We start from the raw sequence: 72,089 nt of genomic DNA on the forward strand, positions 1-72,089 counted from the left end.
TGTAAACGAACGTTATGTTCTTCGAATGTGCTCCCCAAACTGACAACGTCATCCAGGTAGCACAAACAGATCTCCCATTTCAGTCCGTGAAGAATCGAGTCCATAAATCTTTCCAAAGTGCCAGGGGCATTGCATAGCCCAATTGGCATCACCTTGAACTGTACAGTCCATCGGGTGTTACAAATGCCATTTTCTGCTTGTCAGCAGGGTGCATGGGGATCTGCCAATATCCTGATCGTAGATCGAAGAAAGAAAAGTATGAAGCAGGATTTATACAGTCAATTACGTCGTCGATTCAAGGCAGCGGATATAGATAATTTTCAGTCAAGACATTCAATCGTCTATAATCAACGCAAAACCTCCAGGAACCGTCTTTACTGCGAACCAAAATCACAGGTGCTGCCCATGGGCTGCACGACTTTTCAATAACACCCTCCTGCAACATGTCCTGAACTTGTTCGGCTATAACTTTCCGCTCGGATGACGACACCCTATAAGGTTTTTGCTGAACCGGATGGGCAAAGCCTGTGTCAATGGTATGCTGCACTCGAGAGCATGGAAAAGATAGTCGCTTACCCTTTTCGCCGAAGTCAAACAGTGACACATGTCGTTGTAATAGTTGGACCAATTCTTGTTGTTCATGTGACCGTAGCTTCTTGCTAACCATGCTGAAAATGTGAAACCCATGTAATGCACTCCGTTTAGAGGTGCCCACGCGTTTCTCACTTTCCTTGTCATTAATGGCAACAATAGAATTTTCCGTGACACCATGGAACAGTGTGAGCTTCATTCTTCTAGGAAGGATAATCGGTGCAGACGAAGAATTAGGTTCCCATAACAACGCACAGCCATTAGTAATTGAGATCATCGAATGAGGCACTATTACTTCTTTCTTTGCCCACTGAACCATGAGAGGTTGAACGACGGCATCAAAGAATGGTACTGCAGCTAACAGAGTAGATACGGCTACAGAACTCATATAGACCATGGTGGTAATGTCAGCTCTTTGGAAACAATCAGTAAGTCTTCTGGAGGCAGCGGCTGCTCAACTAGGGCGGGAAGGGCATCGCCACCGCTAACAGAAACTTCACCCTTACTACAGTCGACGAAAGCGCCACACTCTTGAAGGGAGTCAATGCCGAGAATAACATCATGTGTACACCATTTCCGAATCAGGAACTCAGTTGGGAATACCTTTCCCGCCAACAACACGTTGACGGCACATACTCCTTCGGGTCGAAGTATGTCCCCGCCCACGCCATGAAATCTACCAGAATCCTGATAAGAAAACATAACTTTGCAGCGTAAGCTATCTTTAAACGAACTGCTCATAACAGAAACTGTGGCACCAGTACTCACTAAAGCCGTTGCACACATTCCGTCTATTGACACACATATCCGGTTTTTGTCAATCGTAACTGGCGGAGGTATTTGAGGTGAATCCTGTTGAGCGACCTCACCTCCATCGCCTGCGCCGGCCACTTTCCCGGTAGTGGTGGTGGCGACTGCCGCCGTCGTAGTGAAGGAGAGCAACACGTTCAGCTAGGCGGAGGTGTCAAGCTACGGTCAGAAGCGGGGGAGATTCCACATCGGCTCTCTTGTCGTATATGTGCTATTGGGATACGTGGACCACCAAGGATCGTCATAACTGTGGCCACCGCGAGGAAGTCTTGACGATGGTTCGTATCTTGATGTCATATCTCTCTGCCGACGGCAGAATCGAGTAATTCGTCCTGGAGCACCACAGCTGTAGCACACAGGAGGTTGACGACATGCATCTTAGAAAGCATCGCTAGGGCGTGGTGACACAGGTGCATATTTGTTCGGGCTGTGATACCCAGACAACGCTCCGACAACCTGAGGTTGTCCTGAGGATGACCTACACCGTACGAAAGTATGACCTGAGGAAGCCCTCAAATGAACCTCAAGTGGTCCTAAACCAGTCCGTTTGTCCGGCCTCAGATCGTCCTCAGGGCATCCAGAAAAGAGCACATTATGATGAGTCTAGTACTTTTTGAGGACGAAGCATACAAGACCTAGGCACTCATCAGACCTTACGAAAAGTTGCTCTAATTCTTCTTTTGGAGCGCTGAAATGACAACTGATCAATCAAAAGTGCCTGAACATGCACACTCTTTAAAGCACTGCCTGTGAGGTTTCAGTAACAATTTCTTCAAGTATAGCAATAAAAACAGCAATGCACAGAAAACATGTTTATTTTCAGGAATGAAACTTGGCAGTTTTCACTAGATGAGACTTCTTGCCCTGTGCCTTCAGAGGTCTTCATCCGATGGGCTTGACAACGCGACACTTTGAAGACATTCTGTAGTAATAGAAAGCAGCATATCTTGAAGCACAAGTGAATTTAGAGTATCAATAAGAATATTAAGACAATAACAGCATGCCAGATTTGAAAGCATAAAATGAAAATTATATTACCATAATGTGCAGGTACGAACTAGCCATTATATAATGGTGAAAATGATTTATATAGTTCATGCTTGCATACACATCAAAATTCGAGTAAGGCAAGAAAATTATTTAAACTATAACAGCAAAAGTATCATATGTTATGATAGCTTCAACAGCACAGATAATAAAACTCACCCTCATGGTGAGTGCGAGAAGTTCTTAAGCGCTGCTTCTGGAGCTTTTCCCCAGCATGCCGAAGCCACACTTTAATCACACACTCGATGTCATTTTTTTTTGTTTCCGGAAAATTTCGCCTCACGGCCTCTGAAAAAGTACAAAGTTCATAAAACAGGAATTACACAAACATAATACATTAATATAATGCTACATAGGTTGTTTGAAGAAGTACCTCTAGTCAGCATGATCGACATTTTGATAGGTGGGCACATCATCATTAAAGGTCCTTGCCATCCTTCCCCATGTTAATTTCAAGAGTACTGACATTGACACTATGTGTTGCATTACAAGAAGAACACCACGAAGAAGACATCATTGTAACTTTTTTGAAACCTAGCATGCAAAGAATGATGAGGCGCCTTTGACGAAAATACGTCCATGTATGAAAATGTTGACCAGCTTGTCTTAGGTACTTATTCCTGTTTAGAGATCCTCAGTGATCACTATGAGCTTCCATCTGTTAGTTTTCATCTGTACATAAGATTTCCACTACAGTTAAGAATGCCTAGTAGTGCTACCTGATAATAACTTCTGCAAGTAGTGAATGCTTGCGTATGTGTGCCATGCAAGTATACTAGTGTGCTTGAAGAAGCTGCAGGGTTTCTTACTGACAACAGATATTTCATGCTAAAAATTTTCCACGTTTAAGCACATAATTTTAATTAGCAAGCATCCTAAAAAATTTAATGCTTTCATGAAAAGATTGTTCTTTTGCTATTGACTTCAAATGAAAGATAATGTGGATAACAGACTTAGAAATGTCTGTACTCAAACACGGCTCTTGCAGCACATGGTGTTGTGAAACAAATTACTCACTGCAAATGACATCTGTGACACCTAGATCCACAAACTTCCTTTTGCCTTTTTGGCCTGCCCAGCTGAACTGCACAGCAACCTCAAGGCTTAGCAGAAGCTCCAGCATCCTCCTGGCTGCTGCCCCAAAAGTTGAGCCACCAAGGCCAGCAAGCTGCTGTATCTGTACAGTTTTGAGGTCATTATTTTTTTTAGAAGAGTAGCTTAATGCAGTGACTAGAAAAAAAAATTATAGAAAAATATAATGAATGACGTACAAGCTTTAGCTTAATGTTGCCATCAGCAGCAAGTCTCCCCTCAAGACTTAGAAATTGGTCAATATCCTTGACCGGTGTCAAAACCACATCATCATTTGTCTCATCTTGAAGCCTCACTGTTGTGTTGAAAAGGTGCTGCTGCATGGCATCAACCTGTCGTCCCAGCTGCTCTAGCCTCATCAGGATAGTTTGCGAAATTCGCATGAGTTGACGCACGTATTCTGTAAAGACGTGTTCATGAAGTAATAGCGCTGAATTGCAACATATAAAATGGCAAAAGCTGAGATAACATTGAAAATGAGAAGTGCTACTAAACACAGCAAAACAAGCACACAGTTGTTTATGGCTTCTCTGCACATTATTGTCGGTTTTAGAAATTTGTGCCTACATGGCTTCAGTTATTTTGTTAGCATGCTCAGTGATGCCTTTTTAGGACCTGAATACGCATGCAGAGTTGACACTGAGATGAAGCACCTTCATTGCGTGCTGTGATTCAGTGTACCCATATATTTACAACCTAGTTTTCAACAAAAACTTGGAATAAGTTCAGAAAAATTGTTGAAAGTTAGGTTATTAAGTGAATTTGTGAAAAATAGAATAAGCAGAAACAGATACTTTAATGTTTTAAGCACTGAAACAATGTGTGACCAGACCATACATATAACAGTTGCCATAGTTTTTGCAGCAAAGTGATGCCACTATCACTTTCCCAACGAAAGCAAAAAAAAAATGTTTAAAATATAACTCTTCATTTATGGGGTAAAAGCGTGCTCATCGCCATCAAAGTGACACACAGTCCTCATTTCCACTGTGATCAAGAGGCATGTTCTCTACACTAAATAGGCGACAACAGTTGTTTATGAATTAAAAGTATTAATTGTGGCACCTTCGCTTCAATTTTTCTGAGACATCAGGTATTTACACTTGATAAAGCAACTACAGTTAGTACATTGTTCCGAAATTGCAAATAAGCAATTATGCTGCTTACGACTGGCACAGCTATAAGACAAAACGTTTTGCTTAGCACTTGCAAAGATTTTAATCTAAAGAGAAAAAAAACTGTATTCCCTAGACAATAAATACAAAGATTGTCTTCACCTCTGAAGTGGCACCCGGGTAAGAAAGCTTTAATGTTACTTACCAGGAGGTGAGCTTCTATTGCTAGAGGGGAAGCCTAATGAAGACCCATGGGTATTATTGTGTGCAGTCCCTACAGAAGCATAGATGAAGGTTTTAAGATGCACTTCTAAAAACTAGCTCTGAACATTTCATCGAAAGTATTCTTACATGAAGGGCCTTGCTGACTACTGTTATGTTGCTGCAACACTTGCCTTTCAAGGTTGTCTGCATGCTCTGTAAGTGACAGTTCCTACAAGTGACAGTTGCCATTGTTTTTGCTACAAAGTGATGCCACTGTCATTTCTGTCTACTGAAAAAAAAATATTTTTTTTTTGATTATGGGGTAAAAGCGTGCTCATTGCCATCGAAGTGACACGCAGTTTTCTCATTTCCACTGCGATCAAGAGGCATGTTCTGTACACCAAAAAGGTGATAACAGTTGTTTATGTATTAAAGCTTTAATTACTGGCACCTTAGCTTCAATTTTTCTGAGACAACAGGCATTTACACTTGATAAAGCAACTACATTTGGTACATTGTTCCGAAATTGCAAATAAGCACCCTATGTTGTTTACCACTGGTGCAGCTATCAGACGAAACGTGTTGCTTAGCACTTGCAAACCTTTATAACGTACAGGCAAAAACACTTTGTATTCCCCAAACAATGAATATAAAGGTAGTCTGCATCACAATAGGTGCCGATCTAAGGAAGCTCTAATGTTACTTACCAAAAGGTATGCTTCTAGTGCTAGGGGAATTGGAAGGTGTGTGTCTACTGGTAGGAGAATTCCTGATGACATTTTGCCCCTCATTATATCCTGCTCTCTGAGCAGGCATAGATGATGTTGAGGGAAAGCCTAAGCCAGGCTCGTGGCAATTATTGGGTGCAGTCCCTGCAGAAGCATAGATGAGCCTTTTAAGCTGCACAATTCTAAAAACAGCCCCTGAGCATTTTATCAAAAATACCGTCTTACATGAAGCCCCTTGCTGACTGCTGTAATGCTGCTGAAATGGTGGCCCTTCAAGATTGTCTGCATAAAAAAGAAAAGGGACAAGAATCAGAGTGATGGGACAGTTATTTTGGCCAGTTACGCGAAGCTCCCACCATCTTTCCATCAACACTTGCTGCAAAGCTTTAGTTGCAAAGTGATGCAAAGCTTTAGTTGTTCCAGAGTTTAGAAGGCTGGAACTACATTTACACTTGACACACCAACTACAGTTAGTAAGTTGCTCCAAAACTGAAAAGAAGCATCCATGCCATTTAGCTCTACCATAGCTTTAGACTAAACATATTGCTTAGCATATGGAAAACTTGGTGCCTAAAGTAAAATAACAACTTGCATACATAACACACAATAAATATGAAGGTAGACTTCACACGTAAAGTGACACCCATGGAAGGCAGCTTTTGTATCACTTACCCAGAGGTCTGCAGTTGTTGCTGTATGAACCTCTGTAAACATTTTGACCCTCAGGTGATGCCATTCTCGGTGAAGGGGCTCTTTGTGATGGCCTAATGCCTGCTGGTGAACTGGAGTCGAACGCAGGCACTTCACTGATATTGGATCTAGTCACTGCAGAAACATAAGTGAAGCTTTGAAATGTAATTCTACACATGCACTTTGAGCTGTTCATCAAACATAGTCTTACATAAAGCCCCTTCCTGGCCTGTGGTGCGATGCTGCTGCAGTGGTTGCCGCCCTGCCTTGTCTGCATACCCTGTTAGAAAACAGAGGCAAGAAAAAATCAGCGGGTAATGGGACAGTAGAATAGTCATGTGAAGATTAGACAAATTTTCCATTGTTTCTTCATGGCTCCTGAAAACCTGCAAACCTTGCATGAAATCAGCTCCGTCTACAACATAATCAAAGTTACAAATCTGTGCAGTGAGAATGATATAAAAAATGAATTTCAAGCGCTAGCATCACTCTGTCGTGGAATACTCAACACCAAGCAAAGGGCAAGTGTCCAAATTCGATACGACCCTGGGTATTTCTCTTCTCAGTTTTAATTTTTTGTGTCTATCAGTTACTTTTTCATGTCCATCAGGCCACTGATGGCCATGGCGACCCCACTCAATGCAAGAACGGGTGTTCAAGAGCTGCTCTAAAACTGATGTGCATGGTTTACGTACAATATCCCCTTTGGCAAAAACTCTTGGTTGGAAGCGAGTACTTAAATGCGTGCTGACATTCTCAGTTATCGCAGGTCAGAAGCATGTCATATGCTATTTGACATGACATTTTGGAAAGGAAAATGAAAAGTAAATAGAGGTTAACATGGAGTTATTAACCAGTTTGCCACCCTGCATAGGGGTGTAGAAAAAGGGGTTGTAAAGAGGAGAGATAAATAAAATAGCAAGAAAAAAAAACAGGATTTTATCCCAGAAGCATATCACCTTCATGTTCCAATGACCGTGGCTGGGTGGGCAGTGGCCGATTCTCTAAATTTCTTGGTCGCTTGTGTTTTCTCCCTAAGAAAGCAAGCCAGAATCAGCATTTCACAGCCCTAAAGCCAGATAACCCAGTGTTACTTTTGGCGGTAGATAACAGAAAACAGTGTGAGCAATTCCGTGGGGCTATCATTGTAAAATAGGCATTGCAGGATGTAAAAAGATTCAATACTATTAAAAAACATAAGTACAAGCAGTTCACTTTACGTAAAGTTCAAAAATGGTGTTATACGTCTTATCATTGAAGCTGGAGGTGATGGTGCCCCTTCATCATCTTCAGACTCATAGGATCTCTTATTTTTTTTTCTTCTGCCTTTCCCAAGTTCTGCCTCGCCGTCCAAGTTGGATCCATTTTCTACCCTTGGCAGATTTGCCCGTGCTTCGGCATATGTATCTGCAGAAAGAAGGGCAACAACTACTAATTAAATGATAAGCATGATCATTTCTCAGATCTGTCACACATAACAAGTAGAACTCCAATTCCTTTGCATAAGTCATTACCAAGCAGGTACTAAGAGTCACCCATGATATTAAAATGGATCATTTAAATTTTGCTGCAATGACAGCTGACATGCAAGTATTCACAAAATATGAGATACTTGATTTCGCATAATTGTTCTTTTTTTCCTGATATTCTCGAAGCTATCTTCTGATATTCTTCGAAGCCATCTTCTGATATCTTTTCCTGATATTCTCGAACCCATCTAAACTTTTAAGAAGTTACTTTGATCTAAAGTGGCAATTAGAGTTACAATGCTGAAATTGCAGTTTATTACATACCTTTTACTTCATTGCTGACCAAATCGCTGAAAAACGTGCAGTAAAACAGCATAAATAAGGAATAATTTACCAAATTCTCGGACAACAGTGCAAGGCACTTCTATCCAGTCAGCCCCTGGAGTCGCTTTCGCCTTCAACAAACTATGTACATATTTAGTTTGTCGAGGCCACAGGCAGCCGTCGCCTTTCAGCCAACTTTTGAGGATGATCCCAGATGTATCATCCTCTTCTGGGAAGAGAACGACAACGTATTGACCTTGCAAAAGAAAGAGAAGCCAAATTCAAATTCTGTATACATTCTGACACAGTTGTGAAAGTTTATTACATGTGCACTGTAGCATGCAAAAGAGGGAAAACAATGCTTTTCCTTTTCAAATACACTTTCAGGCATTTCTGTGAGATGTTCTTCAGAGGCCAATACCGCAGACTAGAAGGCTGAGACACTGAGTAAATTCCCAGTATGGAGGAAGGGCATGGCAGAGAATAAAAATCTTCACACTTGAGGAACTTCCTTCCAATTATGCATGGCTCACCGCACGGGAGATGAGCAAAATTGTCAATAACGACGATTGACCCATCACTTAGCCTACAGCACCCATTTCTCTTTTCAGCTCTAAGAATGACATTGCCAGGCAATGTTACTTTTTTAAACTCGGGGCCTCGGCATGGAGCAACAAGTGGCCCGTCAGCATGCTCTGCAGCAAATACGACATGGCTTTCAGTTTTCTTATGCCTCAGAGGACGGTGTGCCTGCTCAGCAAGCCTGTTGCAAAGTTGCTCCAAGGGAAGGTCTGGCTTTCTCAGCATTCTCTTTAACGAGGACATATGGTTTTCAAATGGGAAGGCACTCCATGAGTCCAAGGGGCCAAGGTGTGTAACATCATCTGCCAAATGACACAGGCCATGCACATTGTGTGAAACATGCTCTTTGCCATAAATGCTTATGAATGTCCGGATAAAAAACTTGAGCATGTTTCCGGCATACTCTATCTCACTTGCAGGTGCAGCTGGTGTGGAAAGAACAGAGATCCCCACATGTAAAGCTAAGAAGTTCTTGTACATGTGTGCAGGAATCAGTGATGACAAAACAACGGGTCCTCCATATAAAAGAAAAAAGCGAAACTCAGTCGCTTTCCACCGATCAAGTTCAGCAATGCTCCTCGGCTTTCGGCTAAAATCACATGGAACACACCGTGCAATTTGAGAATTTTTTTCCGACATCTCAAGACGCACTTTGCTTCCAAGTCTGGTCACTTTTGGGCCACGTACCCACAGTGTCAAGAGCTTGTTCATGACACCCAAGCACACAAGGTGCATGTAATCTAATGGTATATCTTTCACTAGGTCAAAAGGAAGTTCCTCAAGAATACTTTCGCCTGTGTGATGCTCCTCCTGGACTTTTAAGCGAAAGCTGTCATCTGTTCGCTTGCGAGCATTGACGTTTGGGAAGCACACCCTGCCCTCACAGTAGACACCTTTTACGTCACATTTGGTGCAGCTGTAATAGCCTGTGTGGCTTCTGACATATAATACAAATGCCTTTGCTGGTGCATCACATATGAGGGCATACAAGCTAACAGGAATTGCAGTTTCTCCAATGGTAATCCCTGTTGTGATAGCAGCATTTATGTCACAAACAAATGGTCGCAAAAAATCATTCGCGTTGTTGGGCTTGCTGCTTCCGAAAAAAACACCCACTATAAATGGTGCTTTGTCCTCCAAATTACTTATGCGTCCCAGTATGCACCAAAATTGGCCCCGTGAACTTTTTGAAACCGGCAGACCGTCAATGTTGAAGCTAAGCTTCAAAATTCTTGGTAGTTCTGCACAATCTTGCAGCACTCGCTGTAGGCCTGCACTGAGGCCGAAATGATGGTATTTCCCGCCGGCCAGCTGCAACACTTCCAGGCACTTCTTGGGCGTCTGTAACAATGCCCTTGCAGTTGAAGGGAGCGCGCTGAAGCATTCGTGGGACTGTAGTACTCTCAAGAGCGATGTAACTGAAGTGTGCGATGCGCGAGATTGTAAGGCCCACGCTTGCAGTCTCTCACGAAAGGCCAGCAAGCTGTCCACACTGCCGCGTTCACAAACTTGCTCTTCGTTACTCCCAGTCGGTGCCAATTCGAAAGAATCCCTCTGCCTCACCTGCGAGGTCGCCGAAGTCGAAGCCGCAGCGCTGCTGTCATGGAAGGCACGCCGTTCGAAGTCTGTGTGATCGTGAGGCACAGAAACACTGCAGCCGCTGGGGTAGCACGCGTCGCCAGAAATCAAAACGTGTCCTTGGGGCACATCCGTTTCTGGAACGATCGAGGAGTGTGCCGAAGGCCGTTCTCTGTCATGAACACAAAGGCGACGATGGCCGTCTTCGAGGTCGACCGCACAAGCCTCGGAGGGCAAGTCGCTCTCTCTTTCGGCGTTGCGGGAATCTCGGTCAACGTACCGCGTGTCATTTATGACATCGGCCTCACTGTCAATAAGCTGAAAACTAGCATTGACGCGCCGATTAATTTCACGCCGAAATTTGCGATCCGCGCTCTCAGCCATCTTGAACAGCACAGAGCACAGTAGAATGGTGGCTAGACCAAAGAACACCCACCACCAGAACACGTTGTTAGGCTAGTCAGTTGGTTTGTACATACATACATGAATAAGCAGTAAAGATATACAGCGCGAGGCTGAAAATCAACTGTCCTCTCTTTTTTTATTTATTTACCTTTGCGGCTTACAACTTCAATATGAAAATTTAACAGAAGACACTCACCTGGCATGCTTACGATTCTTTGAGGGCTTCTGCGAGAAGCTTCCTCTATGGCGAGAAGTGTTGTATTGGAATGTTGACTCGACCAATGACTCGACTTGACTTACTGCAGGCCCATAATGATGATGATGATAGTTGCGTCACTTTAAAATGGGTAAACAGTGTCGTAGACATCCAGATTTAAAAGCACCTTGACTGCGCATGGTGACCGCATTAAGGTACTGCTTTTTTTTTGTTAGCACCACCACAACTTCAGTCGCCCATTCGTTTTCCCACAGCGTTCTAGTTCCAATGCTGCTCTATTCACGATAACCTAGGCCAGCCCAGTCGTCAGCATGGTCAGTTGTCGTCTGCTCGATGGGACCGTGCGGCATTGCAACACTGGACACTCGAGAATAACGTGCTCGCTATTCACAGTTTTCACGCCTGCATTCATTTTGGAGCCGACACCGTTTATACTCGCACCAAACTTGGTCTGCCGCACGTGCGTTCATTGGGGAAACGGGTCAGACCACAGTCAGTGCGATATAATTCCGTATGCACGTCGGCGGTAGATCACGACCAACGAAAACGTGCAGGCAGAAAGTTTGGCCTACGATCACTTACAAAGTAAATAAATAAATAATAAATAAAAGAACACGTCTTTCTCGTGTTGGCTTGAAGTGCTTCCTCGTGTAACTATCTCATTTTAATGATCGAGAAGTACTTTACTATTATGACTCGAAAGTAGGCATACGAAATCCCGTGGACTTATTCGTTAACAGCCAGAAAATTAACCAAACACGAATTGCGAAAGCTGCATGCACCTACGAAACATGCATATCCTCAAAACGTCCTCGAGCAGACGATATCAGGACAATTCTTCGTCCTTAAAAAGGTCTCAAAGGGGCATTTTGGGGATAATCCTGCAAGTGTCGACTAGAGGACCAAATGAGGACGTCCTGAAACTGCCGAGGACGTTTGTACCATATGAGGACGACCTCAGGTCGTCGAGTGTTGTCTGGGTAGGTGGCGGCCAGCTGTCGAGAGTAACTGAAGCGACACTGGTGCCTGGTGTCTTGGTACGATGTGGCCTCGGTGGTGTGTCGTAAACGTAGTCATACTCGTCGATGCCTGCTGCAGCCATGGAAACAAGATGCTGATGCTGGTCGGGAACTGGCAAGGGTGTAGGTTCACAAGGCGTTGTGCGAGTGTGTCGACTGAGTTCTTCACGCACGATCTCACGTATTCTAGACGCGTGTAGTTGTCTACATTCACTACCCTGATGATATTAGGTATACGACCAAATTTAGGAGCAATACGCCTGATATTCAGCGTCTCAAAAGTGAAACAGTGCCGTATGACATCGGCTACTGTACCAATGCTGTCTTCAATTGCCCACAAGAAAGTGATAAACGTCCTCTGCGATGCCCTTTAACCGGTGGCCGGCTTTGTTCTCCTCGGACATGAAATAGTTAACGGTCTTGCATAGTTTCTAAATCGCCTCAATATACATCGTGTTCATTTCGCCAGGAACCTGGGCTCTTTGCAGGAGCGTTTGTTTGGCTTTCTTTCTCTTTGTCACAGTGTCCCCGAAACACTCCATGATTTCGGACACGAAACGTTCCCACGTTGTGAGAGCGTCCTCATGGTTCTCATACCATGCCAGCACCATGTCCCTCAAGAAGAACACTACGTTAGTCAATTGAGCTGCTGCGTCCCAAGAGTAGTAGTTGCTCACCCACTTGTAATGTTTGAGCCTCTCGTACATGTCGTTGCCAGATTGGCCACCGAAAGTATGGGGCTCTGTCAGATGCTGACACTGCCAAAGACCAGCCGCGGTGTAGGTTGGTAGTAAAGGTGTCGCTGTAACTGGTGGTGCAGTGCCGTCAGCTGCGGGGTTCAGGGTTCCGTCTTCACCGTGAAACATCTCGACCGCAAGTGGTAACGGGGGTAACCCAGCAATGCGGCTGCTTCGGCGTAGCTGAGGTTGTTGCACAACCATGTTGCTTGGTTAGGTACGCAGCACTTCCACCATAAAACTTTTACGGTTAGATTGAGTTTACCTGTTTCTTTACAGGTGAGATCAGGCGATGATCGGCAATGATGGCGAACATAGGCCGAACCAACTAACTTCCTCTTCCTCTGCATTTGTCCCAAACTATGACCTGGCTCATGCCATATCAATATTTTTTTTCCGCCAGGAGTGTTTTCTCCTCACAGAGAGGGCGCTACGCTCCATGATAAGCTGATCGGCCGCCATTTTTTGAACGTATGGACTTATATGGCACCTTCATTATTAGTCTTGCAGTCTTCTCTATCAGTCTATATACCGTGAAGAGAGTCTTGTACCCACAAACCACACCGAGTCAAAAGGCGAGACAATAGTTTCCTTCTCGCGTTCGCCATACTCGTCCTGCAATCACTATCCTGCTCACCACCAAGACCTTCCAAAAAAGTGCAGCGTAAGCGCCTAAAGTTGAGCCAGGAAAGATTTAGCACTTTGCCAAAACGCACGGCTATGTTCCATTGCGCAGTCGCAAAAAAAGTTCTGTAGCCGTGCGGGATGAGACAGACTGGACATGCGACTGCACGACAAAGCAGGGTAGGTAACAAGCTAAAACAGATATCTTTCGCACATCAATCAATGAGACCTCATCTCACCCTGACGCCACGTGAGCAAACTGTTGACGTGACAAATTCTGCCATAAAGACGAGAAAAGCTGAGAGAGAACGCGTATATATCTTTCATTTATCTAAAATTTACATCGGTACGGAACTGCTGTTCGTAAAACAAAACACGATACGTAAAAGGAGGCGCCCAAGTGGAGCAATTGCTGGCACATGTTTCAAGGTTGCACCCGCCTGCTACCAACAATAACATGCTCCTCTTCCTTCGAATTGTACATCACTTCGTTTCAGTTTACTTCTCGATTACTTCTAGCATCGTGCACCATCGTATTGCGAATACAGCGCATGCGTATTCTAGCAGTTGAAACATAATAGGGCGTTGCTTATTTTGTATGGGTTTATTACAACACGCATCAATAAGGAGGAAACAAGAGCATGCTTTTTTAGTTATGTATTTTTAAGGAGAAACAATGCCCCACCGAAGTGGTCTAGTGTCTAAGGTACTCGGCTGCTGACCCGCAGGTCACGATAGAATCCCGGCTGTGGCGGCTGCGTTTTCGATGGCGGCGAAAATGCTGTAAGCACGTCTGCTCACAAGTGGGTGCACGTTAAAGAACCCCAGGTAGCTGAAACTTTTGGAGCTTTTCACTATTGCGTTTCTCATAATTATATGGTGGTTTTGGGACGTTAAACCTTACGTATAAAGGAAAAACATTCATTCTGTAGTGTTGCATTTAAGCTTGCATAGTGGAGTGCCCTCTCCTTTCCGCCATCGTCAAACCGGAATTCATTTCTGCGTGTGAGAGAATCATAACGCTACTCAAACGTCCTTGTGTGTTTTATAAAGACAAAGAGCTCATCTGCGAACGCACGCATGTGTGCGTACGTGTGCGTATGTGTGCGTGTGTGTGCGTGTGTGGGTGGTGTGTGCGGCGTGCGTGCGTGTGCGCTTGCACTCACATAAAGTAGAGAAATATCTCAATCGTCCCTACTCATGATAAATATACATGCACTACGTTGGGGGCGTGTAATTTTCTCAGGATATGAGTTACGAGAAACCAAATGGTACAAATCATATCTGTGAATAATAAGCACCGAAAATTTTATTACGAGTGCATGTCCACCACCATAACATTAATTTCGCTAGCTCAGCCAATCAATTCTATCGACTGCGTCGATATCAGAGATACCATTGTCTGAGGTTTCTTGAACCTCAGAGGAGAGTCTTCTCAGACAAGTCTTAGTGGCCCAGAAGGCGAGAATGTATTTCTCTTTCATGAGCTGACAAATTTAATTTCCCTACAGGCGTCTGTTTTCCATGCAATGCGATTAGCGACGTCCTCTGAGAGTGTCTCACTTGTCATTCACAATTAATGGGATTCGTTCAACCTTGTTGTGGACGAGACAGTGACAGCGTCCAAAGAAAGTGTGATTTCACAAGAACCACCCGCTCGTCCGGTGGCCATTTAGCTGGCTTGGAGAATCCGCATGCGCACGAAATGGCCCTGCCATCTTTCCCGGGCCATGTATCGATTTGACGGACTAAACTAACGGATCTATAGGAGAGAGGAACAGGAAAGAAGGCGTTGTGCGTGGCAACCGCATTCTTCATCAAGCCGGCTCCAACCAGTGCGGCTGTCACTATCGAACATTATTGAACCTTTCTCCTAATGCGCTAAGTAGCGGCGACACTTGCTTTCCAGTTAATGCAACTAGGATGCTCTCATTCAATTAGCCATCGGTGCTGCTCCCGAACAAATACTAGATATTCACAGTTGCCTGCAGCTTTCTTTATCTCTTCTTTCCGCCTTTGAGGTAACGGCTATGTTGGCTATTTGTTCATTGCCTATTCCTAAGTGGTCTTGTCACGGCAACGAACTAATTTCCAGCCACCTGACACAGTGGTGACGAACAAACATCTACAGCTCACAAGTTGATATACGAAAGGAACGTGTCTTCCTTCGTTTCAGACATACCAGTGTTTTTGTTGTCGTTTCTTTATTACACATTAGTGGTACAACTGAAACAGAAACAGTTGTTCTGTCAAAAACAGCACTTTATGGACAGTAACCTTAGCCCCGAAGGGATGTGTACGCTCCAACTATTTTATCTTGGAATTGTTTCGGTAGCATCGCACTCCACAAAAACGAAAACACCAATAATCAGAAAAAACAAGCTCTATTTTCAAAACACCCGGTACGTGAACAGCTATTCTTTGCTAACTCGCCCTCTGCTAGTGAAACCAAAGAGAACAAAGAAGCGAACGGCGTTTTGCAGCTGCTATTTCCTCTTATTATCTTTCTCTCTGATGTAGTAAGCACTCGAAGAATGTAGAGTGCTTTAGGCAATCAGAATAAAGCATGCTTGCTTCACTATAACTCTGCCCTTCTTATTTCTTGTAAAGTGGTGTTTTTTTTCTGTCTCATCCTGTCGTTGTGCTAGCGTCCTGCGAAACCTAAGTTTTTTTTGTTGTTTTTTTCATGTGCCTATTTTCTTTCGACATGGTTGTCTAAGCCACTTGGTGCCCCGAGAATTTCATTTTTGCAACAACTCTACGGTTCCCTCTTCAGTTCCACTAATAGCAGGGGAAGAAAAGGGTGACACCTTCCTTCTTTACAGCGATTTCCAGGAACAGGCGCCGACGTGCCAGCGCCTTGTTCGCTGACACTCGAAGAAAAGTTCTTTCGTGGTCATGACTGTTTGGTTGTAGCGAAAAGTTTGCAGAGACATGCGATCTTTGGATCCATGTACTTCAATTTGACATGTATAACGCGGTCCTATACCTGTTTCAATTTTTCTGCCTTATATATATTTTTTATCAGGAGCCATTCTACTTTAACAAAACAGATAATGCTATAGAACATCACGAAAGGGTTTTTAAGAATATAGATATATATGGGTTTATTTTAACCATTTAGCCATGGTAGCGAAGAGACCATTGCGACTATATATTGTGATACTATACAATATTTGATTTGGTTACAATCACAGAGAGATTCGCAGTTAACCATTTCAGCCCGAAAATTTTTATTTTCGTTACATACATTTCAGTACGTATTTCACTGATAGTTAAAACCTCAGAAGATCACACACAAAAAGTTTGTGGTTGCTGCAAATGTTTAAGGATTTATCGACATGACATCAAATTGCGTCATCACGGCCCTGTGTCATCAAATAAAACAAAAAAATTATTCATGTTATGCCCTCAAGTCTAAACTTCAACCAACTTATTAATTAATAGTGTAGAAGCTCTTAAAAAAACTTGAGGACTGCATCCCGAAAACGCCGTCTTCCCGCCTCTCCTTGCCCGCCTCGCTGTCAACGATGACTTTGGTCAAGAGTATTTTTTTTACGGCTTCAAGGTCCACAAAAATTAAACAAACTACAGTGCTGTCGATCACAGTGTGGATAGTTCAAGAAATGCTTTTGAAAGAATGAGCAGGTTTCGTTTTGTTTTCGGGGTTATAGGAGAAGTTTGTGTTTTGACTTCAGTTGACGGCACCAGGGCCAAAATTGAGGGTAAATAAATGCACTACCGTTATTGAGTAGCCGAGCGACTTTAATTCGTACGGCACAATGTACCACAGTCTTCTAGCTCTAAATGAGTGAATGGTTTCTTGTCTGTTTTAAAATCAGCACATATAAGGCTCCAGAAATGATCATTTTGGTCGTATTTTCAAACATAAACAGGATCATTTGAAGCCATTTTGGGCCCTCTTGCGGTGGTTGGCCTAGGTGGTCGAGTCTTTCAATGGATTTCGAGTTACCTGGCTGCAAGGTCATTTACACAGAAGATGGCCCAATTACGCGACGCTATACTTCCAGGGGTGTTCCTCAAGGCGGAGTTCTTACCAATACTTGCCAAGTACCATTAAGATTTCAATATACGCAGACGACATCTGTGTTTGGACTTCGGTAGTCACGCGTCCTCAGATACGTTCCCGGATTCAAAGAGCAGCAACTATGAGTGTCCCCTACTTGTTAAAACAAGGTTTCAGCATATTACCAGAAAAATGCGCGCTGGTGGTCTTGTTTCGCAAAGCAATGACCCCTTATGGCATCTCAATCTGCGGGTGACCCATTTCTTACGCCAGGACCCACCGGTTTCTGGGCATCATTATTAATAGGGATCTCTGTTGGAGTCCACATGTGGCCTATATGAAAAAGCGCCTGACCGCTATTTCCGAATTGTTAAAGTTGCTGGCAGGAAAGACATGGGGGATGTCAGTTGACGCAGTGATGGAACTTGACAGAGCCCTGTCTCTCGGTTTCCTTAGATATAGCTTGCCCGTGCTGAGCAATACCTGCAAGACCAATGTTCATGTTCTACAGGCAGTACAAGCCCAAGCACTGAGAGTGTGCCTTGGTCTGCCCAGATGTACGTCAACAGAGGCAACAATTGCAATTGCTGGTGACTATCCGATACAAACTCACATTGCTGTAGAAGTCCTGAGAACGCACATCAGACACTTTGCACAAGCTGCCTGTCATCACCTCGCACTGTTGCCTTCAGAGAGGCGCCAAGCATCGTTCGCTATTATGATTGTGAAGTACAACGAGAAACTTCCCTCGGGCTTCACTCTTGCATCTGAACCATCAATACCTTCTTGGCGTCTTATTCGACCCACAGTGCATCTTAGTGTACCAGCGATCCGGAGGAAATCTTAGCTTTCATCGCCCGTGCTGAAACGACTGTGTCTTCTTTTTTTGCACGAGAAATATTCAGACAGTGTACATATATATACCGATGGCCCCACGAACCGCTAGTGTTCGTCAGGCGCAGTAGTTGTACCAGCAAGAGGTGTTACCATCAGCTTTAGGACTGACCACTCCACGGCATCTACAGCAGCGGAACCAGCTGCTTTGAGCGCTGCACTTTGTGTGGTCAATCGGGAACCCCCGCTACAGTGGTAGATTTTCAGCGACTCAAGGGCTACCCTACAATCTGTGCTCTCAGCACTGCGTCGCGGGCCATACGAACAGCTTGTTTTCGAAATTCAATGTCTTCTCCACACTTCACACGAGAAAGGGCATCATGTGACGTTTCATTGGCTGCCAAGTCACTGCGGCGTCATAGGAAACAAACAGGCCAATACTGCCGCGTGGGCACCTCTTGAAGGAACACCAGAAGAAGCCATACCACTTCCGCGGACCGATGCTGCCAGTAATCTTCGTCGACTTGAGCGTGAAATCACGTTTTTACTATGGTGCCCACCAAGCAACGCGACGAATTTTCAACACCACCTATCCTCTTTGATGGCTCTCCGCATACCCACTGGGCTCGACCGAAGAGAAGCCATCCTCCTTCATCGCTTATAGGTAAGAGTGGCTTTTACAAAATATTATTCATTTGTCATAGGAATGGCCGACAACGCTTTCTGCGATACCTTTTGTTGCGAAGAGACGCTACATTACATTCTGTGCGACTGTCCGTTGTATGCCATTCAGAAACAATCACTGGCGTCAGTTCTTGCGCGCATCGACAACAGCCAAATGTCTGTGGATACTATTCTGTCAAGTGCCCGAGAGAAGACATTGCAACAGAAGGCGACGAAAGCTCTGTTGAAATTCTTACGCGACACCTACTTGAACAAGCGACTGTAACAGTAATGTCACACACCGCGAAAGACAAGACTGCACTATGACTGAGTGTTCACGCGTGCGCGGCCGAATGTGCTGTATATATCTCTCTTCCCTCTCTCCTCTATCTTTCATTTCTCCCATCCCCCTCTCATGCGCAGCGTAGCAAACCAGCTGCCTATAGGCTGATTAACCTCCCTGCCATTCTTTTTCTTCTATTTTCCTTCCTTATACAGGATTATTATTATTATTATATTATTATTAATATTATTATTATTATTATTATTATTATTATTATTATTATTATTATTATTATTATTATTATTATTATTATTATTATTATTATTATTATTATTATTATTATTATTATTATTATTATTATTATTATTATTATTATTATTATTATTATTATTATTATTATTATTATTATTATTATTATTATAGACAATTGATGATGGGTTGTTTCTGTTTACCGCCAAGCATTCTTCTGCCCTGTTTCATGATGTCGGTCTTCCACTGAAATTGTGGTTTGATCTCATAGTGCGCACAGTATTATTTTTCTTAGCGACTTCAACGTGCCTGAAATCGACCGGAGTACGCTTACCTTTCTGATGAGTACTGCTAGGTGCAGGTTCGGTAGTTCATTTATGGTCAGGGTGTCTTGTAGAGAACCTTGTCGATTTTTTGCGACGGATGAAGGGGCTGGCAGGTCTTCATCCTGTCGACTCGTGTGACGCTATGATGAATGGGAAATGTGGCCTGGCTACTACCCCAGATTTATTCCATTCTGCACTTTTTCCTTCTCGGCCTCTACCAACCATCGCATCATACGTCACACACACACACACACACACAGATATATATATATATATATATATATATATATATATATATATATATATATATATATATATATATATATATATATATATATATATATATATATATATATATATATATATATATATATATATAAGAAGAAAGAAAAGTGGGTGACAAAACAACCAGCCATGAGCAGGACTTGAGCCTACGACCTTCGAATAACGCGTTCGATTCTCGAGAGCATCGAACGCGTTCGAGAGCGAATTTATATGCGAATTTAAACATAGGAGTGTCAGTCAGCACCACCGGTTGCCATAGCAGCGAGTGTAGCACACTCTTTATTAGCCACACTCTTTATTACCTATCAGATGACCAATAAATAAATAAAAATAAATAAATAGTCCCTCGTAAACAACCTAAAGGCACCAAGTCTGCCATCTGCCTGTACGATAGCCTCGTTAATTGAATTAGGGAAAGAAGTCTATACTTAAGGGCTCGTTTTTGCATGTTTTCTCACTATACTAATGAAATGTAACAGCCGACAATGCCAAGTATATATATATATATATATATATATATATATATATATATATATATATATATATATATATATATATATATATATATATATATAGGATATGGCACAACGGGAGCGTTGTCAACAAGGATAAATATATTTATTTCCCAACAGTTTCGGGAGGGGACCTCCCTTCATCAGGGGATCAGGGGATCAGGGGATCAGGGTATAGGATATTTTCGTTTTTTTGCTGATATAAATATGTTAGTGTCTTCTGCGTAAAGGATACAATTTTCCGATGTTACGGATGGCAGATCATTATTATAAGCTAAGAACGAGAATGGCCCTCGAATTGAACCTTGCGGAACATCTCTATAAGTTATGCATTGACATGACGACACACCGTTCACATACACATATTGCTCTCTGTTATTCATATAGCTCGAAACAACCGTTACCACTGTCCCGCGTATTCTGTAGTGATCAAGTTTGGTTAGTAATACGTCATGATCAAGCATGTCAAACGCTTTCGTGAGGTCAACGAACAGTTTATTTTCGATGTTTGCTTTTGTTTTTTCAACAATCTTTAGTAGTGCATGTTCTGTCGATTTTCCCTTCCTGAAGTCGTATTGCTCAGGCGCGTATAGATTGTGTTTTTAAAAAAAAATTGTTCAGCCTAATATATATTGTCCTTTCAACAACTTTGGCCAATGCTGGCAATATGGCGATCGGACGATAATTTGCTACTTTCATCTCTCCGCCTTTCTTAAACACGGGTATTATTTTGGCGACTCTTAAGTTCGAAGGAAACCAACCAGTTTCAAAAATTTCATTGATGACATATGTTAATGGCTCAGCTAGAAGTGTAGATAAGTGTTTTATAAGTTGAAGTGATACGCCATCGTCACCTATTGGCATGGTGTTTTTTAGTGCAAAAAATATTTTTTTATTTCATCGTTGGTTGCTGGATAAAAGAAAATATATTTCACGTTTTTCCCGCCAGGAAGGCTAAAACAAGTGTTGTGGCATGAAATTGTGTTACTGATAGTGCCTACATTTGCAAAGTAATCATTAAAAGCATTTATAACAGCGGTATTATTAACCATGTTTTCATTACCATCAATAATTACTGTAACATTGCTATCCATCTTTCTTTTATTGAGGGCTTCATCAACAACTTTCCACGTCGCCTTACTGTCATTATAAGCTTGTGCTATTTTTGAACTGAAGTAGCCATGCTTCGAAATTTCCAATAGTTCCTAAGGTGGTTGTTGTATCGCTTTTACCTAGCGTCGAGGTTGACGTTATGCGGTTGCCATTTTAACTTTTTGTACATGTTGTTTTTGTGGTTTATGGAGCGCAAAAGGCCAGCCGTTATCCATGGTTTGCGTTTAAAATTAGTTCTTGTAACAGTGATAGTGGTCTCACCAACCGTCACATGTCTCTTTAAGATGTTGATAAAAGCACTATATTTTTCCTCAGTTGAACTTGCAGAATACATATCTTGCAGTTTTCTTTTTGCCGAGAAAAGTTGAAAATCTGCTTCTTGTCATAAATTGCGCGCGTGACTATATTTTTTGTTGTTTGGTTAGCCGGATTAGATATCGCAAACAATGGCAGATGATCAGTGTCACATGGAATGGTGCCCGTTACAAAGATTGGTGATGAATGGCTTGTTATAATGTGGTCAATTATACTTTGCCGCGAGCTTGTTATACAAGTGGCAGATGTTATTAATTGCAGCGGACCTTCGCGAGCGAGCAGGTCAGCATAAGAATAATTAGTAGAGTTCTTTTGAGCAATGTCGATATTGATATCTCCAAGTGAAATGACATGAATGTTGGGTTCAATATAGGTGTCGAGTAATTTTCCAAGTTCTTGTAACAAATTTTTGACTTTGTTCAGCGGTAACCTGTATGAAGGGTTTTTTTTAGTCCTGTGTGGCAGTAAGCCTTTTGTGGTACGATCAGGTTGAACTTCAATGAACAAACTTTCAGATATATCTGACGTAATCACAAAGTCGCGCCTGACAAAATAAAATACTGATGCGTTAATATAAAGTACCCCCCCCCCCTTGCGACGATGCAGTGCGCAGCTGGTCTGACAATAAATTTTATCTGTTAGCTATTTCGAGTTGATAGCCTGGTAATGGATAAGGAGCATCAGCGCCGTTGCTGAGCCAGGTTTCAGATAGTGCAATCATGTGGAATGAGTGCTTTAAAGATGCGTTCAAGACATGCAGTTCGACATAGTGCTTCTGCAGGCTGCGAATGTTTAGATGAAGTAGTGACAGATCAGACGATGTTTTCATTTGTTGATTAAATTTTTCAACTTCAAGCAGTTCCAGAGCCATGATGATTCTGAAGGTGTATGAGCAGTGACATTATACAGTGGCCACTTACTTCTCTCGCAAGAAAACGCGCAAGTCGTCATTCGTTTGTATTTTGTGCACACGACTTGCAGCAGTTTTTCTGGCTCTAATCACGCACTATTGAGTCGACAGGAACTGCCACTGACGATTCTTTTTTCAAGTTCAGTGCTTCAAAGAATAGCGATTTGTTTTTCGGACTCAAGTGATCGTTGAAAAATACTCCTGTGTGCTCCTCGCTGTTTCCAAGGTCACTTGCGGTCAAGCGAGCTTTGCGAGTTTTCTTTTGGAATTCTGTTTTCTTATCGCGTGAAACAAATCGTACAATGTTGTTTGCTTTAGGATTTCCTCGTGTAGGCACTCTGTGCACTGTGTCGATGTCTGCTGATCCTATTTCACACTGAACCTTTGAACCAATATTACTTATTAGTTGTGGAAGATACTCATTTGCTGCATTTGGTATTCCTCGAATTTCTATGTTGTTTAAGCGCGTGTATTCTAAGTGAGACAGTTTCCTTGTCAGGCCAGCATTCGTACTGTGCAGGTTATCATTTCATTTTAATAAAGATGCGTTCTCGACACGTTCTTGTCATTTCATCAGGATAAAAAAAAGCAAATCTTGTCATTTGCAGCTTTTATCGTATCATATTCCTTGCTCAAGAAGTCTATGCTGGCAAGTGCATCGCCGAGTTCTGCGCGGCATGCTGACACTTTTTGTTCACTGAGTGAAAGCTTTGCTGTAAAATCATTTCTTAATTTGGTTAGTTTTTCTTCAAACAACATTTTCATAGATTTCATTTCTTTTTCTAACTCCACATTTGTCGGCATTTCAATGGCACACTGAGCGATCCGCAAAGGCTAGTGAAAGAGCTACAGTAGTAGAAGATACGACAAAGTAATTAACCTGCGCAAAGATAAAGCGATGTGTAGGCCTTTGTAGCGAGCTGCTTGCTGCCTTGCGGATCGCTCAAGTTATATTCCATCAATTGAACACTATACGCATTTATTGACATAACTTGGTCCAGTTGGCTGATACTTGCCTTTGAACGGCTTGCTGGCATAGATTTATCGGTGTTTTTTTTTTATTTCCCTGCAGGTGTCAAAGTTCCTCGCAAGTCTCGATCAAATAAATTCCGCCTGCGTGACATCATCTTGTCCATCCCACGCTATGCTAGGTGATAATAAAAGCCCTGCGTTGTTGCACACCGTAAAAATGCGGCAACAAAGTCACTGCATTCAAATATCAGTGTTGGCACGCAACAAAAGCACGTGAATCCGTGCAAACGAGAAATTGACGAAGCAATCACCACACTGTCGAAGATTGCCACTAGGGCCTCGTTGAGCGCCTAAAGGCACTTTTTTTTTCCTCAAACAAAACTACAGAAAAAGAAAAAGAGCAAGACCAACGATAGGAATGGGTTTAAGAGCCGTTGTCGCTATTCCCTTTTCTGTGTGTTTGTTGTACCAACCTCTTCTGGCGTAGTTGCTTCCATCAATTTCACATGGCACGTTAACGGTCGACGCGATTTCCTTTGTCTTTGAAGCAAGCTATATTCACGAGTGACTTAAGTGCCCGTCCTTGTCTGGCAAACCAAAGGTAAGTCATGCAGTTTCCTGAAATTACGCTTTCTAGGATGTATAGTTTTGCGCCGGTGATGGTGATCATGCCGCAGGTGAGCTTATCGCTGTAAAGTGGCCTTTTTTTTTCTGCCTCCGCTTCTCATTCATTAGTACCAGGGGTGCTGCGCACCAGACATTGATTATTCCCGTGTCTCGCAGAAATACAGTGAGTAGTCAGTAAACTGTTTTTCTGATTGCAGTGGGTCCTTTGGGAAAAAATGCCTTGAATGCTCCAATCCAGAAACCAATCTTCTTCAGGATATGAACCATCGCATTTCTTTCCCTGTCAAACGGCGGCCACAGCCAGATTATTATTTCTATGTCACCGATATTACTCGCAACTTAACACTACCAAATTTTCGACCTCATGAGTCTTCGCGAAGCTGTAGGCATGTAATTTTGTGACAAGTGTACGGATGCTCACACAATAATTCGGAACGCCAGATAGGTGGCCGGTCACCGGCAGAGCGCGCCTGCAATATATACAATGGTTGGCTCGTTCGCAGTTTTGCTGGCAATCAAGCCTCGCTCCCGATTGCTCTAGTTTGGTGTTTCTTTGTTCTAAAAGCTAGCTTTAGGAGTCTCTTGGCGTTGGCACAGTCGCGCCACGTAAACATGCTGGTCAGGGAAGCGCCTTCACAAAGGAACACACCGAGACGACAGGCATCATCGAACTCGTGTCGCCTCAAATGTAACAAAAGTAGGCGTTCAAGCTTAAAAGTAATCACACAGCCCCCCTCCACCCAGCCCCCATTATCATAGGGCTAATGAGCACATAGTCCTAGCCTTTGGATCAGGGAGTGAGTCTTGCTTGACTTGACCACGCAAACCAAAAACCTTCCACTATTTTTACATCGGCATGTTCTGCTGACAAGTGAAAGCCTCTAAAACGTTTCGAAATAATGTTGAACACTTGTACACTCTACAAGGTTTTATCCATGTCAGACATAACTACTTATGTATCACTGTGTGTTTATAATGTTAACTTTTGCTGTACAGTCATTGCATTAGAGCCCAACACCCTAATGTGTAGCCGTTTCTTACCAAAACTTATTATCTCTGCAGGCATCACTGTGCTCTGTGTAAGGCATGGGTACCACTTCTGCACGCTCCCACAGCAAAATTATAGCTTTATGTAGGTTTCCGGGATCATTATCCTGGTCCCGGTCAGTCATGCAACTTGTGGCCACGTTTTGTCTCGCGACACACGTTTATGCGACGGTCGGGGTGCTGCAACCAGTCGAATACGCCGCAAACATCGCACGCGCCATCAAGATGGCGTCCGACACACTCGGCGGGGCTGATGAAGAAGGCGTTTTTATAAAGACGATGCATGGCCGTGGCTGCCTTGATTCTGGCTGCTGCTCAATAGACTGGTGAGTGCCGCTTCGTTGTTGAACTTGCCGAAATCGCCTAAGAGTCCTTTTGTATTTTCCACTCGTCGGCTTCACCTTTGTCAATTTTAGATGTGGCGTTTCGTTCCAGGGCTGCTTTTTTTTTTATCCTGACCTCACTCGTACAAGCGCAAGCCGCATGTATTAGCTACTCAGTGTATTGTCATGCCGAACAGTGGGGCCTGCTTCGGTCATTTGCCTTTCTTTCCCAGCGTGTGGAGTGTTACAGCTTGTTGTCCACGTTTACTTAAACACCACCTAGCCCGGCTATTTGCCTTGTCGCGTATATATCTATCTATCTATCTATCTATCTATCTATCTATCTATCTATATATATATATATATATATATATATATATATATATATATATATATATATATAGAGAGAGAGAGAGAGAGAGAGAGAGCCACGAAAGTAATTCAGGCAAGCTAATGTGTGCGTGCGCGTGCATTAGTAATGCTTATGCTCTGCGTCATTATCCGTGAGGAACTATAATTTACGTAAATTGCAGACAGTAAATCACGGGCGGTTTTAACAAATCTTTTTTGTTTGTTTGTTGGTCACATGCGAGATTTCTGTACAAAAAATTGAAACTCATTTCACATATGCAACATCTAGCTTGTCCAAGTGTTGAGCTGAACGCAACCTTTATCCGCGCAGAAGTGAGCAGACAACTGTGTCAGGGTGTGTCCTCGTGGGATGCGCGGAGTAAACTATCATTCTCGCACTGAAGAATACGTACGGAAACTATCGCAGATCAAGTATACAGTACTTTTGTTACAAATGTTCACTCTTTATTACAGCCAGTGTTCGCGTTTCCTTAAGCGCCATCTAATCATAAGGATTGCTGGCAATACCATCACTGTATGGGCATCAGCGATTATGTAGCAAGCTCGGGCTCACCTGCAGCCCAAAAATGCTGTTTCGTGCGCAGGTGAACTTGTTTTAGTCTCACATTTCATCTTCCAATATTATAAATCTGCCTGGTTTCACAAACCTGTTACGTGTAGATGATTTATCTCGGATGCGTTCAACAGAATCCAGTCCTATTAAAATGATACTGGTAGAACTAACAAAAAAAAGCATGAAAATGAACGCGCATGGCAGCATTAACGAACTTCACTGCAGAAAGTGGAGAAATCTGAAGTTCGATTGGAGTCGCGCACATTATCGTTGGTATGAATTCCGAAAGAGGAAACGATTGACCCCGTCTCATAGCACATTGAATATGTAACTGTAAGGATCTGGGAAACAAATGAAACAGGAATTCTAATTTGCGAAAATTACGCGATATTCTACCGGCAAAAATATGTCCCAACGCTTTAGAAGGGGTTGCCTATATCGCCGTTATCTCTAACGTGCTTGAATAAAATCGCAAAAGTTTATCTTCTGTTCGATTTATTTCTTGCGGCCCCCTGGCACGATGCTCGTGGCACATAGCATATGCAGCTGTCCCGTGTGAAAATGCGTTCCCTGAACCGACATTCAAGTATTGGGGGTGACGTGACGTCATTTATGTTGAGAGCAATAAACCCTTTTGCTGGCGGGAAAATGGCCCTCTGATGTAACATTTTGCCTTTGACAAAGAACACCGCCAGTTGACCATTCGAAAGACGTTTCGCGTTACCCGTTGAGGCAGCAACGTCATGTTTAGTTTAGCGTGCTTTTGCATTGTCTGCGGCACTACATGGCCTATAAAATTAGGGGCCGCTTGACAGCTAGCTTTGTTCTCTCGGCCTTTTGTGTTCGTGCGTTTGCGAAAGGAGTGACCTCGATGACCTCATCTGAACAAATGAGACATCTGCGAATAAAGCAGACAGCCATTAGTAAAAGCGTATATAGACTTGCTTCAATGCCTACGCCTCTTTTATTTTTAATTGTTTCCACTCTTCCAATCATGATGGGTAAATGTTCTGAACGGAGCGCGTCCTTATTTGTGAGCGGTCGTTTTGGGAGCAAGTTTCTTCATCGACCGTCAAGGTTAATTATGCGAAAAATGTTTCGAAATGAATGTATTATTCCAACAAACACTACAATTTTTCTTCTTTTTCTAATATTTTCTGTGGTAATCAAGTAGAGACGATCACGTGGTGGCGTGTTTCCCAACATTAGTTGAACAATGGTTTTTCCCATTGCACTTCAGCTTACTTATTTTATCCATCTAAGACGTTAGCTTTCATTGCTATGAACTGCGACTTCATGAAAACTTCCTTTACCATGGCACCCAATATCTCGAAATCCGATAGTTAGCTTTGCATTATTTCAAATAGCGATAGAGTTACAAAATACATCAATTTTCATGCTCCACACGGTTTGATTAAGAGTAAAAGATGCATATCAGATGCTGGTTTTACATATAGCCTTTGTACATTGAAATCAGTTGTTTTAATATGACAGCAGCTGATCGTCATAGTCAACCTCCGAGAGGTCGTATTAAAAAGGCGTGTTTTATTATGCATGCATTCACTTGCGAATATACGGCGCTGCAGGCCACTCCCATTGGTGCGGCGGGGGCTTTCAGTTTGCGAACGCGCTGTGTAATGTGTGTCCAGGAATTCCCTGGAGGTAGTTGTTTGCGACTGAATTGATCAGTTTAATGAACGAGTTCGGATGTCTTATTTGCTGGGCCCCTTGCAATTTTCGTAAGCGCATGTAGGAGGCAGGAGGCCCGCTTTCTTCGAACGCGCGGCTTCAGTTCAGCACGATCTCGTGCAATCGCGCGGGCACGTGGTGACCTCCCGTGGCGACCTCGATAACTACGGAGCAAAGGAGCCCATGGCCGTGATTTCGCTACATGGCGTGGTCATTTGGGTACACGGCATCATTTATGGAAGATAAGAGGGAACGATTTTTAGCTGACATTGAGAATTGCTGATTACATACCTTGTGCTACGCTATAATGTGGCTCGCGTATACTCCCTAGCCTGGCAGCGCCTTCTGACTATGTTGAAAAACTATAGCAGTTTTCTGTCAAGCTTTTTTTCTTATGTGCGGCTGTTGAATTGCTAAACAAAAATCACAACTGATAAGTAACCTAATGTACATCCGCAGCTGCAATGTGTACATTTCGCGTTATCACGTTTCAGGGTAAACGAAATCGGCCTAGGAGGCCAAAATGCTGTAAGCCCGTGAGCTCAGCTTTTGGCGCACGTTAAAAAAAAACAGGTGGTTGAAATTTCCGGAGCCGTCAACTACGACGTCTCTCATAATCATATTGTGGCTTCAGGACGTTGAACCTCACATATGAAATGAACTGAAAGCAGGCTAGTGGCATGTATTTTTATTATAAAAGCACCTTCGCAAACGAACACAACCGAGACGACAGGCGTCATCGAACTCGTGTCGCCTCAGCATATCACTCTTCCGAAAATCCTAGCTTCGTCACTGTTTGTAACCTTCTTGATAAAAAGCGTCGTTTTTTGCAGTTTTATTGTTATTCTTCAATTTTTAATACTTTTGCTTCATCGACCCAGTACTTGACGGGCTAAACAATCTGCGGTATTATTTTGATTGAACCAGAAGCAAAATTTTGAACTCGTGCTGTAGCTGTGCGCGCATCGTCACGGATATTCAGCCAGCAGTTTTGACTGCCTGGAAGAATAAGTTCGCCCCAACCCTATTTAATCTCGAACTGCGGGCAGTATATATTCTCATGTTTACTGAGCCTGCTTTCTTTGTATATATGTGTGTGTGTGTGTGTGTGCGGGCAGCGAAGCTGTTATTTCATAGACCAGTTTGCACATTGAGTCATCTAACGCACTACATTACTGACAGAAAGACAATTACATGCACTCTAACACACCGTTATTTCACTGAAAAGATATCACAACTCCTTTATAAGACCACTATAGTTTACACTGAGGGTGTCGGTTTAAACGTTGTAGTGATTCCTAGCTAAAAGAAAATATGTGCACGAGTTGCCTACATATGGTTGGCAAAGTTTAATTTCAAAAAATGACTTCGCCACACTTCCTGTTTGGTGCGATACTTTTACCGCTTTCCGGAAAATGCATCCTACACAACCGCTATCTCTGTCGGCCAGCGCATGCAATGATACGTGTTTCGCATATTTTGAGCACGCCTTATTGTCTAATTTGAGACTTTGGCACTTTTTTGTGCTTTTATTTCTTGTCACGAATATTGGTGTGTGTCTTGCACAGGTAATATTAACGGGGATAGCCCCCATTTCGCATCATTTACTGGAATGGCTTTTAATCGACTGTTCATGTGACAGAGTTGCGAATCCTAATCAGTCATACAGCTTCACTTTACAGGGCAAACTCGCGACCTCAGTATATAATACCGTACATTTTTAAGCTCTCGCGTCTGGTTCGCATGGATCATTCAGTCAAGGCGTTTTCCTATATCTATTAAAAAAGAGCTTACTTAGCTGCTCTCTATGGTTTCATTTTATTCTTCTCAAGAAGAACCAGCTACTTTTACTTGTTTTCTTTTCTCTCTTAGCTTTCCTTCTTTGAGGAAACAAAACACGCCATGATGAAGCGCACATGGTCGATGAATTGCGTAAACCTTAATGAGCTAAATAATTGTTGTCGTTACAAAAAGGTGGGTTGACGTGTCTACGTACCTCATGATCTTACATATTTGCATTAAACTACATTGCTCAGCGTGCGTTTACTTTTCCTTACGAGATATCCATGGGTAGCGTAACACACTTAAGACAACAGTGTTTGGCAAACACATTATTTTGCCTTTCGGAACAGAGGGACATTAGTGAGGCGTGGACGTGTTCAAGGCTGTGCTGATTTCAAGCAAGTGTATGTTTGCCGTGCTCGTCCGGAAGCGGGGAAGCGAAATAACGAGGATAAATCTCGACGCTCGTGTCGCGTGCAGGTCCCAGCAGCTACGAGTGAACTCCAACTGTCCTACGTGGGGCTGGCTCAAGTGGAACTCCGACGGCCCTTTGATCGTGAGCCAGCGTCCGCTGTTCAGAGGCTGCCTCGAATGCGAGAACGCTGAGCTGGGATGCGTGGCCCATGTCTCGCGCTGCAGCGGTCGCCTCGATCAGCAGTGGCGGCTGAAGTTCGCCTCCAACTGGACTACAGTGTTCGGCGAACCACTGTTCGCCATCGCCAGCTTCTACTCACCTGAACACTGCCTCACACTCGTCAACGGTGGCGGCGACGGTGACTTCTACGTGCTCCAAGAGTGCGTCAAGCCTCGGCCTTCAGAGTGGCAAGGCTTCTACGTGGTGCGAAACCCCCTCAAGCGTTAAATACACCACACTCACCAGCTCGCGTCACGCGTTATCGCAGTAGCGCCTGCGTATAATGTCAACCCACGCAGTCACATTTGTCATCAGAATACATCTAATACCCTTGCGCCGCTTAAACGGTGATCCTCAGTCAAAATCTGGCAAGTTTCGTGGCATGATTCACCGCGGAATACAAATTAAACGTCCATAGTCGCGGCATCTTTGTAAAGTCGCCTGCCTCGCTCTGCGTTTATCTTCCTCCTCATGCTCTATAACTTATTTGTACAAGCTAGAAGTTTAGAATCGACTGGTGTAGCGATGTTCTGGGGAAAACCAAAAACCCCGACCGACATTTTGATTCTACCAACAACCTGCAGAGGTAATTAGACCCCTCACCACAAAGTTAATGGTACCCGCATTTGACGAGCACATAGTTTAAAATGAGATGTACAATGCCTCAACGTCATGTTGTAGTGCTCAAAGGCTTAGTGACTCAGTTTCACGAACTTAGGTAGACAGGAAAAAATTAACTTTTTTTGCGTCAAACCTGTGTGCTCGTGCTTAAACCCACAAAATTCTGTAGTAAAAGCTGTAGAACTGACGTCTTTTTTTTCCTTGACTGACACTTTAGCCTTTTTTTACGTGAAAGAAGAAAAGCAACCAACCTTATTGATAATTTTCGCTTATACTTTGTATAGCATTTTTTTCTTAATAAAAGGGTATCATTCATTCAAATCATTGGGATGCCTTTATTTTACTGATGGTGTAAAAAAACTCGACGTTGTCTTCATTGTATGGTAATACATTCAAAGATGGCAATCAATTGAAATCTGCACACAAGTGCCACAGCATGGAAAAGAGTGGCTGTCTAGCGTCAAGTATGATACAACTTCGACGAGCAGGAGCGTTTGGCAGAATTTTGTTTCTTTGGGGGGGGGCTTACCACTTTGAAATGGTCATTTATGCTTTGTAGGCCATGACGAAAAAAGTGGGGGGGGGGGGGGCACGGACTTGGTGTGCCACCTCCTGACTATGCTACTGGCAACGAGTTTAGTTATCATTGGCTCAATGCTCAGGCATCAAAAGCAACTCTTGGTAGCACTGCGACGGGTGGATGGATTGATATGGCTGTACCCTTTAGATCGGCCGGTGGCTAACGCCACCAAGCCGTAATACTTATTGAACCAAGAACTAGATTTACCTTTTTTTCCCCTTTAAATAGTGAGGTTGAGGGCTGGTACTTTGCAGTGAAGAGTTTAATTTTCACTCGTGCCTTGACTTTAGCCACCAGTCAGATAATCTCCTTCAGGTTAATTCTACCCGCCTAAAGTAAACTTGACCTCCCTGTCCCTAAACCACAGTGCTTTGAAGAACTCTGCGCCATCATCCTGAACTATAGGGTGAATCCCTTTACAGAACATTATCAAGTGGTCGGCAGCTTCTTCTTCCTCTCCGCATGCACTGCATACAATGTCTACCCCTTCGTATATTGCCCGATATGTCTTGGTTGGCAATACTGCCGTCCTGGCTTCAAACAGTAGAGAACTACCCCGAGTATTATCATAGATCCTTTCCTTGGCAATTTCCTGCTTGAAAGTTCCATAGATTTCTAGTGCGGACTTATTATTCATGCCAATTCCGCACTTATTGGTCTCAGGTTCCTTGACCTTCTTATTAACTGATAAATCTTTTTTGGTTTGGCCCCCCGCTGTTTTCTAAGTATTTACCCGTCATTTTTCTGGTTCGCTTCCTCTATTTTGTATCGACATTCTTCATGTACAAGTAGCTAAAAACCTTCCTAGCCCAGTGCTCCTTCCCCATTTCTCTCAATCGCTTCTCAAACTTTATCTTGCTGCTAGCTTCCCTGCCCTCAAATGATGTCCATCCCATATCACCTTGTACTCCCTGACTTGGTGTATTTCCGTGAGCTCCTAAGGCAAGCTTACCTATTCTACTTTGCTTAATTTCTAATCTTGCTTGAACTTATGATCCCATGTACAAGACCGCATTGCCGAACGTCAGACCAGGAACCATGGCCCCTTTCCATATTCCTATGACAACATCATACCTATTGTGATTCCACAGTGGCCTATTTTTCATCACTGCCGCATTCCTGTTAGCTTTAGTCATCACGTATATTTCGTGTTCCCTTAGGTACCCTGTCCCATTGCTTATTCATACGCCCAGATATTTGTGTTTATCTGTTATCTTTCGCGTGGCCTCCTCTAATCTAATCGCACTACCTTCATTAATATTAAAAATCATGACGGCGGATTTTTCCTTGCTGAATCTGAAATCAAACCTATGTCCCTCATACCGCAGATGTCCATCAATCTCTGCAAATCTTCCTTCTTGTCTGTCATTAGCACTATATCATCTGCGTACATCAATACTGGTAGTGCGTGTTCAATGAGTTTTCTTTGTTTGACGAAAGAGAGGTTGAAGCGAATTCCGCTTCCCTATAATTTGTTCTCTAATCCTTGTAGGTACATCATGAATAACAAGGGTGACAGAGGACACCCCTGCCTAAGCCCCCGTTTTACCTCTGTGTGCTTGTTTACCTGTTTTTCGCACTTTATAACTACCTTGTTACCTTTATATATATCCTTTAAAAGATTTGTAACTCCATCTTGCACACCTAGTGTGTGCAGTATTCCCCACAAGTCCTCTTGAACCACGCTATAGTACGCACCCTTGATATCCAAAAAGGCTAGCCACAGGGGTCTGTGTTCCTTTTCTGCTATTTCGATGCACTGGGTAAGTGAGAACAGATTGTCATCCAACCTCCTGTGTTTCCGAAACCCATTCTGCAGTTCCCCCAGCACCCCCCCCCCGATCCTCTATCCATACCTGCACTCTTTCCTTTATAATCTGCATCGCCAGCCTGTAGACCACTGATGTCACTGTTATAGGACGGTAGTTGTTTATGTCAGCTTTGTCCCCCTTTTCTTTATCGATCATGCTCATCCCGCTAAGTTTCCATCTATCGGGGACTTCACCATTGATTATTAGTTTGCTCACTGCCTTTCTCAAAGTCTGCTTAGATGTCAGACCCATCGTCTTTATCAGCATAATTGGAATGCCATTTTGGCCTGTTGATGTTCAACTAAGAACCCTCTTCTCAGCCCTTTCCCACTGCCATGGGAAAGGGCTGAGAAAATGTAGGCATTGCGTTACTTGATTTATCCTTGTCTATTGTGGTGCATAAAGCACTTCTTTGTTGAAAATTTTTTGTCCCCCTTTTCTTATATATTCAATAGCTTCATCTCCTACTAGCCTAGCACCTTGGGCTGTAGTTATAAACCTCTGCTTTAGGCTCGTCTCTTTTCTTAGGGAGTTTAGATGGTTCCAAAATTTCGCAGCTGCCTTTCTATCCTTTTTATGTCTTCTCATTGATCTTTTCATTGATCAGCAGGGATGCTTTCCTTCTGCAGCTCAGAAAGATGTCCCATTTTCTTTCAAAATCATCTGTCGGTTCACCCCGCTGCTGAGCATGTTTGTGTTCCCTAGAGGCTTCCTGACGTTTTGCTATGACTCTCTTAACTTCCACATCCCACTAACTCTTGGGTTTGTGTCTTCTTTTCCGGGGTGACTTGTCGCGCACCTTAGCAAGCTTTAGCACGAGCAGTCTAATTATATTCTTGTATGTCCACACTGTTTTATTGTCCTCAGTGTTTCCTTTCTCAATTCGTTTAGTAGCTATTTCTATTTGTCTTTCTGAATAAAAATTCTCCTGTAGTTGCTCATCTTGTCTTCTTCCCACTTTCACTGCTCTTCCAAAACTTAGCATGATACGTTTGTGATCACTACCGAGGCTTCTGGAGCGACATTCATCTATGTGCATTTCCCTGGGCCTATCATACATCCTATGTAACATCAGTGTGCAATCTATCGTCGACTGCTGCCTTTCTACCTCCCATGTTATTTCCCTTCACGCTTCTCAGTACTGTTGCAAATGATCAAATCATCGCTTTCACACATATCTATGATCATTTTGCCTGTTGGGTCAGTATACCCATCTATATCTCCTATGTGCGCATTCATATCTCCTAGTATAATTATCTCGCACTCTCCTCCTACTTTCTCAATGTCCTTTGATATACACTCCACCATTGCCTGGTTTTTCTTTCTGGCCTTCGCTCCCGTCCACAAGTACACCTAAGCAAGGAGTGTCATTTGCCTTGCCACTTTCCCTTTTAGGCATAAATGTTCCTTGCACTCCTGCTTGACCCTTTGCCAGTCTGTACATTTATGAATGAATGCCTCAACTACCAGCCCCTTTTCTGCTGCCTTCTGTTCTATTACAATATTCCCACGCTTAGTCCGGATTGTTAGGAGGTTACAACTTTGGAAAGGCGGTGCCACCTCTGGCAGAAAAATGCAAACTGGAGATGTACATAGTGCGTTTTCCATTATCTGCACCGCGCTACCACTCGCTTCCGTGCACGTGCAGGGCCACACAGTGCACCGCTTGAATAATATCTTTCAGCTGAATTATGTTTACGTTGCGTAGCAGACGGCAACGACGCCCGACTTCATGCGAAATGCATTTCTGAAGTCCTTATGACAAAAGGCAATTTACGGAAACCAGCTATCATGCACAGTAAGGTTTTGATTGAATGATTATATTAAGTATGGAAGAAGGCACCTAATTTCCACCCAAGAGGCAGACAGAAATTAGGTGCCTTCTTTCCTACTCGCTAGAATCGCTCAATCAAAACATTACCGCGCACGATAGCTAGGTCAACGTAAGCTTCCTTCTCTCATACGTGAAATATACCTAATGGTCTATATGCAATGCGAAATGAAGCCACGCACGCGGTCGATGTTCTACTTTATCGGCATTGAAAAACATATGATTGTTGTTTCGATGTTCATGCTGGAGGTAGCAGACGCGTATTGTCGTGAACAAACTTTCGCGACGTACCGAAAGAAACAAAGATGGCACGGCCTTGCACCAAATACCTTAATAAGGTTAGAATCATGTACCGCTAGAGCATCCCCCCCTGACTTAGCTGCGAGGCAGCTAGCTTAGCTTTAACCGCTGCGAAGCAAGCTGAACTGCTGGCCTCCTTTTCTCTCTCGTTTTTTTCGATTCTCGCGTCGTGCTAGTAGCCCTCAACTTATTGTGATAGCAATTAAATTGACAGTCTTGGATGGTTTTCGCCGTTTTCACTGTCGTAGCCACCATCATTCTCGTATATGTATATGTATGTATATATATACGGGGAATGATGCACGAGCCTCCTCTTGCTGCGGAGCGAACATCGCCTTTTTGGCTGTGGTCGTCTGTGCGCATGCTTATCTCATGAGCGAACAAGAGGGGACGGGGGGGGGGGGGCGCTTATGGTAGACGCGCTGTCGCGGCAACAATCAGCGCACGGCTTGTGCCCCCAAAGCAGGCGGGAGCTTGTAGGGGCTGCGTTCTCAGCACCAAAATAAAATGGTGCCAAAATTGTACCTGGGGCAGCCGTGTTCTCGTAAACCGGCGTTTTGTGGAGTTACGTGAGATCGAATATAAATGAGTTGAGTGCGAGTGTCACTTCGTGTATTGACACCGTCACTACGCACGAGCCTTGTTGCGGTCATCTGCTGTGGCCGCGCCACAGAAAACATAGTTCAGGTTTGGGTGCCCGTAAACAAACCCCAGGTGGTCGAAATTTCCAAAGACCTGCACTACGGCATCTCTCATAATTATATGGTGTTTTTGGGACGTTGAACCTCCATATCAATTAATCGGGAAACTTGGTAGTAAGCGCATGTTCACTACAATTAATATTGCTCATAAGGCTGCTAGCCATGCTTTGTAAAACATTCGAATATGTTGCTATCGCATTCATTGCTTCGTCCTATTGGCGAAACTGTGACTTTTTCATGGGAATATCGACTGTACTAGTGTGTAAGACCTGTTGCACGAACACGGCTTGGCGTGAGAGGCTCCGAATATCAGACACGGTGCAATATTGGACGTGAGACGAGCTCACGCAATTAGAGCACGCCTGAACACACAACCGAAGCACTCTACGAAGCCTAACATGGACACGTGCGGCGCGCGGGAAAGAAAACTGCACATCTCCGAATGCGTCAGTTATATATTATGTATTGAGTGCCATTCCACTTTAGCAGCTCCAGTAAATACCCCCCTAAAGTAGCGACAAAAATAGAACATACGAGCAATGCGATGTCAAAGCTTGCTTAAAAGGCACATACGTCGGTTCCGGCGCGATGATGGAGGTTTCCCGATGAGTGAATAGCAAGCGCGAAGCTTTGACGATGTGTGGAGTTAAGTTGAAAGCAACCAACAACGCAATGCAAACCACGGTATAATGTGTACGAGTGTCAACCTCCAACAACAACAGCTACGTCTCGCTAACACAACGAAATAAACAGAAGGTTGTTTTAACATGGAACCATAACTGAACTTACACAATGCGAGGAGACAGCGACCAATTTTTACTGTAGACGTTGCATGGAAGCGCCGTGTTACGTTCTGATTCAGGTAGTCGAAACAAATGATTGCGAGCAAATTGACCCAATCAACACAGAAGGTGAGGTAGAGCTAGAGCTCACTTCATTCTTTCAACTGCGGTGATTCACGCTTGTTTTCTTTCTCTGTCGTACGACTTGTCTGACAACCGATAGTTTTACAGGCGGATAGCGTGTCTTGTGTCTTGGTACAGTCTGCATTCTTGTGGCACACAACAATACTTCGGACCTCGTCAAAGCTTCTGTGGGTTCACTTTTGCCATCGCGGAAAACGAACTTCGAACAGCGAGCGTCCAGTTTCAGTGCGCCAAGCTGACGGCTCGGCGCCGAAGTTCTTCGCACTGCCTGCAGAGACGTACCGCATGTGCTCCCACTGCGGTGAAACACACTGAATCACTTGCGCCCTCCGCCACGCCTTTCCCCAATTTCCCCAGAGCTTGCCGCCAGATCCGCAGCGTGGCGTTGTCGTCACTCCACAAACTTGAGCTTTAGGTACCCAAGCACAAATTTTCTCTAAGTATAGTCGTCATCGCGGTCATTTTGGTACGAAATCACATGACTATACTCGTCAGCGGGAGCAAGAGAGTTAGGATATCTACGTGTAAGAAAATCTCGACTACTGTCATAAAATAACTATTACTGATAAGGGAACACTAAGTTATCACTATAAGAGTACCTAAGAACCGTACGTCTCGCACCGGAATGATTATACAAGCCAAGAACTATTTCTCTTCATAATGTGTTTCCACAAGATATCCAGGTAACTGTTTGAATATTCACTGTACTAAGTTCTCTTTTCGTCATTCATGTTTCCTTTATCCAGGCTATAGTATAATTAGGAGATAGCTAATTTTCATTACGCTATAGTTCACTTATTGCATGTTGTACCCACATTGCATTGTCACAAGCAAAAAAAATGTGTTCCTTCGTTCTCGCCCATATGATAGCAACAAAACTATTACATCCATTCCCCTACGCGTATAGATGAAAGCACTGAATACACCTGAGCAAGGAAGCAAGCGCATAAAGTGGCTTGAGTATTTGTTCCTTTGTGCACTTTGGTGAGTGAGAAGCTTTCTTTTCTTTCTAACGCTCAAAACGTACTTAAAGCGGAACACTTGAGGAAAGGAGAACCAGTTTCGAGCGTCTAAGCTTGTATCATCTGCCGGCACCAGCGACCAGCACAGCATCTACAGCGTCAAGACCGTGCGCGCACATGGAGCTTATCCGTGGCATGTTCTAGCTTGCAAGGCGTGCTGCGTGTCACGGCACAACAAATTAAAAAGCCAAGAACCCTATTCCGGCAGTTTCAATAGTGCGCGTTTTTTTTTTTTTTTGCACGTACGTAAACATGAATCACTTTCAAAGTGACGGGAGAAGGTACAACTCTATGCACCTGTAGGAGCTGTTTAGATGTCTGTTTCAGTGACTTCCTGTTCACCAATGAGATCATACTGCTAGAACGCCGAGGTTTATTTCTTTTTTTTTCGCTCCGAAGCTTGCCTTATCACTTTGATCAGGAAAGTGTGGGCAGTAAATGAAGCCATAGGGTTTAACGTCCCAAAACCACTGTATGATTATGAGAGACGCCGTAGTGGAGGGCTACGGAAATTTCGACCACCTGGGGTTCTTTAACGTGCAGCCAAATCTAAGCGCACGCGCCTAGTGAATGAAGCCACGCAGCGAATGACACAAACATTTAGTCTTGATTCCAGAACTCCATCAAGAATTACCGCTAATAAGTTTATTTATCGTTTTCCAACTTTAACTTTCTTATACTCTTTTCTCTTCTACGCGGTAGTTGTAGTACGACATGAAGTTGCACCTGTACACGTGGCGTTTTTCTTTTTTTTTTTTCTCCTAAAAGGGCCAAATGCATAAACCGAAACTAGCCTAACTTCACGAGAACGTGAAGCGCGTCAAAGTATACTTCTCTTTTACAACACTTAATCAAAATGAGGTGATTCCTGACTGTAACATCAGCTTACAAAAGCATTTTCCAATTTAAAAAAAGCCAAATCTTCCTCCAGATTCAACAGAGCCAGATACATCAAACGAACACTCCACCAAAAACTGAGACCGAAACAACCAACGTTGCCGCATCTAATCTCTTTCATCTGCGTCACAGTTGCCTTCCTATCAGGCTCTCATTGGTTAAATATCTTTTTGAAGGCCGAGTTGGAGCTTGCTGAACAGTATGTCATGGGACAAAACTCAGCTGAGAAGAGCGATAGGCCAATTCGCCTACTTCTTGCTGCTTTTTAGTGTTTTTTTTGCATTTGGCGCTACAGTGTCACCTCTTTCACTCCAAAACGGCATGCTTGAGATGGAAGACCACGAAAATGAACATATGAGGCACCGAGCTAATCCTTCGAAAAGTCCTCCTAAACAGCCTTGTATCAAATGAGCTAAGGAGAAAAAAACAGATGAAGCATTCTTAAGGTCTTTAATAAATGCCAAGAATAGAAGAACGCTGCCGACAGTCCAGAATAGAGGACCGCTTGCCTGGAAATAACACTCTCTCCAGAGGTCCAGTCATTGCCATCACACCCATGCAACTAAGTCCAGCACCAACGAAAGACCGAGGAGGCTAATTTCGCCGCAAAATATTCTTCATCATTTATTCACGGCGGTTTATACTACTTTTATTAACTAATTTGTGTCCAATTTAAGTGGTCTAATGTAGTACAACTCAATATAAGTTTTGCTTCTGAATATTTACGATAGTAGACATATAAAGATTCTGGCCACATTATAAATTTGAGGTCTTTTAGTGACATAAGCAAATTAGGAAAAAAATCGTTCGGTCAGACCAGACCATACTGTCAGTAGCGAGAAACTGCGTTTTTCTCTGTTTAAGTCTATGTGCACCTTGCTCTTAAAAAAAATCCATAAATCTCAAAGGTCTCTTTTCAAGCTTTTTAAGAAAAAACTTTTCGATAAAGGCAGTTTTGTTCCTAAATTATTGATTACAAAATTCAACAGATTCCCCGTAGCTGGGAATCGACGTTATGCGAAGCATGCGTGAGAGGTGACCGTGCTGCAATTTTTTATTGAGCGACTCGTCATGAAATGACGCTAAATGTATGTACAAATGTGGCACGCACCGACATATGTTGAAGAGTTGCAGGTGTTTAGATAACCAGTTGTTTGCGCTTGGGCAACGATGACAACTGTAACATGCGTATTAGCAATGCCAGAAGCTGATTTGAAGCGCTGATGCTCGCAAGGATGCTGACCCTGGACGCAGCTACATAAATCAACTTCAGCGCATGGCAACTAACCATAATTGACGGTCACCCGACGTGATGCCTGCATGAAGGGAGTACATATGTAATGTTTATAACATTTGGTAGGCAGCCCTCTAACCACTATTGACGTTTTCCGAAGATTAGCGTCTATTTGAAAAGTAGTTTCGAAACCTGGCGTAGCTTTGTGGTAAAATGAGTTATTGCCACGCAGAATGCTTGGGTTCGATTCCAGCTGGGACCCTTAAATTTATTCTTTGCATTCGTTGCGTTGACGCTACCGAAGTCAGATATTCCTTAACTCTCGCGAGATAGAATTGCGCATGTGTGTTCTCGTCGTCCCCGGGTAGATACTAAGTGTCAATAACGTGCGGCAGACTCCCGCATACCAGCGGCTCATACCCACCCGTTGGTATGTGCCACTGACTGGCGGAAATTGTTTGACGACTTACGTGACAGGATTGTCACAATATTCATGTCTTGGCCAGCACATCATATTCGTCAAACCATCCGACCCTCCCATGATAATTTTTGTTCACGCCAAGTTAAGGAGTACACCACGAGAGCACCCAAACGTAAGCGGCTAGATAGATAGATAGATAGATAGATAGATAGATAGATAGATAGATAGATAGATAGATGTTTCGCATTTAAAAGTTGATGAGCTTTTGTTAACTGCTTATTTGAGTGTAACTCAGGGTGCTGCAAAGCTTTTCCGCATTGGTGTTCAGTTTGTTTGCGAAGATAATAAAATATATGCCAATGTCCGAAAAGCTACAATGCGCAGCTGGGTCGAATCAAAATATTAGAGAAAAATGGTCACCGAATATCTATCGAAAAAAAATTATTGAGAATTTTCACAGAGTCTATTCAGCAAAAAGACTTTATATATTTTAATCCGTATTCATATCTCACATGACATGAATACATATGTGTAAGATTGAAAACAATTATGTAAAGAAAAGCAGCTACATCGGTATGAAAATTCCTTCTTGATTCGTTAGTACTAAGTGCTCTACAGTGCTCCTAGAGATAATCTGCCTAATGATGATGCACTTGCTTACTAAAAGTGTTTCACCATTTTATTTAGGACACATTTTATTTGTATTTGCTTACTAAGTCATCTAGGTAACAGCTTTCACTTCAATCGTAGATCAGCTTCCACTTCAATCATTCTGTCGATGTAGACTGCAAAAAACCATGATTGCTTGTAATTTGCGCCTAGTTTTAGTTTTATTCTGATGTTTTTTTTTTTTCAGTTGCGGTTTTTTTTTTGGTTCATGAACGCTTTGACAAAATACACTTAGCTTCACTTACGGCAGAAATTCCAGTTCGTGTATTGTTTTCGGTTCGATGCTGCTCGACAGCCCATTTAAAGCTATATGTTGGTGTTTGGAACACATATTCCACGTGCTTTATTTTCGCTATTTACTACAGACCTTTTCACTGTGTACAAACACAGACCCTGGACGGCTTCCGGTTTTGTCCACTGACGCAGCATACTGGCAGTGGCAGGGAAGAAGGGCCTTGGTGAGAAACCCGCCCACTTTCGACACTTTACTCCGCAAATAGGTAAAATAAATACTCTTCTATGCTATAGACAATATTATGCAAGATTTTCTCTTATGCTACCCACCCTACTTCTGCCGACAAGGTAAAACGGCGTCTTGGTTATTCTGAGACAACTAAAAACATGGCTGATCTCTTGTATTAAGAATCGGTATAATACGAAAGTGAAACGTGTCTTAACAAAGGTAGTTGAGCGGTTATTGCGAATCATTTCGCCACAAGGGTGAAGGAAAGAATGCTACAGCATCAATTTGCAATGTCACGCGAAGAATCGCAAGCCGCTCGAAACTTTCCGTGCGCGCCTCAAGCAGAAAGCATGCACGAAATTAGCCTACACAGGACAAGAGCGAACCACCGGTTCTCACAGCTCGACGCTTCATGCACGCCACACCGCGGTGGTCTAGTGGCTAAGGTACTCGGCTGCTGACCCGCAGGTCGCGGGTTCAAATCCCGGCTGCGGCGGCTGCATTTCCTATGGAGGCGGAAACGCTGTAGACCTGGTGCTCCGATTTGGGTGCACGTCAAAGAACCGCAGGAGGTCGAAATTTCCGGAGTCCTCCACTATGGCGTCTCTCATATTCATACGGTCGTTTTGGGACGTTAAGCCTCACATATCCATCAAAACACTTGATGCACGCTGCTCAAAAAGATAGAAAGATGCACAAAACGAACGCACAAGTAAACGCAAGACGAGTGGGAACAACTGTCACAATTATTCCTTCTTCGTGTGTGAGCGGCGTGCTCTTTTCGCAAACGCGGCCATGCAGCAAGCAAAGAGACATTCGTGCTTTCTTTAAGTTAAGCACTGTAACTTGAAAGAGAATTTCTGGTAGAAGCACAAAGGTACAAAGCGCCCGAATCAGAAACAGATAAGCGCGCGCGCGCTAGTGAGTGGTCATGCCAGATAGCATCTATACGCACTTTGACCACGCCATGTATATAGAGGCTCGCGGGCATATGAACGCGCGAAGTGGCGCGCTGCAAGGAATTTTTGTGAGAGCGCGCCCCACGCGCTCTTCCCGCGCCATCTCGCTGCTGATAACAAGAACGCGGTGAAATTACTGAGCTCTGAGTGCCACTAATAGTAGATGGCGTATATATATATATAAACGGTTTGCCGTAACAAGGCCAAAGCCTGTGGTCTGTGGTTTAGTGATTTCAGTAGCGCGCTACGGAGTTGAGAGGTCACTGGTTTGATGCCCCGCTTCAGAACTTTTTCTTCGCTTTTTTCAATATGCTTGGATTTATTTCAAAACGCCATATGCGTTACGGAACTATGGTGGCGTAGCCATGGTGAACCCCGGCATAAAACACTTCCCTGTTAAAACATGGCATACGCTTCGATGTTAGGGAATGATAAATGAAATGAGCGCAATTTTCTTAGGGTGAAACGTTCGCTGTTCCTTCACAAGGCAAACTTCGCACTGGGCAGCCCAAAAGCAAGCTTCTTTCTACGTACATTTCTAGTGCTACTCATAAATGAACAACTTAGTTATATCAGTCGTATATATGCATCCTCACCTACGGCGGCAAGAGGTAGCTCTTATCAATGACGCTCTATTGTCCGGAATCCTTCACTTGTCATAGCTCCGCGGTAGACAACATGCTTAGGTGACATTGCTGAAGCCTCGATATTCAGAACGACCATCTATTGTTACAGGAGTAACATTGCCATAGAACTGTCTCGGGTTACTATGCATTGGGAAGCCGGGGGGGGAGGGGGGGGGGCTAATGCACTGACGAACTTAAGTATATCAAAGACTTACGAGTAGAGGTCACGTGCGCGTTCGCTCAGCTGTCATTCAACCGCTATCCAAAAGAAGAGAATGCAGTAGTAACGCATAAAAAAAGAGAGTTGGGGGGGGGGGAGCAAAACGCATACGAGGGCTCATTCATGGCGTGACTCTGTCGGAAACATTCATAAGGTTTTTCGCCGTAACATGAAACATTCTCGTCATAACAAGACAAGTGTTTCAAATATCATATTTTGTTGATATGGGTTCACAACAAAGGCTTAGACGAACACTATGAATCGTAACCCAGGTGAGCAGTTTAATATCAGCACTTCGTCATGTCGACTACACACAAGAATGAATCATACTTATGAAGAAAATTTAGTGAAGCCTTCTCATAGGCTTTTTATATTAAAAAAAAAAGCTTGCCTCGCGAGTTTTTTTTTTTTTTGTAAGCTTGCGCTTTTTTTGACAGAGCTTTCTCGCATTATATTCACAGAAACCAACAAATTCGGCACATTACAACTGATCAAAAACGTGGCATCTTAAAATAAGCGTTGCCGCTTTTGGGGCGGCCGGTGCGTGCAGTTGTGATTGGCAGTGGTGCACTCGGCCATGGAATAAGTAACTGTGATATACGCAGCTCGCACTAACTTGACGTTCTGTAGCTGGCCCACACACGAACAGTAAACGCCAAGATCGTTCGAGCTTGCTTTGAACTTGAGTGACAATAACTAGTGTCAATCCGGTTCGTTACAGTGACAGCGTCAGAAACCACAATTATTGTACATAACACCAGCTTCTCTGCAATCCATGGTTGCTTGGCCACCATGTGATGACGTTCTGCCACTAAAGGTGGTAGTGACATTACGAAAATAGTGAAATAATAGAAAACGATGGTACACCTGAGGTAGCGTATACTGGAGACCCCGATTAGTCCGGCGTTTTCGGCACGCCAGGCCACACGCGTTGAAGTCGGACACACTGGATAGGCGCAGCCAGTAATGGCGACCAATTCCACATCTACAGGACGACCCCAGCCTGTGCTCACACCATGCCATGGCTATGAGTTCAACAAAAGCGCATGCGCTCTCTCTGCTAGGAGTGTATCTGTTACTCCGCGCTTTTAAAGGCCAACTCCGGTCATTTTTCGAAGTCAATGGATCCCAACGAAATACCCTGCGTACGAATTTGCACGTTTGCGCCATTTTTTGCCAAATTACAAGCTTGAGGGTGTTGCAGAATATTTTCAAATGAATTTTATAGTTTGCTACGAAACGCTCACCTTGCTTGCCAGAATTAATGCAAACAATGTGCATGTGACGTTGGGTTTTGCCTGGCGGAAGTTACGGAACTAATGTGCCACTGCAGCGTCTGCTGGTCAAATATGGATTGTGTGTGTGTGGCCGGCGCTTCCATGGTTGAGCATGCGTTTTTTTTTTCTTCTGGGTGCGCATGCGATAGCTGGCAAGTAGCCTCTTGTTGTGAACCACACATGATTCGCCATTTATTCACCATAACAGCATCAGCGTTTTAGGCGATCGCGGCGGACGGCGTTAGAGTTACTCTATATGCTATACAGTAATTCTAGTAACGCCATTAGAGTTACTGTATATGCTACCTTTAGGTAGCAGAGTTGCGCATACCTTTTCCGTCTCCGCTCACCCTGCTATTCGGCCAGTGCTGTCACGTGAAGCAAAGTGACGTCTAATGTTCAAATTTTCGCGGCGAAGCCAGCTTTACGTGCCCAATGGCGCGACGCCCGTGCTCACTTCATCGTGACCGCCTTCAGGAGCTTTCAGCTAGTACGCATATTTCTTTACGTTACCGTGTCACCAGATAGAATCTGTGCATGTTCAGGTGGGTCTTTACAGAACGTAAACCTTTACGTAACGTGAACTACTCGCCGGATAGGCTTTACGTTGGCGGCGCTATCTCGCGAATCCCCCTTTGTTTGTAGGAACTCATGATATCCGCTCTGCGGCGACTCCAGACATCCTGTCAAAATAAGCAGAAGTGCGAGCGTCAATAGCGATTTAATTATTACAGCCGGATAACCAAAGCTAAAATGGCCAGAGCATCAAAGCTGCAAACGTGTTTGACCCCGACAGACTGGATAGGGGGCGCCGTCTAACGGAGTGAAAATGTACCGAGCACTCAAAATTGTTATTTCAGAAGCATTGTGCATCATATGTTCGGTGTCAAAATCGGGCAGCGGCTTCATTTCGAATGAGTTACCTTTTCAATCATTTTCACACAAATTGAATAATTGTTCAGTTAAACGTCCCAAAACTAGCACATCACAATGACAGACGTCCTAGTGGAGAGCTCTAAATATTTTGACCACCTGGGGTTTTCTTAACGTGCACCTAAGTACACGGGTGTCAAGCATTTCCGCAACCTATAGCAATACACCACCTCACTGCAACAGTGCAACCTTGCTCAGCACACGCGAATACGTCTGCGGCACGCTCCCGTGTCGGAACATCGCACCCTATTTTTTTCCTGCGTGCGCGACGAGTGGCTTCACTGCAAAGCCATGGAACATAATGGTGGACCTATGGGCAACTCTGCTCCCGTAGGCAATCTATACAGTAACTCTATAGACGGCATGAGCCGGCGTGGACCTGGCGGGCATTATGCGCAATCAGGCAGGTTCAGGCAAATTATTACGTGGCATGTAAAAGCACACACCGTTGGGTTAAGCTTTTGGTACTACGATTTTTTGGTAGTTAAATTTCTTTATTTCGTTGGGCACTCCAGCTATCCGGCGCGTGACACGAGTGTTTCAGGAACATCAAAGCACGATTACTTTGACGTGGTAAAAAAATCGCCGGAGTTGGCCTAATTGATATGTGGGGTTTAACGTCCCAAAACCACCATATGATTATGAGAGACGCCGTACGGAGTTGGCCTATAGCAACATTGCATGAGGCTTTACGACCCAAAACCACCATATGTTTATAAGACGCTACAGTGAAGGGCTTCGCTAATTTCGTCCATTAGGTGTTTTTTAACGTGCACTGGCAACGCACAATACGCAGTACTCTAGCATTCTCCTCCGTTTAAAGGGCCGAGAAGGAACCCGCTACCTTTTGGTCAACAGCCGAGCGCCGTAACCTTGTTCTACTGAGGCGAACTCCATGTTTTTCGGTTGACGCGAACACTTCTTCCCGCTCTGTACACTGTTCATCTATGCATCGTAAATTACTTTGGCCTACTTCAAAAACCTGACGTTGACTCGTCCCGTGATCAGAAAATGGCTGCATATATGTTGTGTCGGAAACTAATGAATGCAGTCAAGTACACCAGTGAGTAAAAATATACGGAACACGGAAGCGCGTGACGAAATCACCACCTGCGCAGTCTAGTAGCGAGCGGTTGGCAGTCCAGAACATTATTCTGATGACCACGCACACGCATTACACCAGACTATTTCAGATGTGGGGCGTCTTAGAGTCAAGCTAAATCCGGTGTGTGGTGTGACCACCCTTAAAGCGCATGCGCGCTCTTCCCGCTCTCGCTACTTTCCTAGGCTCCGCCCTCCCCTTGCGAGTCACCGGTGAAGGCCGCGAAACAACTCTTCAGCAGTGCCGCGTTCACCCCTCCATTGCGCATGTGCATTTCCCTGCCCCTTTCCTCTCCTATGCTCCAACCTCCTACGCTCCCCGTGGAAACGCGTTCCAAGTTTCCATGAGACAGAGCGCGTCTGCGTTGTCGGTAGCCGTTGATCATCGGCCCCCTCTCGCGTGAGTACCAGGAGGTGAGATGACACGCCACCAACCTTACAGGTCATGCACGCCCCTTTCCTCTCGCTCCTCTCCTACACTCCTCCCCTCTTCCGAGTCACCGGCGAAGGCAACAAAACGCCTCCCAACAGTGGCGGGTGAGTTGAAGAGTTGCTCGGAAGATTTGAAGCTGACCGGTGGCGCAGCCCGCAATCTCCGACGCCAGCGTATCTCTCGCTGACTGGTTCGCCCTCCGTGACGTCCTGACGCCGTGAAGCTCTCGCTGGGTGGTGTCCCGTCCTCGGACTTCTCCAACCGACTCCCAACTTTCCTATCTCCTTCTTTTTCTGTCGCTTGCCTGTCGTACTTATTTATATAATTCTCACTATTCATTTATATTCTTCCCCACCCCTACAAAGCACTGCGTCGCCAAAGAGGCAGACAGAAATTATGGGGCTTTATTCTTTTCACAAGAGCCACTCACACTCATATGTCACCTCAACACCTTCACTGCGCATGGGCATTTTTTTGCTTGCTCTCTCCTCTCCTACACTACCCGAGGAAACGTGTTCGACACTTCTGTCAGACTCGTAGCCGTTGATCGTCGGCCCCCTCTAGCACGGTGTGCACTCGCCGTGCAGCTTCGCATCACGTCATTGTCGCCTTGGGCGGAAGATAATGTAATTATTGTCTTATCTCTTTGCGACGAGGCTGACGCAGCACCCGTGTTCTTATAATCTGTCGTTCCATGCCACTGCGACTGCATCGCCAGCTTTTACAGCGATGGTGCTCGCCTATACAGAAAGATTGTTTGATGAACCTTTATAATATTAATATTATTACCAGTATATTATTATTATTATTATTATTATTATTATTATTATTATTATTATTACATTTGCGGTTTCATGTCACAAAACCACCATATGTTTATGAGAGATGTTGTAGTGGAGGGCTCCGGAAACGGAAACTTTGACCCTCTGGTGCCCTTTAACGTGCAGTGACATTACACGGCCCTCTGCCATTTTGCCTACATCAAAATGAACCCCCTGCCCCCCCCCCCCCGCCTGGATCACACCCGCGACCTTTGGGTCAGCAGCCGAGCACCGTAGCCACTGTTCCAGTGAGGCGGACAGTTCGATGAACATTGCAATCTAAAACCGTACTCTTCGGACAGTGAATGGGGCAAATGGTAGCGATTGGAACGAGGTAACTTTATACTTTCTTCTTTCAATGATACAGACTGCATAGCTGCACTAAAATGGCATTATAGTCAACCTTGACAGCTGCGATATAAAACCATTAGATATTATAAACGCATGTGTGATATTGCCAAGAGGGTCCCAAGGTGTAGATGAGCATGCCGCCACTGAAACTTCAGGGTCAGGAACTTTTGCATCTTTCCTCATAATAGAGTTGGCACGCACAAGTTTGCAGCAAGGAAGTTAAAGTGAGAGCACACACCGACGAGAGGTCGCTGGTTTGGTCCCGACTATGGCGGTCCCATTTCGATGGAGGCGAAACGGAAGTGGCTCATGTACTGTACGATGTCAGTGCAAGTGAAAAACAACATGGTCAAAAGATTCAGAATCATCAACACGGAGGTTCTCATTACTATTTCTTGATTTCAGCAACGTTGAAAATTTGTCTAGTTGGTGTTAGTTCATGTTCTCTTGTGAAGAAGCGCACGTAGACAAAGAAACGAAAAAGACACCGTTTTCGTTCCTTGTTTGCCGTGTCTCCTTGCACTGCTTCACAAGTGAACTTGATTCAAATTTTGGGACGTGAAACCAGAAATATCACTACTAATAATACTATTAGTGTATGTATGTGTCGTTTTTTGTGTGTGTGCCTGTACGAGCTGGTACATCCTTGCTCCATAATGAACCAGCTTGCCCAAAAGAAGTACTTATCAGGCACGTGTTTGATGGAGGTATCTGTTGCTTTCTCATTGTGCGAATAAATCATTTTGTGTAGATTAGGTAGAAAATCATTCAATGAATGGTTGTTAGATTGTAGTATATCTGCGTCTTACCGCTTATATGTCTTCGCTATACTTTGTTGCTCTCCTGTCTTGTTCACTTTGCCAACCATTGAGAGTCAGCCCATGCATTCCTGAAAAATAAAATGCAAGGCAGAGAAAATAATCGAGTCTTCATTTAGTTCCGCGGCATACAATTTCAAGAAGCAGAAAAAATTAACATTTCTCGGTTATCATGTTTGTCCCACCGTGGTGGTCTTTAGTAGCTAAGGTAGTCGGCTGCTGATTCGCAGGTGCAGGATCAAATCCTGACTGCGGCAGCTGCATTTTCAATGGAGACGAAAATGCTGAAGGCTCGTGTGTGTTGAAAACCAAGAAGCAGAGCCGTAGTAGAAAACATCTGCTTTATTAGGCTCTGGGTTCAAAAATTAAAAAGAAAATCGAATGCAGGCGTGCACTTTAGGCACGCTCTTGTCTTCTTCTTCCTCTTCGGTGCATTTAGAAAATATTATTTATTAGCTCCCGGCCAAACAGCTTGCACAGGCTTTCTTCATTTAGGACGACTCTCTACCGAGATATTGAAGTTTGCGCTGCATATTGGAGAGGATACAACAGTTGTATCCATTTATTCAACATGATGCCACCAGAAATGCACACCTTGCATGAATGTACTTAGGAGTCCTTGCCCTGAAATAATTCTGCATCTTGTCCCATCTTTCATGTTGTCTCGGCGTGTTTCATTCTTTTACAAGTACAATCTCTCCTTTTTAACTGATTCTGTGCTTGTATTTTCTTCACATGAGCTGAACCAAGCTCTTGGAAGTACTCTCGTCTCCACCCATTCTATAGATTGTTTAACACTTGCTCCCTGTGCCTCCATCTTCGCTGAAGAATGTCGCATGACGACGAAGCTTCTTCCGATGGTGTACTCACACAATCTGCAGGAAGCATGGTCAGTCATTGTCCTATGAAGAAATGGCTTGGCATAAGTCGGGTTGGAGCAGATGATTATGCATACAGAAAAGTGATTGGTCGCAAGTTTATCATTGCTTCAATTTGAACTAGGATAGTCGAAAGTTTTTCGTAATTAAATAAATAATTTCCCGATGTGTTCTTCACTGCATATTTCACAGATCTAATAATTCGTTCCCAAAATCCTCCCCAAAATCCTCCCCTGTTTGATGATGAATTTCTAAACGATCCTGTGACTGGCAATATACGATTGTACTTCTTGAGATTTCATCAACTAATAAAGTGGCTGAATCTAACTATAGGCCTTTCTAATGGTCTTGGCATTGTCGGAGTGCATAATCCTGCAAGTGCCTCGTTGGGACACAAATGGAGAGTCTATTGGAAATTTGTCGTAACTGAGAGTGTTGACGAGCTCCAAATGAACAGCTGTGACAACTGCACATGTCAAGATCAGTATGTAGGCCTTATTATCTGCCTTATCTTTTTGAAGAAGGGGCTCGGCAAAATCCACACCACATACTTCGAAATGTGGATCAGGTTGAACACGCTCTCCTGTTAGAGGTGCGAAGGACTCTGAGTATGGCTTACAGGAAAATCACCGGAAAACTGTGCATTTGTGAATGGCTTTACCACCTGCCTGCCTCCTAATATCCAGAACCTTTCTTTGAGATCCGTCTAGTAAACCAAGTCCAGCGTGTGAAAGTGATTGGTGTTCTTTCTTCACCAGCAATTTTGTGAATGTGTCTTAAGCAGGAAGCAGAATAGGGTGCTTGGAACTTTCGTGGTGGTTACTGAACTGAAGTCGACCGCGTAAGCGAAGAAGCCTTAATTCGTCGTGATAGTGGCTTAGCCACTGAAGTGAAATGTTCATTCGTGAGAAATCAGGTCCAAATAATTTCTTTTGCTTTCGACATATCCAATGAATTTCTGCATCTTCTAATTCAGTTATGGCTAGAGGTATTTTCTTTCTGGTGTCTGGGTGTCGGAAATTCCTAGCAAACCACTGTATTTATGCAGTCGTATGTATTAGTCGGTTATAAGAGCTGTAGTCATCAATGTTCAAAATTGTGGGTTCTAGTCGTACAGCTATATTATCACATAGTTTCTTCTTCTATGTCAACTGTATCCTCACTGTAGCAGGGCTCGTTCAATGTCGTCTTAGTGTCAAGAAAGTTTGATTCTGTCAACCAAAGCGAGCTTTGTCGGAGTTGCTCGGCGGTGGCTCCTCTAGGCAAGATTTTTGATCACCTGGGCATTGTCTCCACATACTCACTTCAGTTAAGAAGAGCATCTCAGACACTCGGTTTGCTACGAACTGTTTCCAGCACATTTTTGAACTTCATAGCCAATGAATCGCGATCATAGAGCCTGTCCTTATAACAGTTTCAAAGTCTGGTAAGTTTAGGGCACGCCTCACTGTTGCAATAAGTCAAGCTGCAATAAGTGCTCCCATGAGGTCTAGTCGTGGCACAGTCATTTTGTTGCGGTGCTACTCTTGATTTGGCTATGAGAAATAGAAATTTCATCGCGCCATTGAAGTCTCGTATCTGAAGGTAGAGCACGATGCCGTGCGCAGCAGAGCTTGCATCGCTGAAGGCGTGTATGGCAAAACGAAAATTGCTGTCTGAAAGAAATTGGCCAAAATGTCTCTGAATTTCCTACTGACCGAGTACTGGGAGGCCTTTCGTCCATACTGTTAACTCCTTTAGAATAAACTCGTGTAGGGGCGCATCCCAAGTGTATTTCTATCGCCACAGCCTTTGTATTAATAACTTCACCACCAGAACGAATGGTACCAGGAATCCGAAAGGATCGTACATGAGTGAAGCAAAGCATAAAATCTGTCTCTTCGTGACCTTTGACTAACTCAACATTTTAAGCATCTTGTTTAGCGATGGCTTTAAAATATCTTTGTCAGTATCCCAAACGAGTCGAATAATCTTTTTTTTTTTGTTTCCTACATCAAATTGTATCTCCAAGTTTTGGTGGTTGTAATAGTTCCGTAACTGTCCATGCATTGTCATCCACTTTGTTAAATTCATGCCTGCTTCTTGAAAAGTACTGAAGCAGTCGCAAAAAATTGTGTGTGCTTCCTCTACGCTCTGTGCTCCGATGACCAAATCATCAATGTAGAAATTATCTTTCAGAAGTTTGGCAGTCGTAGGGTATTCGCCTTCCACTAGTCGGAAGTGGTGTCGCAGAATTGCCGCAAGAAGAAATTAAGCGTTGCTGTAGACACCGAAAACAACCCTTGTCATACGTAGTTCTTTAAGGTTAGAAGACGCTTCCTCAAACCAAAAGTAACGAATTGCATCTCTGTCTTGTTCGGCCAGTGACACATGAAGAAATGCTGTTTCAATGTTGGCGGAAATTTCAATCTTTATATTGCGAAACTTCACCAGCAGGTCGAGAATGTTGGGGTTGAAATTCAGCCTTGTACACAAGACGTGATTGAGAAAAGGAGAGCCTGGAGCATGAGATGAGGTGACGAATACCTCCCGTACCTTTGTTGTAATTCTGTCACGTCTTACTACCGCTCTGTGTGGGATGTAGTAGGTCACATGCCCGCTCGTACTGCTCGTTGCAGCCTTCTCAGCGAAGCCATTGTTTTAGTAGCTCCACTCGTCAGTGTCATATTCCTTGCGGAACTCTGTCTTCCGACGTAGTTTTCTCTGTAGAGACTCAAACCTCTTCAAAGCGACATTTCGGTTGTCTTTACGCTCGGAATAATTGTTGCGCCAAGGAAGTTGAACCTCGTAGCGTTAATTGGTTTTAGCAGTTTATTGCACGAAGTTCTTCAGAAGGTATTCGCCATCTTTCGAACGTATTTCTTCGTGGGCCAGTCCCAGATGCTCTACTTCCCAGAATGCTCTCAGTTGCTCGGAGACGTTGGATTCCATTAGACATACATTAAAGGTCCTTGCCGTGTCTGGCTGATCGAGCTTCATCAAGCTTCTGGTATCGCCATGTAGTGTACATACCACGATGGTTTTAACGGTGCTTAAAGCGTCGTCTACGTGATGAATTTCGCCACTGACAAGTGGCCAGTAATAGACAGCTTCTATAAGCATGCATAATCCAGGCTAGGGTGAGACCTGGAATACAGTGACATCAGCCAAGTGTAAATTCTGGTCCTTCAAGTTTTCAAGCACATTTGTCCCTGTTAACGCTGACAGGTCACTACATAAGCGTAGGACTTCTATAGCCTCGATTTTAATCAAGTTTGAGTCGTACCGGCTATGCATCGTCACTTGTTCTCTACGATAAGATCTCCGAGGTGCAAATACATTTTCCAATCCAGAGATAGCTGTTTTTTGGCTAACACGGTGGCTTTCAGCTTTTTAGACAAAAAATTACTCTTCTGCAATGAAGCTGCATTAATTTCCACCATCAAATAACATTATAACAAGGCATTTCCTTCCAGTGCCCTGAGCCCAAACTTGTGCTGTCTGCAGAAGTATTCTGCTCTTTAAAGAGTCCATAGACGAGCATAAAACAGTGGTCTGCATTTTGTCCTTTTTCCGTTTTCATTTTGGATCGCACATAAAAGTGATGTGCCTTCGTTTACATTTTACGTAAATCCACATGTTTCAACTTTTGCATTTCTTCGCTCTGAGAAATGGTCGAGCCCATCGGAAGCAGCATCCCCACTTGCAGAGTTTCTGTTTTTTTTTTTTTTTTGTCGTCTAGCGTTAGGTCAGCCGGCCAGTCATACACCGTGTGATGTTTATCGTTGCAGAACATACAACTCTCTGGAGAAAGTTTGACGGTTAACATAGACGCTGAACCTCGGTCATCTTCCTTAAATATTAGTTTGCCGGTTAGGGCTCATTCTCGGTGATCAACTGTTATCAACAATGCCTGTTCCCGGCTTGTCTCTTCCCGGCTCAAGAGCTCTAGAAGAAACAGTTCATCTAGTGGGCCTGTTGTACCGCTTGTATTTTTCGAAGACAAGGTGCACTGAGTATAACGGAGTCCCATTTTTTAAGGATATTCTTTATTACCGCGATAGCGTTAGAAAGCTCGTGTCGAAGAAATTCCGCCGTCGGCATCGGCCCCGTTGGTTGTCAGCGAAAAATTGTCCATGAGCGAAAATCTCGTCACAGAGATCGCCGAGAGAGGCTGCTACTTTTCCACGAGTGCGCGAGCGATCACGCTGAAAAGGCCACACATTCGAAGGAACAAAATAAAGACGAGCTCAAAATCATGAGACACGGGTGACGTAGTTTCTTTGCACTTGCCACCCCTCTCTGCTTTGCTTCCAGTACTTTCATTTGGACGAGAGAAGATAGAATGCAATTGCAGCATGCGAAAAACCATTGTAACTCCACTCGCACTGAACAGATTCTTAAAATTTTTGCGGCGTTGAATTCGTGAGGCAATAAGCTCTTCTATTGAATTCATTCCATGATTGCTTGAAAAGGTGTTTCAGGACCCTTTTAACGCATTTTGTTCGACAGGTGTCACGACGAAAACGAGCCCATTCGGCGATCTGTAGGTGCATTTTGGCGGGTCTCAAAACATCGAAAAAGGCCTGAATAGTGCAGCCATCACCGCTAAAACCCAGGAACTGTCAAGCAGCTCTAAAAAAAGACAAACTTTGTCTATCTAGTGAAAAACATACCATGACTTTCCAGAGGCGTTTACCAAGCAAACAGCAAACGCTAAATCATGTGCTGCCGTCTGCGAGGCATTGTGAGACTCATTATACCCTCTAAGATAGCCAGCGCAAGGCGTGTGTCTTGGAGGGCATACGACTCTTGCTTTAGATGAAAAACCAGTATGTACCATTCGAGTGCACCCGCTGGTATAATCTACTGTGTACGTGTGTACACGTGTGTAACAAAACATATTATTAGGTATGCACTGAGTGGTTGAAGGGTGCACTAGGGGCTTGATTTCACTATCGCGTTCAACTCTTAATTGTGAAGCTTAAGGGTCCTCCAATTTTATTGCCGTTTGGAGCAACACTCCATACTTTCTCTCTCTGACACCGAGGTTGCGAAGAGATCTCACGCGAGTTTGCACATCTTCATACAGCCTTTGAAGCCCCTCAAAGTTTTTGCATGAGCTCAATTTATGTTGGTTAAGAAGATAGCGCATGTGGTCACTTACAATCAGTGACTTGTGGTCACGTCTTTCTTGTAGAAAGTCTATAGTTGAGCTATAACTTTCGTTTTGTAGCCAAGCCGCAAATGAAACCTTCTGCTTACCCGACAGGTAGCTCCAGTGATATCTCAATCTGTCTACGCCAGCGAGGTTTTCGTTTCGGTGTATAGTTGGTTCAAATTGATCGCGAAATTCAGGCCATTCAATGGGGTCACCAAGAAACTTCGGCATATCAAGCTTAGGAAGCTTAATCTGTGCCTAAGCTGGAAGAGAGTCATGATGAGATGCGTGTCTATAGCTACGACTTGAGGTGCTGATAAAATACGTTCGGCACGGGACTTCGCTAGAACAATATAATCTTGGTATTGTCCAATGGTTTGAATCTCATCCTGAAGGATATCTTCAGCAACGTACTCTTCTATCTGGCTGCAAGGTTCGTTAACAGAGTCTCTTTTACCTTAAACGAGTTAAAATGATCGCTTAGCTCACCGGTTGGCGTTCGCTCTGTCTTCATAAGAGTAGCCATGTCGCTGATTATCCTGGTGACTGCCGCTTAAACCATCCTGCGTTTCCGTCGTATCCTTTTCATGCCGTCACGTCGGGAATCGTTGTCCTGTGAGGACGTGGATCGCTCGCTCGTCGCCCAAAGTCACCGCGTTGATCGCGTTGATCAGCCTTCCCCTTCAGGGAGCTCACCTCATCGTTAGGGGCCTTCAACTGTTCGTTAGAATCCTTGTCACGGTACCATGATGCTGAAAACCAGGAAGGGGAGCCGTAGTAGAGAACGTCTTTTTTATTTGATGCTGGGTTCAACAAACTAAAAACAATATAGAATGCGGGCGCGCACTCTACGCACGCTCTGGTCCTCTTCCTAGTCTTTGCCGCCTTTTTGAAATAATATTTAACAGCGTACGTGCCCCAGGGGGTCGGAATTTCCGAAGCCCTTCATCACGGCTTCTCTCATAATCATAGGGTGGTTTCGGGCCATGAAACCCCACACATCAATCCATAAATTGGTTATCGTGTTTGATCTAGCCGTATACCTTTGAGAATCTTCTGCAGTTGAAAATCAGTTAAACAACGTTATGACCAAGTTCGCAATTTTTTCGTTAAATCAACTAGCCAGCCAAACAGATAAAGTGCTTTTTTCAGCCCTCAAAAATATAGTATTGTAACGCAGTGAGGCCTAAATGCTACACTAGCCCTTTCATTGTCGCTAAATCACGCTGGGGTGTCTGAAAAGCACGTGCAAGTGGCCTGGACATGGAGGGTGTCATGTCTGAGTGATGTAAGCTAGAAACACGGTGACGCGAGGCGACGACAGGCTGGCGATATGCGATGAGAAGGAGAATGAATGCAGTTATTGCAGTTGTTGTTCGAGTAGGCTGAGCAAGAAATTCGCTTGGAAACGATCAGCCCCATCTGTAGCATAAGCGCTGAACTAATCAAAGCAACCATAAAAAGGCTCTTGGATGATAATTCACGGCGAGGACAAATCACCCCCCCCCCTCCTAGCGCTACACCGTACGTATGAGTGTTCAGCAAAAGCTGTTATGGTATCACAACTCGGGTCACGTGCGGCACCGTAATTGTCCGCTGCCGGTGTCTGTAACCACTATTGTATGGATTGTGGAAAAAAAAGACCAGGTACCAAGGACACAGTGGGGCTCAAATACGGGTCCACTACGTGCTTGCCCAGTATTCTACCAGTGAAACACGCCGGTGCTTAGCGCTTGTTGGCGAACTTGCCATTGGTAGGCTTGATGTCAGGAAAGGAATCACGTTATAATATTGATTGATATGTGGGGTTTAACGTCCAAAAATTACCATAAGATGCGTCATTATCAATAATAAAGCGCTTTAGAACAGCAAACGAACAACCAGGTGTCACATAATGCGAATAGCTTAACGAGTGGGTCGTCCAACGCTCCGGCCCGTTACAAAAGCTTGTTCTTGATCACTGTTAACTGTCGCACATACCCACATCACGCATAATTCTTCACCGTCGTTAGTCACTGCATGAACAATTGGCACAAAATGCCTTGTAAGTGTTCAGTGGATACTACACTTCCAAGAAGAATGATGAATGATAGCGTAGCAAATGACGGCCTACTACCCGGAAATTATTATTATGAATGCCATAACGGGTACCCAGCAAGTGTGCCTGCAGCAGTTACCCATTGAGTATTGAGATAAAGGTCTGAAAGGCCGCTCTTCTAGCTTTAGGTGTGGCTGTGCTGCGCCTTCCGCGCAGGCCCGGTGTTTTTTTTTTTTCGTGATGGCGTCATAGCACACTCCAAGTACATCCATCTGTAGATTGAGTTCTAACTGTACTGTAGACTATGATACAACCATGCCTTTTAGTATGTTTTTTATCCTGAAATGAAGGTCTATTCTCTTAGTGTTTTTCTTTCTTCTCAAGCTGCCGGTTACCGCTAGTATTTACAAAACTAGGCAGTGTGGTTTATGATATAAAATGTTCATTGTTGAACTCGAAAAGCTTCTCCTACCCACAGCGCTAAGCTCTCGCCGCACTATTTTCGCAGTTGTACGCGTCGTCATGCCTCGAAGCGCACTCCAGCGACGTACTTTTCACCAACCGAGGAGAGGTTTTCTTAATGGGAGCGCCGCAGGAGCAGAGACATTTTTCCGGCTGCCACTAATTATACGGCGTTCACACTTCCGGAACTTGTGAAAAAAAAAGCCCCATAAGGTAAAGCATACACGGTATTCAGCGCGAAAGACGGGACCACTAGCATGCTCTCCTTCTTGCCGAGCCTCATTTCAGCTCAAATGAGGTTGATGTCCACTGGAGAACTCGTAAGGGCCGACGCCAGCTGCGTGAAGAAAGTTTGCTCAGAGGCCGCATTAAAACGGCTGTAAAACGACAGTTCGGAATGTTCCCAGCAGGCCACGCGGTGTCCGCCGTGGCACGACTCTGCCACCCCTTGCTACCAAGCTCCTTTAATTGCCACCGCACGCAAGCCCTCGTCCTTTCTTAGTTCGTGGCATCAGTAGCGCAGAAACCTGCGGAGACATTTAGGGCAGTTTCTTATATTTGCTTTTTGTGTGTTCTTTTGAATAAGTACTTCCCGTGTGACGCTTTTTTGCTGGCTAGGTCAGCGCCAAGGCTCACGCGACGATAACCTGAGCTCAGTACGTCTGTTGCACCTGTCTGCCTAACTCATACTAATGAAACCGGCCAGAACAAGAGAAGTGAAACAGTCCTCTTAAAAAGCAACGCGGTTTGGTATCTGCTGAACAAGAATCCATAGATATCACATTATTGCTGTCATGGGCCGCGCACGTTATTTGGCCTGATAAAAAAAAAACACGTTATTCGAACGAAGCTAGAGAACTGGTCATTCTGGTGCTCCATAACTATGTACACGATTCAGCTTGTTTTGCTTTTGTTTTTCGCTTTTTATCACTTTGTACCTGCTGAACTGTGGCCGCAGTGGATAATATTCAATTCTGCGACATCATATTGAGCATTTCTATACCATATCCGTTAAGCCATAAGGGCTAGTAACTTTTCCAGCGGCAGCTGTTTGGAGCTTAAATAGATGAAAATTATGAGTGAAGTATATATAGTTCAAAACTTTCGAACTATCTACAAGTCTATCTGGTTGCATTTCTACGCAGCGACAGCTAAAACACTTCTATAAATTTATTTGGCCTTTAGACTGACACCAGGCAGGCGCTCCGAATACCTTATCCATCAAGCACTCTATAAATAGCGGCTATTTTTATTACGTTAAAATACGTGCAGAAACAAATTAGAGCATCGAGACCCATCACATTTAAGCTCCTGCGCTGCTCTTAGAATATTGTTGAGAAGATATAACGACAGCCAAATTACAAGCACTGTGGTAGAATAGGCAAACAGCATTTGTTCAATTGTGAGCAGTGTTCCTCCGTGCGCAGTAGATACTCTCGCTTGTGGGTATTCCTGGAAGTTACGATTGATCGCCTCACTTCAAGTTAGGCCCACAACCAGTATGAATAGGTTGATGCTTTCGTTATGCCTACAGGTAGTGCCAGCTTACTTGCGCGAAGCAGGCCACTCCTATGTTAACACCAGAACACCTATACTTTCCGCTGCTTCATGGTCTTGTTCGGCTTTCCATTGCTGTTCTTCTAACGTGAAACTGCGTAAAACGGCGTCCCGCCGCTCTTCAATTTCATCCTTGCTGGTACATAACGCGTAGCAAGACCAGAACATAAAACTAAGATCTATGGTGTCATTACATTTATCGCATGCTGCAAGAAAACTCCAGATGTTTCTAGCTGCTGAATAGCTGATTCCGGATAGGTTACTATTCACGGAAGCCTTAGTGTAATGCCTGAGCTCTAATTGGTTTACCGTGTGGACTGGGGACGACCCTGCATTCTGGGTGAAAGCGCTAGGTTATTTCGTTGTAAGAATGTATAGGTGGTTCCTGCAATCTGGAACCTCTACATCTTCTGGTTTTGTTTGTGGCTGCGTGGTTGGTAAGTCCTCGTGCAGCATTGTAGGTAGATTTGTCAAGGTTCACGAGAGCACCACTGATTAGTCCCATATGCGCAGCAAGGCAAAAGATTGTATGGTGTTTCAGCTTTCTGTTAGGAATCGCCAGGCCCTATACATGTCTAACAATGACTATTTTAGTGAAAGCTCGGACGGCTGCCCTAGATTCACTGTAGATACTGGATCGGTCTAAAAGTGTAAATGCGGTAGCTATTTCTTCAGCAATTTCTCGTTTTATGGTGTACGTGGAAGCCGAGTTGATGACGCCTTTGCTGTTCAGAAGGACCACTGTAAAGTCTCGTCTACTGGACTCGTGAATGATCAGAAACGTCATGTGTGCTTGACAACACTATTTCACTGACCTGCTCACACATCCTAACCTAAACCAGTGTGTCGCAAACATATCGTGACCCGTGTGCTCAGATTTGGGTGCACGTTAAAGAACCCCAGGTGGTCGAAATTTCCGGAGCCCTCCACTACGGCGTCTCTCATAATCATATGGTGGTTTTGAGACGTTGAACCCCACATATCAATCAAGCAAACATATCGTTATTTTCCTTTGGTTGGCGTTGCGGCTTGCCTCGTCTGCTCGAACATTCTTAAAATAGGGTTCCGGCTTCGGCGACACGTAGTCGCTAACTAAAATTACAATGGATACATAGAATAAAAAATTAGGTTTTCGAGACAGAACGTAACCGAGGCATAATATGTGGCAGGTGTTCCACAACAGAGCCAAGCTAATGCTTAAAAACTGCTTGGGGAAAAGATTACGCAGGCTCGATGCAGAGCGACAAGTCACGTTCACACATGTAATATTGCTTGGCAAAAGAGTAAAACCACACGTTGCTGGTATAAGATCAGGTGAATAGCGCTACGAAACGGAAGTTTTAAAAAAGCCAGGCCTGCGCAGAATGCGCCACACAATCACAGCAAAAGCTAGAATAGTGGTCTTTCAGAGCCTTTTATAAACTTTTTGGGCAACTGCTGCAAGCACACAGCTGGGTACCCACTACGCCATAAATAATCATACTTCTTTGTTAAGTGGGCTGACATTCACTATGCTATCCTTCACCATTCTTCAGAGAAACGTATCCGCAATGCACTTGCTAGGAATATTGTGTTATATTGTTATGCAGTGGCTGACGACAATGAGGAATTGTGTCTGAAGTGGAAAAAACAAGCTTTTGTGGTGGTTTGGAGTACTGGACGACCCACTCGTTACGCTATTCGGATTGTATGACACCTGGTTGTTTTTATTTCGCTGTTTTTAAACGCTTTATAAGTCACATTGAAGCGATTCCTTTCCCGACATTAAGCCTACCAAAGGCAAGTTTGTGAACACGTTCCAAGCACAATAGATGAGATCGGTCTTCCGAGAAGCAGCTGCTCAAGCGCGCAGTGTTGTTGGAACTTTTGACCCCCTTCTGGAGTGCAGGTTTCCCCTTCTGGGCGCTTGTGTGTGTGTTTGCCTGGTTTTTGATAACGTATGATGTGCGTAGCTCACAATTACTGGGGATGATTTCATGCAATAAAGAAAAAATAAAGCAGCGGCGTTGCTCAGTGGTCGAATACTGGGCTGGCGCGCAGTAAACCTACGTTCGAACACCCACTGTGTTCTTGGTATTACGCTTTTTTGTGTGTGCAAAAGGGTACGGACACCGGTGGTGGCGGACAAATACAACGCCGCGCTTGCCCCGAGTTGGGATCTGATAACAGCTTTCGCTGTAAAAACATCCTTACTAGGAACTTATAGTTTCTGAGTACCATCGACGCCTACACTCTGCTGTACGAGACACACTCGTTGACTTACGGGAACAGTTTTAGACTTTCGAAGTACGGCATCTAATCAAGAAAGTAATCAAGTAATGTGTAGTGTGTCGTGGTGAGCATGCAAGACTATTTCAGGAAAAAAAACTTTTTTTTACCTGCCGACAGGGTAAGTAGAGCCGAATCAGTTCAAGCTGTGGGAATCGCACTGTACCGCTACTGCTCAAGGTTGGCCAATCGTTTAAAAAAGAAGACTGTTCACCTGTGTGATCGTCAGAGCCATTAATCTCAGGCTGGTTGAAGACATGTCCGCTTCCAGCTTTCTGTACGCCTTTCAGTGCTTCGTTTCACTAAGAGGGTTTCCTGCGATGGAATACACCGACAATGCTCTCCCTTTCAAATGAAGTAAAAAAGAACTACTTAACCTCTTGAAAACCATGTGGTCGGAAGAACTCATGAACGCATTCACAAACAGCAAGGTTGAATAGAAGTTCATCATCAAGCGAGCAGATCCGTCAAACTAGGCTTGAAAGAAATCGTAGGACAGCGTAGCCTGACGAAGAATGAACTTGTCACGCGTCTAAGAAAAGTTGAGTCCGTTCTAATCTCCAGGCCAATTATGTAAATTTACAGAGACGTCCGAGATCCGGAACTCCTCACACCAGCGTATTTCTTCGCATGAGAACGGCTCGTCTCAATCCCAAGCCCGAGGTTGTTGGAGTTGTCCGCGGTGTGATCAAGTCAACTGAACCAATTATGGAAGCAGAGACCAAACAATCTAGAGGACTTTTGGCAATGGCAAGCAAAGGTATACCTTCAAGAACTACGATCATTCCGTCAGCAAAGGTCAACTGCGGAAGTGAACATTGGCGACGTCGTACTACTTGAAGACAGCCTACAACCTCGCCAACTGTGCAAGCTAGCCAGAGTGACCGAAGGCCACGCTGGTAGGGATCGAAAAATAAGAATGTACTATCTTACTTGCAGATAGCACGCATCTACAATAGCCTGCCAAGCTGCTCTACCTTTTGAAAATTCACCAGCTTTTATGAACATTGTTTTTGCGCGGGGCAGGTTGTTGCAACTTCCGACGAAGAAGCTGCAGCATTCACGCGTGGCTGGATTGCTCACGTTCAGTTTTTTTTTTTTTTTGCCTGGTTGACCGTGCGATCAAGAATGAGTTTTCTACGGCATTAAAACCTTTCATTCCTTTACCGAAGGCGTTTTCGTCTCTACCCTCTTATTTTATATTTGCTGGAGAAAGAGAAAACACAGCCACTTGCCTTTGTGTGTATGTACATCTGCACACACCTTTATGAGCGTCAACCCTTTTGTTCCTTCTCTTTCAGCGTTTTCTTCGTTGCAGTAATTCATTTATTTTTTCACTTGCTATCAAAACTCTAGCATGTTCAGCCAATGTGCAAACACAGCTCTGGTGAAGTGCAGGGAGCGCTCACTTTAGAGCAGCCGTCGTGTAAAATAATGGCACGGAACAGCGCGCCACATCAGGCTATCTCGGCTAAAAATGTTTCACAGCCTGGCTCAGCGCGACGGTGAGCGTGCGTGCACAGAAGTCTGACCCATTTCCGAGGACGGGTCTCCGTCGTGCAGTAAAGACACAAAATAAATGCGCCCTCACAGCGAGCTCACAGCCACAGGAATAAAGGCAGAGAAACGGAGAGTAATGTCGTGGGGTGTCACGCAATTGTTTTTTATTCTTTACGCTGCGCCACCAACTCCCATAATACATATCCGCGACTTTAAACAAAGTGAAAAACAGAAAAGAATAAAAGAAGCACGGGAGGATAACAAAATACCTGTCCCTCATTGGGACCCCACGGCGTTGGTCTGAGCTTGCACGTACGAGTAGGCTGCGGAACAATTCTACTGGGAAACTCGGTGGGATGTCTTTCGCGCGTCGGCGTCACATTGCATTATATCACATGCTGTATTCATACAGCTCTTTTCTAGGGCAACACGAGCTGCTGACCTCACGTTCTTTCACGTGGTGCCAGTGGGTGAAGTATTGCAATTGTGTTCCTCTACAGTGTCAAGCGAAAGCTGAGCCAGTGGCCAGCGTTGATGTAAAGCGAAGCCCTGATGCAGCTGCGTGTTATACGTCCGCGTGTGTAGGCCGGCAGGTGCGAGTGATGCAGTCACATGCTCAAAGCGTAATTTACAGCTGCTGGCATCTCGTTTCCCTTTCTTTGTCTGCTATCGGGCAGCCTCTATAAAGCAGTCACCCTATATTATTATTCCTCAGCCGAAATAGACAAAGAAATATCTTTTATATATGTGCACGCAGAGTAATCCTCGCTACCTTGCACTTTAATGATTTGTTAACTTTGTTAACTACTTGAAAATGATTGATCAGTGCGCGTGAGCAGTTTGTTCGATTCTCTGCTGTCGCAGGTCACACGATCTGATCCTCGTCTCGAACATGCTTGCCGCAATACACGCCGGCCGCGATCACTGCTTTTAAAGGAGGACATTTGCGAGGAATCACCTCATGTGATTAGAGCTCACACGTATACGACGTACGATCACGCTCAGTATGAGAGACACTACGTGAGGGTTTGGTCCAGTGCCCTACAAGCTTGTGCAGTGGTGTCGATTGTGGCATATCTTAGTTATCAGGCGAAGGAGCTGATGAACTTGCGAGCACACACCATGCCCACTTACTTTCCATCACCTTCAATATTATCCTTCCCGAAGCTGGTGCCACCGCGAAACAAAATATGGGTAGGCGGGCAAGCTTCCAAGCTTAATTTCACCCCCAAAGTTGTCATTTTCAAAGCTGATGTCACTACCGCACAAAAAGTGGAAGTGATTCACGCACACAGGAACTGCCAAACCCTGCTCTGAAACCACGAAAGCACGTCACAATGCGCTTGGCCCCGTGCTTCCGCGGTGACGTATGCCTTCTGCTGAGCGCGATTTTATATACGCTTCCAGTTTACTGTCAAACTTCCAACCACCAGAATAAAGAAAATATTGATTTGAAACGTTTGTTATTAGAAATTACCAAAATGCACATTTATCACCTATTCTTTCGAAGACGTATACTCCTAAACAGCAACAGGATTGTGCGCCGTAAACATATCCTTTTATTAATAAAATGAAATAGTCGGTCAATACATATTGTCTTCACCCAGATTACGGAGCCCACGAAATGTGAACGCCAATCTCCTTCTATAGCTGTCCTTTGCCACTAAAAGCTGGGCAAGCTGAGATGGCTCGCGACTTCGTGGGCACTGTCTTAGGTGGCGTTATCTAAAAATTTGGAGGCATGTTCGACCGAAGTGAAGCCAAGCATTAGCTTGTTTTTGTCTTGACTGTTCATCACACCCACGTTATGGTTTGATATGTTGATTTTAACGTTCCAAAACCTCCATATGATTATGAGAGACGCCGTAGTGGAGGGCTCCGGAAATTTGCACTACCTGGGGCTCTTTAACGTGCACCCAAATTTGAGCACACGGGCCCACAACATTTCCGCCTCCATCGGAAATGCAGCCGCCACAGCCGGTATTCAAACCCGCGACCAGCGGGTCAGCAGCCGAGTACCTTAGTCACTAGACCACCGCGGCGGGGCAACGTTATGGTAACGAGTGTTTGCGGTCATGTAGCCAGATAACAGGTAGTTTTCGAATAGGGGTCAAAGTAATAGCGTCGAGGTCACTGCGCATGCACAAAACCAAAACCGGGTCTGGGTTTTGGGTGTTAGACGCTATTTCTTTAATTTAGCGGGAGACCCAAAGCCTGCCTCAAAGCCTTTGCGTCGGATAGCCGTGACGACGCCCATTGAAGTGACGGCTGTCATCTAGTACTGAGTGTCCAAAGCGTTGCAGAACCTATTCGAAAACTCTTCGCTTCTGCTTGACCCAAAGCATGCATACGCAAGGGGCTTTGGGGCCCCTATATTCAATAACTCCCAAATTTCACGTTTGTCTATATATATACACGATCAACGAACCGACGAACCACGCTTCGTACTACATGGTTGTACTTCGGTATTAGACCGCAGCGCTTCCACACACGGACAAAAAGCAGAGAACAAATACGTGCGTATTCACATATACTTATAATTATGTGCGTAAATACGTTCAGCTTTTTTTCTAGCACACAAAATAAAGGTAATACGTTCGTAATTGTTCAGTTGAACGACCGAAAAGCACCTTACGATTCTGAGAACGCGTCGTGAAGGGCTCCTGATATTCCGGTCACCTCGGGTTTCTTAACGTGTGCTTAAATCTGAGTACACAGACCTCAAGACTTTTCACCTCTATAGAAAATGCGGCAACTGCAGCTGGTGTTTCATCCCGCGACCTTCACCTCACCAGTCCAGCCCCATAACCACTTGACTATACCGCGGCGGGTGAAGGTTATATTTTAGTAATTTCCTAATAATACTATATGATTCAATGTTGATCGCCCAGTGTAGTTGTGTGCAACGAGTACGACGATCTGTTCTACTCTACTGTACATATAAATAAATAGTGTATTATTCAACCTTATTCTGCCTCTCCCCCCCCCCCCTGCGGTGGTCTGGTGGCTAAGGTACTCGGCTGCTGACCCGCAAGTCGCGGGTTCAAATCCCGGCTGCGGCGACTGCATTTCCGATGGAGGCGGAAATGTTGTAGGCCCGTGTGCTCAGATTTGGGTGCACGCTAACGAACCCCAGGTGGTCAAAATTTCCGGAGCCCTCTACTAAGGCGTCTCTCATAATCATATGGTGGTTTTGGGACGTTAAACCTCATATGTCAATCAATTCAACCTTTTTCTACTTTTTTTTCTGTGTGTGGGTGCATGGCCCCTTAATCATATAACACTTAGTACAGTTGCCTTGGTAAACACAAGAAAATGCTTGCAACAAGAAAAAGGCCAGAACACTTGGCACATTTGAAACACAGTGTTGTTACATTACGCACCGCTTATCAGTCAGCACCGAAGACTGGCTCATCTGCTCCGGACAATAATCTGTTATCGCGCATGTGCCTTGATGTGCGTTCCCACCCCCTTCGCTCACGACGTGCCTTCATAAACGACTACCCACCACGCCGTAGGTCATTCTTCTTTTGTACACCTTCTTACGGCAAGTATGCCGTATTAAAGCTTACCTTCTTCCTTATCACGGCGTCTTCCTTTGCCGGCTTGGAGCCTGTCACGGCCAAACGTAACAGGATACAGTTTAAATATTTGGTAGAGTTGCATCACACTTCTGGCAATGCTGTGAAATTTTCTTTTTCTTCTCTTGGGAAGCATTTTCTAGCCGTGATACGAGATATACTTTCCTGTATTCTATGTTGTTTTATTTTCATTTTCTTGCCTCTCAGGTCATAATAAAAAGTCCTTTCTACTCTTTTTTTCTTCTGTTTTTGCTATAAAGTGTACGAACTTTTATATTTATAATAAAACATCCATAAATAGTTTTCATGAATAAAATTTCCATCAAAAATCACAGTAGCCCCCACACCTGCCCACCAGCGTGACAACATGGAGGTTTGCACGTTTATAATTATGGCCACGGTAAGTAACTTTTAGTACGAGCAAATAGAACAAAACTCCTATACGCGTATTGATCGGCGATTCTCAGGTTACCTGGTGTTAGGAGACAGAGAGGCATTACGCGATATCTATCTGCTTTTCCACGTGATCTTCACCGGCTACTCTTTGGAGAGTAAAAAACTTAATCTAGGTAAATCAAACATGGCAAGAGGTATTGTTTGCTTATTGGAGCCTCCATTTGTTAGTGATGCATGCGTCAGTGAACAGGCTGCCACTCTGCGTCCGTCATGAATTCGACCGACAAATTTGAAATGGTAGATAACAACGGCAGAAAAGTGTCGAAACAATGTCGATAAAGCTCACCGGGTAAGCTGTTACATGAAATACCAACAATAAAACAATCAGCACGAAATGTGAATAAAATAGCCGCCAATAATTATTAGCCAGCTTCCTGAGTCACATTAAAATGTTGTTGTGACAGGTCATACTATCACCATGGCTAAAAGGGATTCACCAGCAGTAAACACCATGTATATACACACGTGTATGTTATATATGGTTTCAATGTTAAAGTTGTATTTATTGTATAAATAGTTATGTTTGAGTTTTTGTTATGTTAAAGGAACGCATAGGCATTGCTTCCAGTTCTATCTACAATTGTCTTGAAGCTATTGGAAAATAAATGGATATATAACTAAAGCCAAAAACAAGTTACGAGATTTTGATGGCCTTATTATCGAGAGAGCCTCATATATGCCTAATCAGTCGGAAAATGCAGCATAGTTGGGGTCAACATAAGAACACTAGGCCTGCACGGAAGGCGCAGCACAGTCACAGCGAAAGCTAGAAAAGTAGCCTTTCCGAGCCTTTTCTAAACACTCAATGAGTAACTGCTGCAAGCACACTTGCTTGATGCCCACTACAACATTAATGTTAAAAATTTTAGGGTAGTAGGCCGGCATTCGCTATGCTATTTTGTCAGTCATTCTTCTGAGAATCGTGGTATTCGCTAAACCTTTGCGACAAATTTTGTGCGAATGGTTCATGCAGTGGCTGACGACGATAATGAATTATGCCTGAAGTGGGTACGCGCCACAATTAATAGCTGAAGTAAAGCTTTTGTAGTGGGTTCGAGCATTGGACGAACCACTCATTACGCTATTCGCATTGTGCGACGACGGCTTCTTCTTTCGTTGTTTTGAAACGCTTTATTATTCGCATTACCACAATTGCTTTCCCGACATGAAGCCGCCCTTAACGGCTGTGTTCAAAAATGCTCTCTGCTGGGAACAGCGTATCGGCCAATGGCCGATGATCATCGACTCTGTTTCATGATGAAGACTGAAGCTATAAAGTCGTACTTCCTCCCAGTAACGGTGTTTTTAATTCCGTTTTCCTTCATGCCCACTTGAAAGGTAGGCCGTATCGTGCCCCAGACTTCCGTGACGCGCTGTTTGGAGTGGTGACCACAGTGGACATTATAGGGGTTGGCCAGTATCAAATGACCCTTGTATGGATAGTTACACGTGGAAGCAGCATGGCGTAACAGAAACTCGTCACTTGTGGTGAGCTCCGTGCAAAAAGGCCTCAAGTGCATGGTGCTAGATTTGATTGACGGATATGTGGGGTTTCCGCCTCCATCGAAAATGCAGCCGCCGCAGCTGGGATTCAATCCCGCGACCTGCGGGTCAGCATCCCAGTACCTTAGCCACTAGACCACCGCGGCGGGGTATGGTGCTATATCCGGAAACCAACAATATTAGGCTGAAACTTCCTTGGCTTCCACCTCATCGTGAAAGAGACGTGTTGAAGATGCGTTTCAAGCTTACGGTGTGGTGAAGTCCGTTGAGAGAGAGAGGCATGAAAGTGTGCAAGAATAGAACAATGGATGACAATAAACATATATGTTGCCTTGGAGCTAAAAGACACCATTACTGTCAGATGAATACAACACCTAATGTCTATCTACGGTCACCAATGCGTCCTACTTGTTCTCTGTAGGCCTCCACTCTGCCTACGATGCAAGCAAGCGGGGCATGTTCATCGACAGTGCAAAACACCGAGGTGCTTGCAGTGCCATCGATTTGGTCATTCGTCGCATGCCTGCGTGTCGACTTATGCCCACAAACTCCGTTCTGGTCAAGGCACTGAAGAGCCGCATCTCGATAATTTTATGGATGTCACTGAGGAAGTTGATGCGACAGGAGAAGCAGCGGGAGGAGCACAAGGTGGCTCAAAGAAAGCTCAGCACATGTCCATGGAGACCACTCTCAGCACGGAAAATAACATCCCTAAAGACCCCAGTGAAAGCCTAAATGAATGCAATGCTGCAGGAGAACACCACCTGGAAGACCTTAATACAAGACTCCTGACAACGAGGAACAGGAAGCAACGGACAGTTGTCAGACAAGGAATCGTCAGGCACCGGTCACTGATGAAACAACAGCGAGTGCGCCAGACACGTCAGAGCAAGGTTCTTTATGTGGTCCAGGTGTCGCCTCCTTTGAGGACTGAGCTTCAGGAGAATTTTGAGAAAGAAGCTGACCACTTCATTACCCTTGTGCCTCACTCTCAAGAAGATGATAGACTCACTGTGGATGGGTCAATAACCAGGGAAGAAATTAGATTTGGAATAACAACGTTGCAGAAAAACAAAGCTCCTGACTCAAATGGCCTTAGTGGCGAATTTTATATAGCATTTCAGAAACTTTTGATGCCTTTCTTTGAGCACCTTTTTAAAGGTGTATATGAACGTGGTCAACTTCGTTCTTTCTGCCACGACCCTGCAACATTTGTCCAAAAAGTACTTATCCGGAAGCATTAAAGAGAATAAACAAATATAGGCATATAACGTTATGTAACGTTGACTACAAAATATTTGCGACATTGCTGACAAATCGGCTACAGACAGTGATTACTAGAAGTGTAGGAGACCACTAAACATGTGGAATTCGAGGTCGCTCTATGCAGACAAACAATCATATTGCACGGTCCGTCCTTGAGTGAATTGATGGTAGCATGAACCAAGTAGTCTTTCTTCAAATATACCTTGAAAAAGCATTTGATAAGGTACAGCATGCCTTTTTGTTCCGGCTTCTAAAACACCTGCAGTTGAGTGATGTACTCTACAATGGTATTTCACCATGGTATAAAAAGTGCACAACCTGCAGGTTAATTGTACATCGCACAATTTCGAATATAATAGAGTTAAATTCATCTGTACGTCAGGGATGACAGCTCTCGCGTTAGCTTCTTTCAATTTATCTGGAACCCTTATGTTTAAGTGTGCTTCTGAATTCTAGCATAAGAGGCTACTGACATGATGCTAAGGAAGTTAAATTTGTAGCTTTTGCAGGTAGTATTACCTTCTTTTGCTTCACGTTTCTGTGAAGTCACTAGTGCCAACATAAATTTTGATAAAAGTAAAGGCTAGTAGCTAGGAATTAGGGCCCAAACCCCTTCGGTCTTCTCAAATATACCGAAATATCCATTGGATTGCGACCCCTACAAAGTACATTGGGGTGCCTCTCAATAAGTATCGTAACAGCGGCCTACACTGAACCGCTGCAATAACCATTATCCGCCGAAAGATGACAACTGGACATGGATGAAAGCTTTCCAGTTTCCCGAGAGCGAACGCGTGCAATACATTCCTTGCGTCAAAGCTTATTTATATTCTGCAGGTGTTCAAGTCTTTCATAGGTTATTTGCCTGCCTAATTTGGAGCTGTTCCTGGGAACCCATGAGAAGAGACAATCTTTTTCTTCCGCTTGAAATGGGTTGTCTCGGCCTGATGAATTTGTTTGTGCGACAGCTGGTGTTACAATTTTTTTTACCTCAAGGATGTGTGCCACCCCTTCATTTTAGTGGTTTATCGAAACGCCTATGTTACCACCTTCCTTTAATCATGTCACAACAGGCGGTGCTAAAGAATTGCCGGGGTGAGAATTTAAATTGTTGATACACCGAATTTTGCGAAAGCCAGATTTAGTTTGGAGTATTTCTATACTATTACAGAACAAAGTTAACCGCCGTGCTTGTGGACAACCTTTTCGCCGAACCCGTTTATAGAATGCCATATTCGCTTTTGTCTGCTCACGATGTATTATTTCGTTTATGTACAGTGTGAATATCTCCTTCAGCGAAAACATTTTTTTAGCTGCACACTTCTACTCTGCCAGTTTAAACGCCGCTAAATGAAAAATCAATATATGCGCTCTAGACAGTGCATTGTAGACTCTGCAACCAACCTGAGACGACAGAGCATTGTTTCATTCATTGTCACGAGGCATTTTATTTCTGAAACATTCTAAAAAGAACAATATGAAAAGAACTTCCGATCGCAGCTCATAGTATTAGGTTCCTCCCTTTCAGAAAGAGCCGGACTGTTAATACTCCATATGACCTGTATGTGTTGTTGGTAGTGTACTCACTAAGGAAACGTCGTAAGACTGATAGACACGCCGAGCCACTACGGTTGTCGAGATCCGTCTTCCGAGAAGCAGCTGCTCAAGTGCGCAGTG

The 72,089-nt window shown here is 44.0% G+C and overlaps 2 protein-coding genes across 5 annotated transcripts; one reads left to right on the forward strand and one right to left on the reverse strand.

Moving 5' to 3' along the window:
• Nucleotides 1–2,198: 2,198 nt before the first annotated feature.
• On the reverse strand, nt 2,199–10,978 carry LOC142775937 (uncharacterized). Of its 4 annotated transcripts, XM_075878509.1 has the most exons (14): nt 10,832–10,978; nt 8,141–8,326; nt 7,523–7,684; nt 7,237–7,311; nt 6,489–6,557; nt 6,260–6,412; nt 5,813–5,869; nt 5,567–5,731; nt 5,007–5,072; nt 4,861–4,929; nt 3,720–3,940; nt 3,466–3,625; nt 2,608–2,736; nt 2,199–2,323 (listed from the first exon to the last, which is right to left on the reverse strand). In XM_075878509.1, exons 1-14 carry the CDS (start codon nt 10,836–10,838, stop codon nt 2,274–2,276), a joined length of 1,569 nt encoding a protein of 522 aa, XP_075734624.1. In that variant the 5' UTR covers nt 10,839–10,978; the 3' UTR covers nt 2,199–2,273. The 4 variants fall into 4 exon arrangements, with proteins under 4 accessions (XP_075734624.1, XP_075734625.1, XP_075734626.1 ...); XM_075878510.1 differs by lacking the exon at nt 5,007–5,072; XM_075878511.1 differs by lacking the exons at nt 4,861–4,929; nt 5,007–5,072.
• A 13,089-nt stretch (nt 10,979–24,067) lies between these two features.
• LOC119187893 (uncharacterized) lies at nt 24,068–31,693 on the forward strand. The gene is made up of 3 exons (XM_037436000.2): nt 24,068–24,322; nt 25,411–25,721; nt 30,595–31,693. The coding sequence occupies exons 2-3, from the start codon at nt 25,435–25,437 to the stop codon at nt 30,974–30,976; spliced, it is 669 nt and encodes a 222-aa protein (XP_037291897.2). The 5' UTR covers nt 24,068–24,322; nt 25,411–25,434; the 3' UTR covers nt 30,977–31,693.
• The last annotated feature ends 40,396 nt before the right edge of the window (nt 31,694–72,089 follow it).

The sequence above is a fragment of the Rhipicephalus microplus genome, chromosome X (genome assembly GCF_043290135.1).
Source record: "Rhipicephalus microplus isolate Deutch F79 chromosome X, USDA_Rmic, whole genome shotgun sequence".
Taxonomy (NCBI): Eukaryota; Metazoa; Arthropoda; class Arachnida; order Ixodida; family Ixodidae; genus Rhipicephalus; species Rhipicephalus microplus.

Coding starts and splice junctions, on each gene's coding strand:
- LOC142775937 (XM_075878509.1), bottom strand. Junction 3,941..4,860: donor CAATAGAAGCTCACCTCCTG/GTAAGTAACATT, acceptor ACGTCTTTACAG/AATACGTGCGTCAACTCATG. Junction 2,324..2,607: donor TTCTCGCACTCACCATGAGG/GTGAGTTTTATT, acceptor CTATTACTACAG/AATGTCTTCAAAGTGTCGCG.
- LOC119187893 (XM_037436000.2), top strand. CDS start 25,435: ATGGGTACCACTTCTGCACGCTCCCACAGCAAAATTATAGCTTTATGT. Junction 25,722..30,594: donor GGCTGCTGCTCAATAGACTG/GTGAGTGCCGCT, acceptor TGTCGCGTGCAG/GTCCCAGCAGCTACGAGTGA.